Genomic DNA, 71,354 nt, shown 5'->3' with positions numbered 1-71,354 from the left:
GTGACAACTTTAATCTTTCATTGTGCTTTGAATATTCAGACCTACATAAGAACATACACACAATCTTTGTCAAGGGCTCGGGTCTAAGCTGGCCAGATGTTTATAGTAATTTTGAATTTGGCATTCATGCCAGTGAGATGACTGACACATTGGTGGGTGTTGTTTTAAATCACTGAATTATTAAATGTAGCTTTTTCTTTAGAAGAACAGAACCTCAACCTAAGTCTAAAAGTTACCACCTATGCATAGTTTTATTATTATTATTATTATTATTATTACTACTACTACTATTGCACTTCCATTGTTTGATGTTTTGCTCTGATTACACCAGTTTTAGAACACCAATACTCAATATAAATCGTGACAATAGTCTACAGAAACAAAACCAAACATTTTCCTCATTTTTACTGAAAGAAATGGGAACACACAGAACAAATTTGAAGCAGTTAGAAAAATTCGATAGCAAGATTTTGAATTAGAAATCTCAAAACATGTGAGCTGACTGACATTCATCCTATATGATGGGGAATCTGGGAGAACTTTGAATCTCCTGGTTTAGGCACTTCATGAAAAGATAATGAAGGCATTAACGTTCTAATGAAGCCAAACTCAATCATCCTGACAGCCCACTGAGACTGTCACTGAAGTGCTTGGGCCCCTTAATCATTGCTTGCATATGATGGGAACACGAGCGAGTCTAGGACAAATACAATACTGATAAGAATCAACAAATCAAACGCCGAAATCTGGTGTCTAATCAGTTGTCCAAGCTCCCCAGATGTATACTTCTACCCTCATCTGTGTTTACAGAGCTGTACAGCAATTCTATAGGAAGCAAAAGTGTTGGGAGAAACTAGACTCTAGACACTAGATTACAGGTCACACTTGCTAAAGTTCTTGGTTAAAAAAAGCGCCAAAACAATAAATTTGTTATTACACGGTTTGTTGTGGCACGGCTGCAGATGAGCTGTGTGAATTATGCACCTCTGCATTACAGTGAGGGGAGAGTTTTCTGTTTGCTGGATTAATAACTTCATTAAAAGGCTTCGGGCGAAGTGGAAGTGAACAGTGAGGTTTTTGCTCGCTCTCAACGAGCCATGAAATTACTGCACGCACCCTGAAAATAGTAGCTGATGGAAAGGGAAAGAGCCAGGGGTCCCAGGGGTGCGAAGAAAGTCACACACATACACACATTCACACTTACTTTGACTCCACACTCACTACCTATCTCTCTTTCTCTCAAACACAAACAGTGCAGTTGGTCTGGTGCAGAAGTAAAACGACTCGCCGGCTAAATATCAGTCAATATGAACATCCAAAAATCATGGAATTGGAGTTTCTATACAATAGGTCATGTGAATAATATGTGAAGGTGCATTTCATGTGTCCTGAACATGTGAACGCTAGTAAACAGCAGACTTTATGCGAATAATATGTGATGACGTGACAAAAAAATTATTAATGTGAGGAACCCACTTGTGATGAGTTAAATGTGAAAAGAAATGGATTTTGTAGGGGGGGGGGGGGTCATGTTGGCACCATATGTTAAAATAAACTAATCTTGAAATCACATAGAAAGTAGTAAATAAAAATTCATGCTCTACATGTGAAAAAGTAACACTTGAAAATAAATGAATATGTAAAAAAATCACAAATTTCAAATGAATTATTTGTACAAATCATATGGGAAAATAAATGGGTCATGTTTTTTTGTTTTTTTGTTTTTTTAAAAACACATGGAAAATAAAATAAAATAAATGACTCACAGTTGAAAATAAATATGAACCGTGAAAAGAATCACATTCGAAACTAAGTCAATCATAGGCAAAGATCACATGTGAAATAAATAAGTGAATGAATCCTTTCAAAAGAATCAAATGTGGAAATAAATGACTCATTTGTTTAAAAGAAAAAAAAAAGGAAAAAGAAAAAAGAAATCACATGTGAAAGTAAATTGATCGTGTGCAGAAAATTACATGTGGAAATAAATGAATCATGCGGGGAAAAAAATCTAATGAAAGGAAATAAATAAATGAATCCTTTCTAAAGGATCATATGTGAAAAATAAATTAGTCTTGTCGGGGAAAAATCGTATGAAAGTAAAAATGTGTAAAAAAAATAAATAAATCACAAAAGTAAATGAATTGTTTCTAAAGAATCACATAAAAATAAACGATCCATGTGTAAAGAGTCGAATGTAAATTAAAGCTGCAAGCAGTATTTACTGGGGCCAAGCACCAAACGTGTAGCAAACACAGTGTAGCAAGCACAAAATAAATAAATGAGTTGCGTGTAAAGAATCACGTAAATAAATGAATCGTTTTTAAAGAATCACGTGACAATAAATGAGTTATTTCTAAAGAATCTCATGTGAAAATAAACGAGTCATGTGTAAAGAATCAAATGCAAATAAATGAATCATTTTTAAAGAATCAGGCGATATTAAATGAGTCAGTTCTAAGGAATCTTGTGTGTAAATAAATGAGTTGCGTGTAAAGAATCACATGTGACTCACATGTCACATGTTTATTCACATGTGTGAACTGCCATGTGGTCCATCACGTCCAGACATGTCTTTTAATTAGATCAGCTGTATAAAAATCAGTTTTAAATTCGACTCCAAAACTTAATTTGAAAAGAACAAAGATCAATTTTTGGTTGGTCAAGAAATCCTTGTATGAGACTGAAATCTATTGGTTCACTCGCCAGCAGCGTAACACTGAATTAATATTGAACTCCTAACACACTTTAAATTAATCTAACACCTGATGCTCACTCGGTACATTTCTCAACGTAATGAATTATACATCCTTCCCATTGCTGTCAGAGATTAACACGCGTTACTTACATTTATATTAGTGAAAAATGATGGAATGTTGTTTGATTAGCATTAGCATTTTGTAACTGATTAAATAAAAGAATTGGAGAAAAAAAACCCCGACTTCTTGGGAGCTGATGTAGGAGCGAAGTAGTGCAGCCTTTATTGAGACATCACCTTCCTTTTGAAAAGTGCTCCATTTATCTGGCTATTAATGGGAGTTAATTACACGTGTAAGCGCTAAACCTGAAAAGAATCATTAGCGCACTTCTCGCTAGGTCATACGCAGACGAGGGAGCCTCCTGCGTCTCTGACTGAGAGCTTAATTAATTCAGACGCCGCATTAAAATTTGTTATGAATTGTTAACTCGGTTTGCAGCCTCATTAATGAAAGCCTCGAGGGGCTGGCCTGCTAATCATCGCAAAAATGGCCGCTTCCCTCTCAGGGAGATTGGCATTCAGTAGTTAATCGCTGAGGACGAGCAACAGCGTCACACTTTAACCTTAACGCTCACCGAGAACACACACACATGTCCGCCTCTGTGTCTTTACCTCCCTAATGTGCATTCCAGTGTGTCGCAGGTGTGTGAGAGTGAGCCTGATTATCCGGGCTTTATTTAACAACGGGGTTAGTATATGAGTTTACACGTCACTTTCAAACTGGCTCATGGAAAGAGTGAGAGAAGGATATCAGCTATAAACAGTATCTCTCTCTCTCTCTCTCTCCCTCCCTCCCTCTCTCTCTTGTTCTCTCTCTCCCTCCCTCTCTCTCTCTCTCTCACTCTCCCTCTCTCACTCTCTATCTCTCTCACTCACTCTCCCTCTCACTCTTTTCTACCCTCTCTCTCTTTCTCTCTCTCCCTCTCCTTCTCTCTTTCTCTCTCTCTCTCCGTCTCTCTCTCTCTCTCTCCCTCTCACTCTTTTACCCTCTCTCTCTTTCTCTCTCTCTCTCTCTTTCTCTCTCTCTCTCTTTCTCTGTCACTCTCTCTCTCTCTCCCTCTCTCTCCCTCTCACTGTCTTCTACCCTCTCTCTCTTTCTCTCTCTCTCTCTCACTCTTTTACCCTCTCTCTTTCTCTCTCTCTCTCTCTCTCTCGCTCTCTCTCTCTCCCTCTCACTGTCTTCTACCCTCTCTCTCTTTCTCTCTCTCCCTCTCCTTATCTCTTTCTCTCTCTCTCTCTGTCTCTCCCTCTCACTCCCTCTCCTTCTCTCTTTCTCTTTCTCTCTCTATCTCTGTCTCTCCCTCTCACTCCCTTTTACCCTCTCTCTCTTTCTCTCTCGCTCCCTGTCCCTCTCTTTCTCTCTTTCTCTCTCTCTCTCTTTCTCTGTCGCTCTCTCTCCCTCTCTTTCTCTCTCTCTACCTTTCTCTCTCCTTCCCTCTCTCTCTCTCTCTCTCTCTCTCTCTCTCTCTATCTTTCAGTATAAATCACTGAAATTTGACAAAACAAACATTCCTTCCCAAGCAAAGTCCATTTCCTCGACATGTCTGCTGTCAAATTAGAGGGATCACAGAGTGGAAAAAAAACAACAACAATAAAGCAACAGCCGCTTGTTATTGTGATAACATATGCACCACTCTTTAATGCAATCCATGCAGTATAAATGTTGAAAATTTCATAACGTATGAAATCTTTTGAAATAAATGAATGTCAAATTGTCATGCTGGAAAAACGTTCTCATCTCGCTTTCTTTCTGGACAGTCTTCGCATCTGGAATAAATAAAGCCGACGAGTAAAGGGATAAACAACCAGTGACGGAGCCGAGTGCGCTTACTGGAGTAAGTGTTATTTCTCTTATTCACAGCAATTTCCCAGCGCTAGCAACTTGTCTTTATTAAAGAACGACATGTCATACTTTTTTATCCATTGAGAGTTACGTTTAATCTCCATGTTCTGGACTGTCTGCCAAACAAGTTAGCTCTGGATTTCGCATATGTTACAGCAGCTATAAACGGTTGTTCGCTGGCACTGGAGACTCCTTCCATATATGTAAGATAAGCATCTCCTTAACCATATTCACTAGACACATTTGTGCATGATGTCATACTTTTTAATACCGTTTGTAGTTACGTTTAATGTCGTGGGACGTTTACTTCACCACTGACAAGTGTTTTACACACGTCACATCGAGTCCACCAGACGCTGGAAATGTAAACACACGCAGAACTGCACTGTAGAAAATGAATGTACACCTAGTGCACACTCGGTCCACACACCAGCAGATGGATAAATGGGATAAACAGCTAAAGCGACTGCAGCACCTGATGGATGCCGGAGAGAAAATTATAAAGTGAGTAGATAAACAATAAGGCTTGCTGATGAATCTGGGCTGTTGTGAGCGTCTGAGCTGTTAGGAGCTGACGGAGACGTCGGTGACATTTTCAGCTCTGGTGAACTTTGTGCACTTCATTATCTTCGTTAGACAGGTGCACGCTTAATGAATGCCCTTGCTGTTTAATTAGCTCCCTATGGGACAGCTAGACGGATTATCAAAGGAAAAAGTCCGTAATTAGCATCTGCCATACACACCAACATCTCACACTGTCTCAGCTGGGCCTCTCATCTCTCCCATCAGACGCATGGGGGTCAAAGGTCAGGAAGGCTTTGGGATGTTGTTAGGTAACTGGACTCATTACAGTCATAACTGTCATATAACCTTCAAGATATTTTTATCCATGGATTGGTCTGTCTGTGTGTCTGTCTGTCTGTGTGACTGTATGTCTGTCTCTGTGTTCATCTGTCTGTTTGTCTGTATGTGTGTCTGTCTGTCTGTGTGTTCATCTGTTTGTCCGTGTGTCTGTTTGTCTGTCTGTGTGTTTCTGTGCACATACGTTTGTCTATCTCTCTGCCTGTTCATTTGTCCAGGCTTCTGTCTATCTGTTCATCCAGTAATGATGTTGTTGGCAGTAGTGATGGTGGTGTCGGTAGTAATGGTGGTGTCGGTAGTAATGGTGGTGTCGGTAGCGATGGTGATTGTGGTGTCAGTAGTGATTGTGGTAGTGATGATGGTGTCAGTAGTCATGGTGGTGGTGGTAGTGATGGTGGTGATGGTAGTAGTGGTAGTGATGGTGGCGTTGGTAGTGATGGTGGCGTCGGTAGTAATGGTGGTGTTGGTAGCGATGGTGGTGTCGGTAGCGATGGTGGTAGTGATGGTGGTGGTGTCAGTAGTAATGGTGATAGTGGTAGTGATAATGGTGTCAGTAGTGATGGTGGTGGTGGTGATAGTGATGGTGGCGTCGGTAGTGATGGTGGTGTCAGTAGTAATGGTGGTAGTGGTAGTGCTGATGGTGTCAGTAGTGATGGTGGTGTCAGTAGTGATGGTGGTGGTGGTGATGGTGGTTCAGTAGTGATGGTGGTGGTGGTAGTGATGGTGGTAGTGGTAGTGATAATGGTGTCAGTAGTGATGGTGGTGGTGGTGGTAGTGATGGTGGCATCGGTAGTGATGGTGGTGTCAGTAGTAATGGTGGTAGTGGTAGTGCTGATGGTGTCAGTAGTGATGGTGGTGGTGGTAGTGGTGGTGGTGTCAGTAGTGATGGTGGTGTCAGTAGTGATGGTGGTAGTGGTAGTGCTGATGGTGTCAGTAGTGATGGTGGTGGTGGTAGTGGTGGTGGTGTCAGTAGTGATGGTGGTGTCAGTAGTGATGGTGGTGGTGGTAGTGGTAGTGCTGATGGTGTCAGTAGTGATGGTGGTGGTGGTAGTGGTAGTGCTGATGGTGTCAGTAGTGATGGTGGTGGTGGTAGTGATGGTGGTGTCAGTAGTGATGGTGGTAGTGGTAGTGCTGATGGTGTCAGTAGTGATGGTGGTGGTGGTAGTGGTGGTAGTGTCAGTAGTGATGGTGGTGGTGGTAGTGATGGTGGTGGTGGTAGTGGTAGTGCTGATGGTGTCAGTAGTGATGGTGGTGGTGGTAGTGGTGGTGGTGTCAGTAGTGATGGTGGTAGTGGTAGTGCTGATGGTGTCAGTAGTGATGGTGGTGGTGGTAGTGGTGGTGGTGTCAGTAGTGATTGTGGTGGTGGTAGTGATGGTGGTGTCAGTAGTGATGGTGGTAGTGGTAGTGCTGATGGTGTCAGTAGTGATGGTGGTAGTGGTAGTGGTGGTGGTGTCAGTAGTGCTGGTGGTGTCAGTAGTGCTGGTTGTAGTGTTAATTTATTATGAATTGCCACTCATGTGTGCAGAAGTCGAATTGCCGTGACTTAGTCGGACAGACGTCCAAAATAAACTCACACTCATTGTGTGACTGTTTATTGCTAGCTACGAGACGCTCCATGCCACCGTGACAGTTTAGCAGCGTCGAAGCCGACATGTTAATTAGCCGACGTTTGAGCATCACTGCAGGCAGTAATTAACTTCCACTGTAATTATATCTGCTCGGTTCTGTCTCAATTACATCAGCGTGTCAGGACAAGGAAGAAAGCGTAAAGTGATGACATGTCTGTTACCATCATCTCTTTTATTACAGACAGTTTCAGGAAGAGTGAGTCAGGTACAAGTGCTCTCTTAAAAAAAATCAGCTAAACACAAGTTACCCATGCAACGAATAAAAATAATAAGAAGAATAATAAGAAGAGAAGAATGTGGAGGATAATAATGTGCTTCCACGGTGGGTTGAGAAAGTGTGAACAACACTAATGGAAATGCAGGTCCGTTGGGAACTGTTCGATCTCTTAACTCTCAGCGTCAGAATGTTGACAGCTAAACATCATCTCTGCTGTAAACAGGAAATAAGATTTTAACACACTATATCTGGTTAGTTTGAGTCAGTAAGCCGTATGGGGGGAAAATCCTTTTTAGGATTTCTTCAACTGTTAAACAGGACAGAAAAGTGAGATTTTTGGTCTCAGACTGAACGGTTTAGTGCCGTCTCATGAAGACGCCCTCGGGGAGGAATGGGGGGGGAACGCTCGGCCCTTCTAAAGTTTTAACCTTTAACCTCATGAAGGAGTCGAGGTTTTGATAAGAGCTTAAAGGGAGAAGCTAATCTGTAAATAACTGCCAAGTGTGAGGGACAGCTGGGAGGAGAGGAGAGACAGAAAATGAAACACAGCTGAGGAGATGGAGGGATGAGAGACGCTTTACGATGGAGATACTGTAGATCAGCTTCAGAGAGAGGGGGGGGGCAGAAAGACAGACAGAAATGATGGTGATAAAGGATGATAGTTAATGATGGAGACAGATGAGCATCAGAGCGAGAAACAGAATCGGATGAAAAAAGAGAAAGCCAGTGTTAGAGAGAGAGAGACAGACATGGGAATGTATCTGTATTCTGATTATTCTCACAGGGCTAAAAACATGCTCTCTCTCTCTCTCTCTTCCCCTGTCTCACTCTCTCTGTCTCTCTGTCTCTCTCTCGATGTCTGTCACCTGTCTGTGTTTCTCTCTCTCTCTCTCTTCCCCTGTCTCACACTCTCTCAATGTCTGTCACCTGTCTGTGTTTCTCTCTCTCTCTCTCTTCCCCTGTCTCACTCTCTCTGTCTCTCTGTCTCTCTCTCAATGTCTGTCCTCTGTCTGTGTTTCTCTTTCTCTCTCTCTTCCCCTGTCTCACACTCTCTCGATGTCTGTCACCTGTCTGTGTTTCTCTCTCTCTCTCTCTCTTCCCCTGTCTCACTCTCTCTGTCTCTCTGTCTCTCTCTCAATGTCTGTCCTCTGTCTGTGTTTCTCTTTCTCTCTCTCTTCCCCTGTCTCACACTCTCTCGATGTCTGTCACCTGTCTGTGTTTCTCTCTCTCTCTCTTCCCCTGTCTCACTCTCTCTGTCTCTCTGTCTCTCTCTCAATGTCTGTCACCTGTCTGTGTTTCTCTCTCTCTCTCTCTTCCCGTGTCTCACACTCTCTCGATATCTGTCACCTGTCTGTGTTTCTCTTTCTCTCTCTCTTCCCCTGTCTCACACTCTCTCAATGTCTGTCACCTGTCTGTGTTTCTCTCTCGCTCTCTTTCTCTCTCTCGTCTCCTGTCTCACTCTCTCTCTCTCTCTCTCTCTCTCTCTCTCTCAATGTCTGTCCTCTGTCTGTGTTTCTCTCTCTCTCTCTTCACCTGTCTCACTCTCTCTGTCTCACTTTTTCTCAGTGTCTGTCCTCTGTGTGTGTGTCTCTCTCTTTCTCTCTCTCTTCTCCTGTCTCACTCTCTCTGTCTCACTCTTTCTCAATATCTGTCCTCTGTGTGTGTCTCTCTCTTTCTCTCTCTCTTCCCCTGTCTCAGTCTCTCTGTCTCACTCTTTCTCAATATCTGTCCTCTGTGTGTCTCTCTTTTTCTCCCTGTCTTCTCCTGTCTCACTCTCTCTGTCTCACGCTCTCTTCCATTGTCTCAGTCTCTCTTCTCCTGCCTGACTCTCTCTCAAAGTCTGTCCTCTGTCTGTCTGTCTCTCTCTCTCTCTCTCTCTCTCTGTCTCTCTCACACACACACACACACACACACACACACACACACACACTTTGTCAGCAGTAAGTCTTTGAAATATTTGATTCAAGAAAACAGCTCATTTAATTTAATGACTTTCTCTTTCTTTGGGGTTTGTGCAAGGTTTAGGTTGAGGAACAAATGTTTTATTGGTGTGCGCAGATGTGTGTGTATGCATGTGTGCATGTGTGCGTGTGTGCGTGTGTGCATGTGTGTGTGTGTGTGTGTGTGTGTGTGTGTGTGTGGGTGTGATCCTAAGCTGTTTGCTTACTGAGGCCAGTAATTAGTGGCAGTAATGACACTGATGTTACTGGTTTAATTGTTTTTGAAAGTGTGTGTGTGTGTGTGTGTGTGTGTGTGTGTGTGTGTGTGAACATTACAGGGATTTTTACCAAAAACAATATTTTTTGCTTTTTTAATCATTTGATTCAGAGTGATTGCTGAACACTTGCTGGAGTAGAAACATCAAAAGCAAGGTCTGGAGGAATTCTTAAACGCACTGAATTTTGCTCTGGATGCAAAGAGTTGAAAGCGTTAGTGTAATAAAATGCTGTTAAACGCGGCAGACCCGCGGCGTCGCTACACCGGGCGTAAACGTAACACCATTTAACCTTTACAATGTTCATATTGATTTATTCCGGGCTTATCGAGCTTGAGATCAGAGCCTGAAGGCAGCTGTAGTGGTGGGAGTTCAACTTAATTGAGCAGCTCGGTGAAGACAAAAGCCTCGGTGCCAAATGCTATGCGTTAGCGTTCATGCTCGAACAGCCATTAGAAGAAATGCTCGAAGTTCTTGATAGTAGCTAAATTTGCTATGTTATCTGTAATATTTCCCTCTAGAGGTCGTGTCTTTGTAGCGTCCCCGTGTCCTCTCAGGCTTTCGCCACACGTGTTTCTCTACACTCTTCGTGAAGTCATTGTGAAGTCACGATCTTTATTTTTTTTTTTGGTCTTTGTGACAAATTTCTACTTTCACCGTCACATATGACATCACATGTCACTTTTCTTCATTTCTTTCAAGCAGTTATATTTGAGATCTATCACACCATGCTAGAATGCTAGCATAAAAGCACAAGCTAATATATATAAACACACCAGCACCCGGTCTCATTGTTTGCAGCTTATCACACTTCCTGTCTCTACGATATTAGCTAAAAACACGCAGAAAAGTAATGTAATGCTAATTTGCCGTGTTAAAGCTCTCCGGGTGAAAGTGGAAGCATACATTTTAATTAAACCCACTTATCCCCCCCTTGCAAATCACAACTGGCCACTATAAATCATTTGGTATCACTGGAAAACTATTTTTTTCCCCCTTTTCTCTCAGAGTGAAAGGCCTTTTCAGGTCCAGATAAAGTGTTAATAAATTACCCGTGTTTCCTGCTTAATGGATGCCAGCCTGCCGCTGTGAGATATCATTGTGTGTCATGAATATTTCGATGGCGTGATTAGATCAAATAAAAATGCAGTGAATTCCTAAACAGCTCCGCCGAGACGCCGCTGATCAGAAACGGCTATTTTAGCCGAAACAGATTATATTCCTTGCATATAAGCAGATAAGGAGTAATTACTCTGACACGGGCTCTGTGTTTGTCTGCTGTACCTGCACAGGGTCTCTTACAGGATCTTGATGTGGTCGCAAAAATGCACATTTCAGTGCAAAAAAAAAAAAGGTAAGAGAAAGTAATCTGCACGATATTGATCAGTTACTTGCAGACATTTTATTCAGTACCTTTGTTTTTTTTGTGTCCTTTATTTGAGAAATCTCACAGCAAAGTCTGTTAATCAAGTTCTAACTGTAGAACATACACCTGCATTTGTGGGTCTGAAATATCTGTAGGTTTCTGTCTTTCCCAAGATAGATAGATAGATAGATAGATAGACAGACAGACAGACATATAGGTAGGTAGACAGACAGACAGGTAGACAGACAGACCGACGGACAAACAGACAGACAGACAGATAGATAGATAGATAGATAGATAGATAGATAGATAGACAGACAGGTAGGTAGGTAGGCAGACAGTCAGATAGATAGATAGATAGACAGACAGACAGACAGACAGATAGATAGGTAGAGAGACAGACAGACAGATAGACAGACAGACAGATAGACAGACAGATAGACAGACAGACAGACAGATAGATAGACAGATAGATAGACAGACAGATCGATAGATAGATAGATAGATAGATAGATAGATAGATAGATAGATAGATAGATAGATAGATAGATAGACAGGTAGGTAGATAGATAGATAGATAGATAGATAGATAGATAGATAGATAGATAGATAGATAGATAGATAGACAGGTAGGTAGATAGATAGATAGATAGATAGATAGATAGATAGATAGATAGATAGATAGATAGATAGACAGGTAGGTAGGCAGACAGTCAGATAGATAGACAGACAGACAGACAGACAGACAGATAGATAGACAGACAGAGAGACAGACAGACAGACAGATAGATAGACAGACAGACAGATAGACAGACATTCAGATAGATAGATAGATAGATAGATAGACAGACAGATAGACAGACAGACAGACAGATAGACAGACAGATAAACAGACAGACAGACAGATAGATAGATAGATAGACAGACAGATAGACAGACAGACAGACAGACAGACAGACAGATAGATAGATAGACAGATAGATAGACAGACAGACAGATAGACAGACAGATAAATAGATAGATAGAAAGACTGTTAGCTAAATAAATAAATAAATCAATCAATCAATAATATTCGGTCAGTCCATCTCTCACATATCTACAGAAACACTGGTCAGATAGTATTTGTTTTCAATTTGAATGAAAACAAGAATCAAATCAACTGATTGCACACGAAACATAAAGACTGCTCACGAAGACTCCGCAGTTTAATCCAAACCTGACAACGTGAGTGACAGAAAAGAAAAAAATGTGCCATGCTCTTTTCTATCACATAATCTAAAGCTGATAATACATGAATTTTTAATAAGTGTGTTGTTATTTAACAAAGAAAAACACATGATCGTTAATATGAAGTTTTCCGTAAGAAGACGTTACTTCACCATTTAGGGAAGGAGTCTCCAGTGTCAGCGCTTTGTACCAGTCAGAGGTGTTTTTGTTTTGTCATCATTTTTCATTTATTTAAATTAGTTATTGTAATTGGAACAGGGAATAATCATTTATTCCACAGTTTAGTCAATTATCCAAAAAGAAAATGAAAAAGTTGTCAAATAGTAGAGAAGATAATGGCAGAAAAGTGTAGCTGAGCGTACGAGTGTAAATGCACACAAGCAACATTGCTTCAGCAAAGTAAACAAACAGTCATTAGATTAGCAAGACGTGTCTCTGGAGTTGCTGTTTAACTTGGTGAAGTTACTTGGTGTAATTGTTAATTACTTTGCCCATATGTTTCCCATAAAGCACCTCTTCAATCCATATGGCACTTCTGTTGATGAGACTCATCGTGCACACTGCATGTTTTCAAGAGTGATGCACGAGAATGGCTCTAATGCTAAATTCTAAAACTCCTAATTGTGCAAGAGAAAAAAACCCACCCCAGCTATTCTGCACAGATGGTTGTCAGAAACGGAGGCATCAGTTGAGATGTTCGACTACAATGCAGTGCACGGCTCAGACGAAATGTTATTTACCCAAAAACTCCAACAAGATAACGAGTGAGAAGAAACTTAAAAACATCTGGAAAAGGAAACGTGGCATCTGAGAGATTGCACACTTGTCAGTCATCAGCTGTAAAAAAAAAAAGAAAAAAGAATAAAAAAAAGGTACTCTCCGGGTTGACAAGCTTTCATCAAACACGCTGATGTTTATCGCTCCAGCAGGCTGCAGGATGGTGGATTGTTGGAGCTCACAAAGCCAATCAAATCCGTGACTTTGCAGGATGGTTCTGCACATATATACTTCATTTGACTCCAAATTTCACTCATTACAGTATGCCTTGTCAAGAGCATACCTCAGGGCATTAGTGACCTCACCCCTCCCTTAATCTCATCCAGTTTTTCAGTTAGACGCCACCTCGATAGGATTCCGAGTGACTTTTACCAATTCATCAATACAGAAATGCGAAATTTACTAAAAACAAAAACGACAATTTCTTTAAAATAACCGACAAAAAAAGAAACACTGAGGGCGATGTGGAGGGGGCGTTTATTTATTTTGCTGGTATATTTTGGCTCCACTTGTCCCCTTAGAGTGTCCCCTTGTCCCCTAAATCAACACAAAGTTCTTCTGTGTGATCACCTTTATTCTATGATGAAACGTTTCTATCCGGATGGGCGTGGTCTTTTCCAAGATGACTCCGCCCCCATCCACAGGGCACAGGGACTACACTGAACGGTTTGATGAGGATGTAAATGATGTAAATCATATGCCATGTCCTTCACACTCACACTCACCACATCTTAACCCTCTACTGCATGAATTATTACATTTACATCAACAAAGAAAGTTTTTATGGATTTTCATCACTTAAAGTGGTTCAAGGAATAAAAATATATAAAATTGTGGGAAAACATTTTAGGGGAGGTAATTTGCCAACAATGTGCAATGGTGGAAAGTACTATATAGTCAAAAATATCACAAAATGTACGAGACAATTTCAGTTTTCCTGAAAACTGCGTTTTCCAGACTATAAGTTGTATGCGTTTTTTTTTTTGTTTGTTTTTTTTTTGCCAACTAGTAAGCATGTAAAAGTTATATGTTCTTGAAAGGAATTACAGTTGTAAAGAGTATGTAGGACGGATTTACTCACTCAAAACACATAGAAAAATGAGCTCCAAACATGTTTTGGGTGAAGTATCTTTTTAATTCTTTCTGTTGAAACATAACATTTTGCAAAATGTCTGAAATGACACCAGTTTTTCTTAGTTTGGATGTGAGAAAATGTAAATATATTATTAGAGAAGCCGAGTGTCTTTTTTTTTTTTTTTGCGATGTAGGTCTGTTTCAATTCATGAACGCACATACCACACTTCCATTATCGCATGTTGTTGCCATATGGCAACAAATACATTTTACCATTTAACAGAATACTCAAAATGTACGGTATGAATTAGTTTAAATGACAAAAAATAAATTAAATCTCAGGTAATGTTTACATTTTGTTTTACTTTAAGTAATTTTGCCTAAATATTGAAAAATCCAACAAATGTTGAGAGTCCTCCAATGATGACCTTTACTATGCCATGTGATCTTTCACCTTCAGTCTCAGAAGCACTTTGGAAAGCAGGTTGTTTTTGTTAGTTTTAGCTGACAACAATAGTCTAACAAAACCACACTGTTCAATCGACTGTGCTTATTTTCTTACTTTTACAAGAAGTGCCTGTGAAAAGGTTGCTGATTGTAAATGCGTCCATCAGCAATGCCGTTTTGATATTAAAAGATTCAGTGATGTGTGCAATGTCCTCCTCGCTTTTTATCTTCATGTGTCACTCTGGACAAAGCGGAAGCCTGGTGGTATTTTACAGCGGATGAATGGGGACGGTTTGATGATTTGTCTGGTGAAAAGGACTTTTCAGCATTATCAGCTAACATTGAAAATGTCCTTGTTGATTTGAAAGAGATACATGTTAATATCAGTGTGCCTTTGTCTGCTTATACCACAAGCGCATAGCCTGATCACGTGACACACTTTCTTCTGGCTGCTGAAAATACATATTGCATCAATAGATCAATCAGAAAGACCCACGTTCATTATTTTATAGCAATGCTGCCCTCTAGTGGTACAATACTGAGAACTGCAAGGACAGTTTTTAAAAAAATTTTTTTTAGGTTTTTATTTATTTTTAGATTGCTTATTAGCTTAATTTGAATGCTAACGCTAATTTATAACGTCCATAAAAGAACGTTAAATTGAACGTTGTCTGCTCTTTCATCTTTTTTAACAGTTGTCTTGGCTTTGCATTACCTTTTCATCCAAGGTGCATTCACACAATTCATTAAACTATATTAATAACTTTCTTTCGTGTGTGTGTGTGTGTGTGTGTGTGTGTGTGTGTATGTTGAAGTAAGAGGACGTTTAGACTCTGCGAAGTCATTACATTTTGAAGACATACTGTAGAGTGAGTGTCTTCAGAAAACCTTGTTCATTCGAATTATCCAAGAGGTCCAATACGAATTATCGAGTTAGGATAGGGCCTCAGAAAGGAAGGCAGATATCAGCTAGGACTTCAGATAGAAGCAGACAGAAGCTCATTGAGACATAGAAGGGTCAGAGAAAAACAAAAAACAAAGACTCTGTCTGAATGAAACCTTTTTTTTTTTTTCAAAAAAAGAAACCTTGTCCCCATAAAACCTTTTTAAGAAAAACAACTAACTGCACATGCTCCACAAATGTAATATATCATATAGACATGAATAATTAATTGTGATGAAGAAGATTGGTTTGTTTTTAATGAGAAAATGTAAAACCCCCGCCTAAGATGAGTTTGCTGTGGCAGAAAGGTATAAAAAGGGCTTGTGTGTGTTTGCATATTTTAGACTTTCTGCTAGACTTTATTGTTTCAATAATGTTTGATTCCTTTTTGGCATCTACAAACTCTCTTGTCTCAGAAGTGTTTTGACTGAAGCTGGAAAGATTTTTTCCAGGACAAGTACATCATGTGGGACACAACTTGTGTCTTCATTAGTGATGTGTCATTCATGAATGATTTGTTCATTTTGAATGAATCTTTAATATGACTCGGGAACAACGAGTCGTCTCAGAGAGCGATTCGTTCATTTTTGACCATGCATGTGCTGCAACATCCCCATAGGTTCTGTACAGGAAACAGAAATGATTAGTGCACGTCTCAAGGCTTCGGGTTCGAGTCGTTCATACATCCAATGACCGCCGCATAGGCAATGCACCATGCAATACCAGAAACAGAAATGATTAATGCACGTCTCGAGGCTTGGATTTGAGTTGTTCGTTCTTCCGGTGACCACCCCATTGGCAATGCACCATGCAATACCGAAAACAGAAATGATTAGTTCATGTCTCGAGGCTTCGGGTTCGAGTCATTCATTCGTCACGTCATAGCCCCACTGCATTCCGCTTATGAGGAAAAGATTGCCTATGAGGAAAGAACGACTCGAACCCGAAGACTCGAGACGTGAACTAATCATTTCTGTTTCTGAGGAACAAACGTGACGTGACAACAGAAAGAACGACTCGGATCAGGAGGTGAGGTGAACTAACAGACTGCATAGCCTGAAGACCCAGCTAAGCAATTAATTAATCATTTCTGTTTCTCATAATTCGGCCTTGGCTGCATTAGCCTATAGTTTATTTTTTTTGCGTAAGTACTAGGTGTGTTGGGGAATTTAACATGTAACATTTTAATTATACTCTACTGAAATGAACTAAATGACTCGGAAAAAGATTCGTTCATTTTGCCGAACGAGATTCAAAGATCCGAGTCAGTAAAACGATCCGTACTTCCCGTCACTAGTCTTCATGGAGCCTGGTTTGAGCCTCATGGTAATTTCTCCAGTGAAGAGAAATTGTAATGGCGTACAAAGACACTATACATGTATGTCGAAACCCATGGGGGTGTGATGGTCAGGTGTCCACAAACTTTTGGCCGTAAAAAGTGATTGAAATACTGGCAAATTCATAATCGACTTCTCCTAAACACTTCATAAACAAATCATAAACACTCATGAGCATCGTGAGGGAACGTCTTCAGTTTTGCTAAAAAAATGGCGGCTATGTTGTTAGGCGCCATAGTTGCGACATGAATAGGAGTGAACAGGAACGCGTCCAGGGTGAAGTACCCGGATAAAAATACCCGGATAAAGTACCCGGATGTAACAACACGCACTCCGGGTTTGTTGTGTGGGCCGCGGAGCCGAGACAATGTCACCGGCCCTTTGTTTGGATCAGAAACACGGATAACGGACCATTGTTTTTCTTCCTTTTTAATTTTTGCAAGCCATAACGGATTTAATTCTTCCGATTAAGATCATTTTTCACTTTTATTTTGCTACGTCTCAGTGTTTTAACCCCGCGCTACTTTCCGCTAGCAGCTGAATCGTTGAGAGAAAGTGGAAAAGAGACGGGACTAGTTAACGCTCGCTAATTCCTTAACAGCGATTAATTACAGGATTAAACAACTAGTTTAGAACCGTGTTCGGTTTTGAAGACACATTTTCGGATTTTACACGGCTGTCTGTTTACATTTCTTTTGTTTGTTTTGTATGTAGCTCGGTTGCTAACGTACTTCCCAAGCTAGCCGCGTTAGCTATCGATAAGACAATCAAAACCACTTCCGGTTTTTTTTTTTGTTGTTCATTTCTTTCTTTAACGTTTAAACTCAATTCAGCTCTGATTCATGAACCGAGCTAATATTATTATTTCTGCCTGAAATGTCATGCTAGCCATTTTACCTTTACACCCACTGTAAACCAGAATAGCTAGTGTTTGCCTTAAGTTACACTATTTATGTATGTATGTATTTATTTATTTATTAATATTATTTATTTGTGTGCTGTAAAGCATACAGCTGTGGTAGTGTACAGCTCTGTCTAACATCACATCTCACACACACACACACACACACACACACCAGTTAAACTCAGCTGTCTGCACTGTTTATTCAGCATCATGACTTGCTTTAGTGTTATTTTACATTTCTGAACACGTGCCTCACATCAGAGCGGGTTAGAGTTCATATTAAATACAAAATAAAATAAAAGTACACACTACAGGGAGGTATAAAGTAGAGGTATAAGAGTGTTATTATGGCCTGCGCTTGGGGCATGAAGAAGATCTCATCATGGACACACTCACTCTTCATCCTCAGCATGGTCTTCCTCAGTGAGTACTGAAGGGTTAAATAATAATAAGGAAAGGTTTCAGTGTGTTTTATTCCAGGACAGATGGTCTCGTGTGTGTGTGTGTGTGTGTGTGTGTGTGTGTGTGTGTGTGTGTTTGGTGGTGTGGTAGGGGGTGCGGCAGTGAAGACCGCTGGATGGATTGAAGCTGAAGTCATAAGAACAAAGAGCCTCTATTGTTCTCTCTCTCTCACACACACGCACACACACTTATTACACTATCTCTACTTTATTTTAACATGATCAACTAGATCTGCATCTTTCTCCCTTTCATATGCACAAAAAAAAAAAAAAACGTATCCACATAATTTTTGTGACTATAAAAAATATCTAAATCTTCTAGCAGTGTATGTATTCTATAATATATACACACACACACACACATACAGTACTGTGCAAAAGTTTTAGGTACATACAACAAAAATGCTGTGGGGCAAAGATATAATTATTATAATAAAAGAATACTATGGAGTGCAGTAGTAAGCTGTAATAAATGAAACAGTCATTATTTAGTTTGACGAGCCTTTGCTTTTAAAAAAATGTTTTATCAGTCTCAGGTAGACTCGGTGCAGTTTTATAATGAAACGAGCTGTAAGTGTTACTGAGAGTCTTACAGAACCAGACACGGTTCTTCTGGAGACTTCGACCGTCGCGCTCGCGTCTTATTTCTGCAGAGAAACCCGGCAGCCTTCATTGTGTTTTTTTTTTCTCTGAAAGGTCTCTTAATACTCTGCTTTCTTTACTGACACACACTCACCTTTTTCTGCAGCATTTCATTTTGTGCCGGAAATCTAATGTTTGGGAATCTAAAATGTTTCTGTACTGACTCCATAATGTAGAAATCATCAAATATAAATCTATAACAAAGTTTGTACAAAAAAAAAAAAAAAAAGGGTGCCTAAAACTTTTGCACAGAACTGTACATCACAATAGTTTCCCCGGTACATGATAGGTCTCGTGATATTTAGGTTTGTTGTGTTAAAAAAACAACAAACTGCAAAACATTCATGTCTACCAAAATAATATAAACGGAAAAGGAAGAAAGAAAATTCTAATAAACGTCATTTTTTTCCAAAAATATTTTCCAATAATAATAATTTTTTTTTTAAAAAAAGTACATTCTGCAATTTTGAAGGTTAAATACAGGCTTTCGCTGGGTCTGGCACAAAAATATCTGCCATTTAATTCAGTGTTGTGTGTAGAAAGTCTGTAAAGATGCAGATATTGTAGAGACGTGCGGGTCTAGAGAGCGACAGAAATCAGGAGAATGGTTTAAAGTTCGATTAAGGGTGATGCAGTGATGACGTGCACCTTAGATTTTACTTAAATAAACGGTCGTGTACGTTATACGCTATCCCCGAGTGTGGACGCTGAGCTAAATGAAAGAGAGAAATTCTCCCCACAGACGGTATTAATAGATATAGATTTTGATTTTAGGGCTAGACCGCAGTGTCCTGCTCCATCCCCGTCACAGCCCGCGTGGGGATTATTGTGTTCTCCGGAAGGATCGTAAACCGGCATTACATTAGTGCGTTAAGTTGAAATGATCTCTAGATCAATAGTCAAGACTCTTAAAGAAGAATGCAGGAAAATGAAACGGGTCAACAAATATAAACGTCTGCAGTTTAGCCGTACTATGTACGGTTTTACAGGAGACGCAACAACAACAACAACAATGTGCTGAGCTGAAAAGCCCGCTCACCGAAGGGGAAAGGACGCATTTGCTTCTGTTAGTGGTTACTTTCACTTTACGTTGTTTTCAGCCATGTTCGGACAGGAGTAAACGTGCGTGAGGTCCTGGGGTTGTTTCCTATCTTAGAGGAGCTGAAACTATGTGACTTTATTTCTGTCCGGGTCGGTCGACTCCTCCATCCTCCTCTGAGTAAATTACAGGCCTGCTGTTTTTCTCCACGCGCCGAGCTCGTCTGATCAGTTTAGTCCCCGTACACGTGGCGGTGACTTTCTACACAGACGTCACGCGGCGTCGCGTCGGGCTGCACTTTATTCCAGGTGATGATGATGATGTATAATTTTCTCTGATTGAGACTGTTTTTATTTTGTTTCCCAGGTAAAGCAGTCTGCTCACAGCACGGTGATAATGTCTACGTGTCGGGGATCTCTAACGGTCAGTTCTGTAGTCTGACTAAGGACAAAACACAAACACTCAAAACCAGGAGTAATTATTTTTTGATAAATTGGGAAGTGTTAACAATCTGTCTCTGTGTGTGTGTGTAGCCTGTGGCGATGTGGTGGAGCAGATCAGGGCGTCCAGCGGTGTGATCACCAGTCCTGGGTGGCCTTTTGAGTATCCGTCTCGCATCAACTGCAGCTGGAACATCCGAGCAAATCCTGGAGAAATCATCACCATCAGGTACCGAAACACACACATTAATCGGGCATTGATACACTTGTAGTATGATATTCTGAGTTACAGACACACCAGAATACACACACTTACACATACACTCGCACAATAATGACTGTATAGGCATTAACACTCGCTTTCAAATTAGAAGTCCTCACCCTAGAGGTAGAGACACACCCAAACAGACATTAACGCACACACACACCCAAATGTCTTTCTACACATGTACACACTTGCTTTCAAAACAGAAATCCTCACCCTTAGGCGCACACACACCCACACACACAATAATGACTTTGTAGGCATTAACACATACTTTCAAAACAGAAATCCTCAACCTTAGCTGCAAACAACCACACACACTTACACATACACACACACTTATACACACTTGCACAATAAAAGACTTTGTAGGCATTAACACTTGCTTTCAAAACAGAAATCCTCACCCTTAGGCAGACACACACACACACACACTATAATGTCTTTGTAAAGGCATTTACTTTCAAAACAGAAATATTCACCTTGAGGTAGAGACACACCCAAACAGACATTAACACACACACACACACTTCTATAATACAGTATAGCAGCATCAACACCGTATCTATCATAATATGCTTCATAAGTCATTTTCTTTCACGCATATTTATCAGTAGTAGCTCTCTGTAAAATCACACGTCAGTATGAAATCATTCACAGACGTAAAGAGCTTTATGAGCGATATGAGAACCTTAATAATGACGATGATGATGATAATAATAATAATAATAATAATAACGCTGTGGTTTACATGTCACATAATAGTACCTTGTGCAGTGTTTGCGTTAGCCGTGCTTTATTTGTTCAGGTTTATAATATAATCAGCATTTATAACGCGGATTTTTGCGGTGCACAGGCTGTGGAAAAACTTTCGAGCCCACGAGCTGAAAATCATCTTTTACTGTAGTGTGTTTAGACCATGAAGTGTAAAACTGGTTGTTAATTAGTTGATTGATTTTTTTCTTTCTATAACAGCAGCTCTGACAGTATTGTGTTTGCAAATCACAGGTTTACATTTACGCACTCGTTAAAATATGTTATCGTTTCTATAGTAACGGCTCGTCCGGAGGAGTTTATGCAGCAGATGAGCCACGTAAACGGGTTAAAAACCCGAGAGAGGCTTTTGTTTAGCGTTTACAGCGGTTTCTGTTTATAGCTGCTATGAGATAAGTGAGAACAGGAACGCTAAATGGGTAAACAGTATAATGTGTTTTTTTTTATTTGATAAATAAAAATGTTTGAGTGAGTTGCTGTGGTGTAAGAGGAATAAAAACATTTCATGACGTGCTGTTATTGGAAAAGAATCAACTCTGCTTCGCCACACCACCCTGTTGTTGATTATTTTCCTATAACTGCACAACACCGAGCGCTTCATTCCTTTACTCACAGCTTCCTGTGAACAGGCTGCAGATGACCGAGTGAGATCCACTGCAGAGGAAGTCGACTTTTTAATCTTGGTCCGTTTGTTTCTTCGTCCAGTTTTCAGGACTTTGAGATCCAGAGCTCACAGCGCTGCGGTTTGGACTGGATCTCCATTGGCACCTACAAGAACCTGGACGGTTACCGAGCGTGTGGTTCGTCCATCCCCGCTCCGTACATCTCGTCTCAGGACCACGTGTGGATTAAATTTCACTCGGATGACACGCTCGCTGGCAAGGGCTTCCGGCTGTCTTACATCACAGGTAGTGCGCAAAATAAACACTGCCGTTTATAGCGCGCGGATAAACGAGGCACACGGCAGGCTGTGTTGCGTAATCGTATTACAAATCACAGATTATGGTTTAAAACCCAGTAGTTCCCAGTCTGAAAGCACATGTAATGATTCGTTCTATTATGATTGACATCCTTTGTGGTTCAGAAGTGTAGTCAGAGTTTTATTAAGTTCATATGGCATTGATTTGTGTCACTGCTTGGTGGTTTTTAAAGAGATTTTCCTTCTCTGTGGACGATCGGGCTCGTGTTGGTCTTGACTCTCGAAAGCGGTCGCGCAAATCACTGACTGTATACCTCAGGCTGTAGTTTAAAAACGAATCCACTGCCGTTGAAGCGACTAGTCAGACCCGTGTCTGTATTACAAGGACTTCGAGGTCGACTGATTGAGCCACACTGATAGTTTTTCCCCGAAGCAGCTGAGAGGGGTGTGCTGTCATTATACAGTACGAGAGCGGCCTCTAGAGGAGAAATAACAAACCGTCACTGACTAATTTTTTTGTGTTATTTGTAGGGCTGCAACTATTATTATTTTCATAATCGATTAATTGGCCTATTGTTTTTTTTAGATTACCCGATTAATTGGCGGGGGGGGCAGTCCCATTTTTTTTCTTCTATTTAAAATAAAATCCACAAACTGAATGTTACAAATATAAACTTCAGACTAAAACTGTACACAACTGTTTGTCCAATTATGGACACACCAGAATATATATTATTCATTTAGGACTGCGGTTTAATTCCGTGCTTTTTGTGCATCCATAAAAAAATAAAGCGTCTGCTAAAGTTAGCGGCGTCGCTATACATGCGTATGACGTCATGCGCCGTCGACTAGGAAGCAGCTTATTTGAGATGATATTACCTTTCTAAAATCCACACACTAGACGGTAGAGTACACAGTGCATAGTGTAAGTGTATAGGACGTCATTTGGGGCACAACATTAATGTTTACTCTCCGAAGCGTGTTTTAGGAACAGAAGTAACGTAGTGAGTAAATCTCCCCCGTGCCGCGCGCAGACCGACTAATCCATAATCAGATTCGTCCACAACGATTTTCATCATTGACTATTGTCGATATTATCGGTTAGTTGATGCAGCTCTAGGTATTTGAGGTATTTTTTGATTCGTTTTGGATGTCTCTATTTTTATATTTGTTATTTGGAGTGTTTATATATATTTATATAATTTAAAAAAGTACAGCACGTTTTCATGGTACAGTCAGTATGTTCATTTTTGTAATAAAGTTCAGCAGTATTTTACTTCGAGTGTTAGTTTTTAAACGTGATACCGAATGAAAATGTTGATTAATCGGTTATCGGCAGGTACTCGGTTATCTTTATCAGTAAAATCCACCATCGGTCGTCCTCTACCCCTAGTACAGTGTTGAGCTGTCCTCTGGCAGTGATTTCAGCCGATATTAGTGTGATGATCTACACGTTATGTGCTGTTTGTGATTAAGAACACACTGTTGTCTGATTTTAATGTATCTAAGAATTGCTTTGTCCTGTTTTTTCTTCTTCTCAGTCCAGTTTCTTACAAAGTACCTTTTCTGTTTTGTTTTTTCCCCTCAGGAAAGTCGGAGGAGGTGAGCTGCGAGCCGGATCAGTTCCACTGCGTGAACGGGAAGTGCATCCCCCAGTCGTGGAGGTGCAACACAATGGACGAGTGCGGAGACAACTCGGACGAGGAGCTGTGCGTTCATCCCAACCCTCCTTCTTCTTCATCCTCCTCCTCCTCCTTTTTCTCCTTCCAGCCGTGCTCTTTCGATCAGTTCCCCTGCGTGTCGCGCTACACCCGAGTCCTCACCTGCCTCCCTTCTTCTCTCCGCTGTGACGGCGCCATCGATTGCCAGGATCTGAGTGACGAAATCGACTGCGACGCCCCGGCGTGCTCCGAGCTCCGCCTTCAAAACTTTTACGGAACTTTTAACTCTCCGAATTATCCGGATTTCTATCCTCCGGGCAGCGATTGCTCGTGGCTAATCGATACAGGCGATCGCCGCCGCGTCGTCCTGCGCTTCCTGGATTTCAAATTGGATGGAACCGGTTACTATGGAGATTTCGTAAAAGTGTACGACGGCTTGGAGGCGGAGCCTAGACGCCTCCTTCGCGTCCTGACCGCCCTCGACTCGCGCACTTCTGTCATAACTGTCGTTTCGTCATCAGGGCAGCTCCGCGTGCACTTCTATGCCGATAAGATCAACACGGCACGAGGATTTAACGCTACATATCAGGTTGAAGGGTTTTGTTTGCCCTGGGAGATGCCATGTGGAGGCAACTGGGGGTGTTACACCGAACAGCAGCGCTGCGACGGATACTGGCACTGCGCTAACGGCAAGGACGAGCTGAACTGCAGCGGATGCGGCGAAGACGAGTTCCCGTGTTCGAGAAATGGTGCGTGCTACCCGCGATCTGACCGCTGCAACTACCAGAACCGCTGCCCCAACGGCTCCGACGAGAAGAACTGCGCGTTCTGCCAGCCCGGGAACTTCCACTGCAGGAACGGGCGCTGTGTGTTCGAGAGCTGGGTGTGTGACGCGCAGGACGACTGCGGCGACTCCAGCGACGAGGACGCGTGCCCCGTCGCCGTGCCAACGCGGGTCATCGCCGCCGCGGTTATCGGCAGCCTGGTGTGCGGCCTGCTGCTCGTCATCGCACTCGGCTGCACCTGCAAACTCTACTCTCTCAGGAGCTTCGAGCGCAGGTCAATAAAGCTGCAGCGTGTTCAACCGTCTATTTCTGATCATTTAGATTGTACTTCTTCCCCTGGCTCATCCGTTATTTCTTCTCTTCTGTTTCAGGTCGTTTGAGACGCAGTTGTCCAGAGTTGAGGCGGAGTTACTGAGGAGAGAAGCTCCGCCCTCATACGGACAGCTTATTGCTCAAGGTTTAATCCCCCCTGTGGAGGATTTCCCTGTCTGTTCTGGCAACCAGGTGAGACATCTGTTTGTGTTTTCGCTCTTGAGACGTTCTAAAAATAATCCCTCTTAAAAATTTTACATTTTTTAAAAATTAAATGTGTTAAATGTTTTTATTTTTTTAGCTTTTTTAGCCTGAATATTTTCCAAAACTCCATTATTAGTTCTTTACAATTATTTTCCGTCTCCCTCAGGCTTCCGTGTTGGAGAATCTCCGGCTGGCCGTCCGCTCTCAGCTCGGCTTCACCTCCATCCGCCTCCCGTCCTCCGGTCGGCACGGCAACGTCTGGCGCCGGCTCTTCAACTTCACGCGATCTCGCCACTCCGCCTCCTTGGCGCTGGTGTCCTCTGGCGCAGGGGTGGAGTCAGAATCAGGAATCGGTGCCAACGGCGTCGGAAGCTCCGGCCCCATTTCGGAGCGACCGGACTCTGATGATTTGGAGAGTGAGCAGCAGGGGGCGGTGGGCGGCGCATCGGCTTCTCTTCTGCCTCACAAGACCCCTCCCGCCACCACCGTCGTGTCTGTTTCCGGGAGCACCGCCCCGCACGCTGTAGCCGAGAGCGACGAGATAGTGGCCCCGCCTCCCAACGGGCGTGGCTCGTTTGTGGCACGCGGCCTGCGCTGGGTCCGGATGTCCCTCGGTTCTCGGTTCGTGCAGCAGAACCGGAGCCCTCTGAGGCAGACGCAGAACGGAACAGCGAACGAAGAAGACGACGATGAAGACGTCGAGCTCCTCGTTCCTTTAACCGAAAACTCGGACGCGCCCTCCGCCGCTCCCTCGCTCCGAGGCAGGCCAGAGATTCGGGACGGGCCCTGCGAACACTGCGGGATGGTTCACACGGCTCAGGTTCCCGACGCGTGCTTAGAGGCCACGGCTAGAACAGAAACCAGCGACGACGATTCTCTTTTGCTTTGTTAATCCTCAGTACCACCCGCTTTGCCTTCGCTTCTTCGCTCTCCCTAGCAAGGGAAAGTCTGAATGTTTTTTGGACACCTGCCCTTACCCGTGACCTTTCCAAGAGCTTCAGAGCAGTTCTGGTGACGCAGTCTCTCCCCTCCACTGTGCCGTTTCCTGTCTCTGGTTTAGCTTCAGCAGTTCAAGTGGTCGTGCGGTGGTTAAAGATAACTGGATGATTTTTCGATTTCAAATCCCAAGACTGACAGAGGGCCTCCGTTGAGCCCATGAGCGAGACCCTTAACCCCTTAACTGTTCAGCTGTAAGCTTGGATTGAATCACTTGTATGACGCTTTGCGTCTGCCAAATAAGTTATTATTATTATTATTATTATTAATAATATTCTAATTTTTTAACCCTTTCCTGGGAAGAAAAGGGTTTGGGATACATACTCCGCATAATGGGAGAGAAAAGCGTGAGAGGTTCTTAAACGCCGTACGCGCGAGGTATTAAACGTGCACTGGTAATAGGGGAAACTAGATGGTTCACACGTTTCAAGAGATTTTATCGAGTATTGAATCCTCTGATGTCAGTGGAAAGGCTGCTTAATTATCCAGACGGTACGTCACACGTGAGCTGCAGGGGCTCTGAATTCAGATTTAAAGGCGTAGTACGATTTTGCAGTTAGAGCAGATTATTTATAACGCGGTGTGAATTAAGGAGTGACTATTTTTAAGGATGTTACGTTCTATAACAGCCACCAATGTTGTGTTGTATTTATTGTTTCTTTTACTGCTTAATGTTTTGGTACTGAAAACTTGTGCGAGTGTGTGTGTGAGAGAGAGAGAGAGTGTGTATTTATTACTGGTTTTAATTTCAGTAGTGGTTACTTGAGAAGCATGTTACATTGTCTTTGGCTTTGTCATTGGCATTTTTTTTTTTTTTTTTTGTGATTGTGTACGAAAGTAAATGTATATAAATATGCGTAACTGGTTACTGCACTAAAGAATAAAGTATTCCATCCCATGTCAGTTTACGCAGCATCATTAAACACAAAACATCGGGTGTCTCCTTGTGTGTGTGTGTCCTGTTGTGTTGAAGACGTTTATACGGACATGATACTAGGAAGTAGATGTTTAAGCACAAACACTTGATTGGGACAAAACTGGAGCTGATGGAGGCTTACTTTATTATCCGTCCGTCCGTTTTCCATACCGCTCATCCTACACGGGGTCTCATGGAGGCTGGAGCTTAACCCAGGGAACTCGGGGCACAAGGAGGGAGACACCCTGGATGGGCTCCTAACCCATTGCGGGGCACAATCCAATCGTACACTAATTCACACACTACAGACAACTTGTAAACACTGATCAGCCTACAGCACGTGTCTTAGTAGTGGGGGAGGAAACCAGAGTATCCGGAGGAAACATGCAGGCTCCGAACCCCGGAGGCGCCACTAAACCACCACTTTATTATCCCAGTATTTTAAACAAGGAGAATTGTTGATCCGTGTAGCCATACACCATGGAATAATTTTCAAAAACCTGCTCTTAGTGAGATTTCTTGCATCTATGTGCCAGCAGGTTAATTATTTATTTATTAAAGAACGTTGCGCGTTACCTGTTTATAGTTACATTTACGGCATTTGTCAGTCGCCCTTATACAGAGCGACTACCATTTATCTCATTTATACATGTGAACAGTTGAAGGTTAAGGGCCTTGCTCAAGGGCCCCACAGTGGTAGCTTGGCAGTGCTGGGGCTTGAACTCCTGACCTTCTGATCAGTAACCCAGAGTAACCTTTAACCACTGATCCACCACTGTTCAGTATAGTTACACCTAATGTTGAGGAACGCCCACACCCAATAAGTTTCTGTTCTCATTGATGTTACTGCACTGTCGATCCCTCATCAGCCTAGATTTTTCCCCTTTTCTTCTCTTGAAATTAATAAGACACACAAAAAAAAAAAAACGCTCGTCATGATACCAAGAAACCGCAATGCGCAAACTCTGAAGTCTGTCGTGAAGCTTTTCCCAGGTTGAAAACGCGGACACTGGAGACTCCTTCCATGGATGTTAAATAAACGTCTTACAGAACCATCACCGTATCATCAGCTGTGTGAAATTGTGTTAAATAACAAACAGCGTGTCTTTTAATGAATGAATGACTGAATATAAACCTATGGTTTGTAGCTGCGCTACTCTCGGAGATTCTGACCAATCAGATTTGGCCATTCGTCAGCGCTTGTGGTATAAAATTGAAATAAATCTCACCCGTAACCACAACGCCGTTTTAAGGCCGCAAGGTCGTCCGTGGCGTGATTTATTAATCATTTACTGCAGGTTTGTTATTGTGCATGAAAATGACAAGAACTCTCATGTGCATGGAAAAGTGCAGCCATCCAAAAAATAATAATAATAATAATAATAATAATAAATTACAGATATTCAGACCTTAATGCAGAGAAAAGCTTTATTGGAAATCCACAAAAAACAATGACAGAGATTTACACACAGGACGTCAAATCTGGATAATAGATGAAAGAGTATTGACTTTGATGTGAAAATATACACTTTGAATATTTCACATTCACTGGCCAGGAGCGTACGTTAACACGATTGTTTAATCAGATCATCCAACTTAAAATAAATAGAAATGGTTATTTTTGAAATTTATCATTCGATATAAAGCCGAATTTGCATAGCACCATTGTGAAACTGGTCCCATTTTACGACCTTTAAGTTGCCGAGACACAGAAATCTGCTAAACGCGTGAATGGAGGAGTTCTCCTCTGTGTGAAGGATAAAATACAGAAAGTCAGAGGTGAAATCCAGAAAAAGAGGCTGATACATTTAGCCACGCCTGGACTCTGCTAAAAACCACAAGAAGATTATTTATTTATTTAAACACAATACCTGTCTCAGATCACAGGCTGTGGCTAAACTGTGCTCTCTCTCTCTCTCTCGCCCCCTACAGGGTGCAGTTGGAATCCAGAGATCTCCTGCACTTGGCCACGCTCAGATAGGTCTCCACCTTGTGCATGTCCTTCTTGAAGCAGGACAGCAGACGGAAGCTCTTCCTCAGGTTTCCCTCGCTCAAGGTCTGGTAGAAATCCTCGAAGGGCGGAGCCAGAGAGTCGTTCTCATCCAGGCCGGTTTGTCCATCCACACATCCCTATTGAGCGTACAGAGTGACTCAGACAGGTGCTCAAACTTTGCCCGTTTTTAGAGGCAGATGTTACTGTTCTGCCATGTCAATAAATAAACGCTAATGCTATCATGTTACACATACCAAACTAACTAACCCAGTACACTCAACCTATTGTGATGAAACACCCTAAAACGCAACAGAACATGCTGTTAGAGGAAAATAACCAACCGACAAGTCACTCAAACAAATCACACCCGATGTAAATAGAACAAAATCCGTGTTAGTAAAACGTCGTAATCATTGTACTCTATTGCACTCTACGAGCACTAAATCCAGTTACTGATCTACTGCTCTCCTGCTCACCTCGATAAGTACGCCGATGCCCATTTTCAGGTCAGCCAGCTTCTCTGAGATATGGTTAGGGTTGCCGAGGTTCCTGCTGGGGAACTCCCAGGACTCGATCAGACGGTAGGAGGTGTGCAGCAGTTTCAGCACCTTGTAAAAAAAAACAAAAAAACATACTCGTTTAAAAACCCATGGAGATGCAAAGCAGAATTCTGTCTCACTGCCGTGCATGTTCGCTTATAAACAGATCTTTAACCTGAGACTAGAGCGTTATTTACAAGCCAAAACAAGGAGATATTACCTCCTTATAAACATTACCACACTTCATTATATACGGAGCTAAAATTAAAGAAGCGCTTTGTGATATTTACAGAAAAGAAAACATCGACAAGCCTCCCCCCAACCCCACCCCCACGTACCTCTTCCGCTTAAAATTAGTTTGCCTCTGAACAATACTCCAAGCTTGAGCAGCTTGGTTTGGGCTGGGGGTGGAGCTTGTTTCTAGGCCGGAAAAATGTCAACCGAAGCCTTAAACAAAGATACCTTGCATTGCATGGCTACTCTACGACAATTCAGAACTCTTAATGGTTCTTGGTTGTCCTTTTGGGGAATGCTTAAGGGTTGGAGAAAGGGGTCACTGGATAGTTGAAGTAGAACCATTCAAAAGGTTCCAAAGAACCTGTGAAGAACCTTTAAAGAACCATTTCTTCTGTATCATAAGATTGTTATGAGTATCAAAGCACTTTTGACTATTCCATACTGCACCTTTAAATCGTTTGTGTCCTAGCTAATGAACTACATCAAGATCTGTACATTAATATAATATTATATTGAATGCAATATCATGAAATCGCTTGTTTCCTGAAGCATCTCGGCGACTTACAGAGCTTTTCTGGGCCTCGTCCTTGCCTGCCGGAGCCTCGATGGAGTCCGAGTTGCAGAAAGACAGCGGGAAAATCTTGCTCAGCTGTTTGCGTTCTTCAGGCAACAGAGCTTCCTCCTTTGCATTTACAACACAACGAACAGATTAGCGAGTGGATAAAGCGGACGTAAATAAACTAGCACAGTGCCTAACTGTAAACCGGGCTTAATTCAAATGAAGTCAGCTTACAAAGTCGTCCATCATCTTGGCAGCCAGTTGATGGAGGTGTTGCACACGGATGACCGCGTTGTTGAAGAGCCGCTGGCTCTCGAATGTCGCGCCTTGACTAAAGAGCAAACTCGCCACCACGACCGAGAGCAGCACTAACACTGTAAAAGGAGAAAAGCAGTAGATTAGCGTACGTTACACGACGACTTCTCAGGGGAAGTAGTTTATAATGAGTATTAAAGGAATAAAGCACAAAATAACAGTTTGCGGTCCTAATCCACCGCTAGACCTGCTTTATGAGCGTAAAATGTGGCATATAGAGTGAAAACTGATCGCACTTAATCATGGTAAAAGTCACTGTGAAGACAATTCGAGCCTAGCGCACTCTTTATCGTAAAAAAACCCCACAATACCTGTAGTTCAGTGACACGTTAAGATCCTTCGTAATGTAACACCAGGTCAAATCCTTACCTCTAGCCATTTTGCCAAATCTCTCTGAAGAAGCTTTGTCAGATCTCGCTGGAGTCTCGAGTCTCAGTGAATGACTTTGTCCCTCGTTGTGCTGGCCCGATTTTTATACACGAGCTAAAACTGTTTAATGCATCGACACGAGAAACCTCACACCTTCCACAATAACATCCAGGCAGATTTCTATGATTATTTACTTTTACTGAATAGTTATTTAATAGGTATACGTTAATACGCTTCCAGGTGTTTTTGAGTGTGACTTATTTTCCCCTCATGACTTCAGGAGGATATGGAGCCGTCACTGGTACGACAGTGTTTGTGTTTAGACACACCATTAGACGACCGGACCACTCGGGAAACCTAATGTTTCATAGAAGCCCCCTTTCTTGTAATCTGGTAACTAGATAAACTCTAATAATAAAGTGTTCGCATTATTTTGTAGAGTAATACACTACTGTTTGGACGACCTGTTTATCATTAAGCAGCTTTCATTCAGGAATCAGAAAACATTGTATAGAAATGTTTAAATGCTGTGATTTATTATTAAGTGATTATATAATGTTATTCCTTGTTATAAAACTCACTATAAATATATGACTGTAGTTAAAACGGCGTAGTTTATGATATATTGCGTTAGTTAAAAACGAATAAAAACGCTACGTTATCTTTTCTATAGCAACAGCTATATCATATCATTTCAGTGATTGTCTTGATTCCCGTAAGGAGATGTTTATCTCAAATTTATGGAAGGTGTCTCCAGGGTCAGCACTTTGTAACAGTCAGAGGTAAAGTGGTGACTTTTTCTGACGAGTATGACTGTTTATAGTTGCCATAACTACCACTGCTGTACCGTAAAAACACTGCTATAACATAAATACCACAGCTATCGCGTATAAATCATGGCTATAATGTCAAAACTCTAAATACCATCAGTGTAAATGTAAAAAAATGCTTCACGTTGTTCATTAAAAGGTTTTACTGAAACACATATCTTTGCCAGAAAAGAATCAGAAGATGCTTTCAGTTCAGTTTTATTTTCGGATATCTCCTTTAACCAGTATTCATTGTCACAAAGCAGCTTCACAGAAATTACATAGATTTATATCCCTAATGAGCAAGCCAGAGGTGAGCGTAGTGATCATAAATCATTACAGTATGTAGGTGAAGAAGAGAAAAGACAAACCGTACTGAAGCTGTTTGAGAGTTGGGCTTGAACTGGTTTATGGAAATGGAAATCTTTACAGGATGTACAGCGGATTCGGAAAGTACTGAAACACCGTCACTTGTTGCACACGTAACTGCCCATAACAGCAACGTGAAAGCATCTTGAAATCTCTTATTCACTAAAGCATTCAGACAGCAAAGAGCCGTGGCACTCCAAATTGTGGTCAGGTGCGTCCTGTTTGACTGAATTATCCCTGAGATGTGTCTAGAACTCAACTGGAGTCCACCTGTAGGATTTCGAATTGATCGGACGTAGATTGGAAAGGCAGACATCAGGGTCTGTAAGGGCCCAGAATTTACACTGCATTGTCAGGACAAAAACCAAGCCATGGGGCTGTCTCTGCAATCAAATTGTAGCAAGGCATAGATCAGCGCAAGGATATAAAACAAGTTCTACTGCTTTGTGTGTTCCAAGGACAACACTGGCCTCAATAATTTTGAACCTTGAACTTTCCTAGAGCTGGCGCTATGGACAAATGGGGCATCCGGGAAAGAAGGGCCTTGTGCGTTAGAAAAAGATTCCCTGGGGTGATAAAGTGAAAAACTTTTGGCAGAACAGCAAGCACTTTTTTCCTGCGAAAAATAGGAACTGCACATCACCTGGATAATACCGTCCCTACAGCGAAACCTGGTGGTGGCAGCATCATGCTATGGGGTGCTTCTCAGCAGCAGGGACAGGTAGACTGGTAACGATTGAGGGATGGAAGAATGCAGCCAAATAAAGGAACATCCTTGAAGAAAACCTCCTCCAGAGCACACTCAAACTCAGACTGGGGCGTCAGTTCACCTTACAACATGACAATGACCCAAAAAAGTTCAATTCTGGTCTCATAAGGCCAGAAGATATTTTTCTGTATAGGCTCCAAAATAGTCTGCCTTTCAGCAAAGTCCAAACAGGATTTCGTATGGCTTTTTCTCTATGGCTTTTTCTCATTGATGGCTTTCTTCTCGTCACACTTCTATAAAGCCAGGCTTTGTGGAGTGTCCAGGTTATGGTCGTCCTGTGAACATCTGTGGATTGCTCCAGCTCCTTTAGAGTTACCCTTGGCCTCTTGGTTGCTTCTCTGTGTAATCCCTTCTTTACCTGGTCACGTACTTTTGGTGGACGGCCTTCTCTAGGCAGAGTCGCAGTTGTGTCATATCATTTTCATTTATTAATAAAGGATATAATGTCACTCTGGAGAATGTTCAAATTTTGGGATTTTTTTTTTTAACATTGATTGATGCTTAGCTAGAACTTTGGCCTTGTTTTAAGTAGTTTTAATAGCTCATTGGTCTTCGCAATCATCTTTCTTCAGGTAACAAACTGTGGGGTCTTACAGGAACAGGTGTATTTATACTGAGATCACATGACACTTTGATCACACACACACACACACACACAGATCGACTCCTTTCAGCTAATTACAGTGGGGGAAATGAGTATTGAACGCCTCAACATTTTGTCCAGTAAATATATTTCCAGTGAGGTTATTCACATGAAATTCTCACCAGACATCAGTATTAACTCAAGAAATCTGGAGCCATAAAGAATTCACAACATTAAAGTCCGTAAATGAAGTTATGTGTAATAAAGTGGAATGACACGGGAAAAAAGTACTGAACACGCTAAGAAAAAGCAATTCTCCAAGGTAAGGTAAGCTGAAATCCGTAAGTAATTACACCCCCTATCTGTGCAGATTAATATCAGCTGGGTTAGTAAATTGATGGTCTATAAAAAGGCTTTTCATTACCATGGTGTCACACAAGAATCATCTCATGATGGGTAAAAGCAAAGAGCTCTCCCAAGACCGTTATTGCTCCAAAACATATTGATGGAGTCAGATACAGAAGTATTTAAAAACTTCTGAATCCTCCAGTAAGCACCATTTGGGCCATTATCCGCAAGTGAAAGCAACATCACTCCGTCATCAACCGGCCCCTTGCAAGATTTCTGATCCACGGAGTCAGAAGAGTAGTCAGAAGAGTAGCCCAAGACGTGTCCAATACTTATTTCCCCCGCTGTATGTGTCTTCTGACTGCACCTAATTGAAGTGGGGGGGGGGGGGGGGATACTTATGAAATCCCAATTTGCAAGTTTTTAAAAATAATAATAAGAATTTTATAATAATGAATTTCACAAAAATAATACTTTTCCATACTATATTGATTTCTCCCCACTTTTGCGTAGCTTCATGGCATGACATCCCAGTTAAATCCAGTTCAGCTCTCGTTTGTAACTCTACAAGATGTGGAAAAGTTCAGAGGGGTTGATGAATACATATGCAAGGCACAAGGTATGTAGGTGTTTTTCAGCCCGAACCGTGAAACGCTTTCCGTCACGCAGCTCGAAATGGTGTCACTGAAAGGTTGAGTGATGAATAGTAACGACGGCACATTTCCTAATCGAGGTGTGATGGTGGTTCATGTGTAATATTCAGTGTTGAGAGGCAGTAAACATTACAGCATGACATTATGGGAGTAATCCTTCACAGGGGAAAAACAAAATCTGATCTGTTTGCCTGATTCAGTTACATTACACCGTGTGCAGTACTGAGCCACTTGCTTTGGATATGAGTTATACAACACTGATCTGAGACCAGTTCTCCTTTCTAATGTACTATATACAGTACATAACTGTACAATAAAAGGGCAGCATTAACAATACAGGGGTTTACAATACACAATTCCGTTTCACAATTGCTTTAAACTTAATCCTTGCTGTTGGTGCAACACGTAATGAACTGAGCATTATCAGAGTTAAGACTAAAATATTTAGTTAGACTAGTTACCAGTTTTTGTGGAATTGAATGAATTGATTGGTTGGATCAAGACTTGGGTCAAGAATGGCTTCCAACACCTTAAACATGTAATTAAGTCTAGTAAATAGTGTTGTTGTTGTTGTTGTTGTTGTTGAACTACACTATTTGGCCAAAAGTACTGTATGTAGACACCTGACCATCACACCTATACGTGCCCATTCCAAAGCCTCTATTAATATCGAGTCGGTTCCTGTTTGCTGTTAAAATGCGCTCCACTCTTCTGGGAAGGCTTTCCACTAGATTTTGGAGCGTGGCCCTAGGGATTTGTGCTCAGACTTTCTCAGTTTGGACAGAGTGCTGGAGATGACTGCTTTAGTGGCTTTTAACTAATAAGAAATGGTTCTTATAAATCCTTTACATCATGTCTTACTGATTCCCAGCACACGTTTTGTTTTTGTTTTTTTTTAACTCATGAAAATTTTTTTAAAAGGTGAAAAATCTGAAGCTTTTTTTTTTTTAAAAATGATGCACACTTGGAAAAAGCTAATGAACAAAAATACGCATGATGTTTTTTTCTCTGTACTTGAGCCTGACGAACAAAAAAACTAAACAAAAAAGAAAGTCAATCAAAAAGGTTAATTCCTCAAGCTGATTATTAAATAGCATATCACACTGACTGCAATATGATGATATTAGTGTACTAACAAATAGATTTATGAAGGGGGGGGGGGGCAGGGCTGCTATTTAATACTGTACATCTATACTATGCACCATTGAACCATATTTGCAGACTGAACATAGAGCTTGGAAGGTCTCCATCAGGGTGTGAAGAGGGTGAGTATGAAGTTGAGAGATATAAAAAAATAATTTTTTTAAAGTGTTTCAAAATCCTGAACAGTATTCCAGTTAGAGATCCCGTCAGGGAAATTGTTCAGATCTTACTCGGTGCAAATCAACATTTCTAAAGTAGGAAAACTGTCTCAACTGAAACGCTGGTTTGCACCAAGTAAGAATTTAACAGTTCCCTCATGGGATCAATAAAGTCTGTCTGTCTGTCTGTCTGTCTGTCTTGCTATCTATCTGTCTGTCTACAAGGCACAGCAACAATGAGGCAAAGGAAATGCAGTAACATAATCATATCAGTAATCAGTAATCATATCAAACACTTACAGATTGGGATATTGAGTACAGATATTGGAAATATTGGGATTTTAGTGGTATGATTTAATCCCCAAGTTAACCTTTGCCTCACTAATAAGCACCTCTGAATCAGTGAATACCAAGAAAAGCCTGAATCAAACGAAATGTATTTCAAAATATATCGCTGTTAAATTTCACGCTCCAGAAACAAATCTCCGTCTGAAAACTACTGTAGCTCCTACATGAAGGATTTCATCAGCTGAATTCCTCTGGGCCTCATTCATCAAGCTGGACGCAAACAGATTAAATCACTCGCAGGGGCATTTACGCAAGAAATTTGGCATTCACGAAAATCCTGTAACTTCAGAAAACTGTTTGTATCCTATACTCGTCCTCCTCGGTGTGTAAATGTACGCATAAGAAGACTGAACTTTACTGAACTGTACGGATTACTCTGTCCAGTTTAAATGGCTTATGTATTTTTAGTGACACAAATTCAGTGAAACTTTAGTGAATCCCAGTCGAATTAATTAAAGAAATATTAAATACATAAATGTTTTTTTTTTTTTTTTTTTTTTTAATGCTGTGCAACACTTTATTAGAGCCAGCATTAAGTATTCAGTCATTTAAAGCTAGTCAGTATTTTAAACAGTACAACAGCACCACTACAAAACAACACACGTTATTCGGAAAACTTCTCGTAGGTTTTTTAATCCGGTAGATTTTGTCCTTCCCACTGTGAATCCACTAAAGAGAGAACACTAAATCCCCCCCCACCCCCCACCCCCCACGGCACAACCTATCTACTTTTCAGTTTAAGCACATAAGACGAGGTGTAAAATGTGGACGACGAATAGAAATATTTGCCAATGGATTGGATCATAGTTCTAGGTCATGATTATGTAACTTTCCTATATTCCTATATTCTCGTTTATATCGAAGTCCATCGCTTAATGCATAAATTCACTGATTCCAGGCGTTGAACACTAACAGCCAACCCCAAAGCTTTGGAGTCGAGTCTACACATCAGAAATGATTCAATTCTCAACTCACACGTACACATAGCAAGCAAGGGTTTCAGTTAGCAAGACAGCTAGCCAGTGGATATTTACTTTGTCTGTGTTTCAAATTTGTCTGATCAGAATCGAATAAATCAGGGCGGCTGTGGTTCAGGTGGTAGAGCGGGTTGTCCACTGAGCGTAGGTTTGGCGGTTTGATTCTCGGCCCACATGACTCCACATGACTCCACATGACTCCACATGACTCCACATGACTCCACATGACTCCACATGACTCCACATGACTCCACATACCAAAGTGTGCTTGGGCAAGACACTGAACCCCAAGTTGCTCCCAATGGCAAGTTAGCACCTTGCATGGCAGCTCTGCTACCGTTGGTGTGTGAGTGTGTGTGTGTGTGTGTGTGTGTGTGTGTGAATGGGTGAATGAGACACAGTGTAAAGCGCTAAGGTTAAAAAAGCGCTATGTAAGTGCAGACCATTTACCAGACCATTAGAAATGCAGAGAAGACATATAGCTACACAAAACGTGTCTTAGAACCAGTGGGGGGGGAGCACATACAGAGTACAGTCACTTGTCACTGATTTTCCACTGATCTGACTTTTTATTATGAGCTTAATAATGTTTGTTATTTTTTCACCCTCATTTGACTAGAATTAGATTCTTTCTATTCAATTTTTTTTTCAAATACACATGAAGGAATATAGGCATATGATGTACATGACTGAGAGAATCATTCATTTACACACTTAATATTAAACAAAAATATTACAGATTATTATTTAAGTGTTACTTTGCTGCCCTCGTCAGATTATATTTACCAAGAAAAAAAACAGTAAAAGCGTTTAATATTAAGGTTATAGACTTGTTGCTTTATTGTTTTGGTTAACTATTGCTAATCTATTAGCATCTGATTAACGTTGTCAGGGTTCCAACAGGAATAGTCCACTTCCTGTAAGAGAACAGAAAGATGAGAAGAACAGGTTAGTAACTTCACCATGCTGTTTAACGGAAGTGTGGGGAACACGTGTGGGCTTGATGCGCTAACCGTTATGGTAGAAGGTTTCTCTGTAATCGTCCCGTGTGTGTGTTGTTTCTCTGTGGAAACACATATGTACTGATGAGAACAATGATCAGTGCGTATCCTGCTCTCACACACCTGATAATGTCCTAATGATGGATCACATCAGAAAATGTTTTGGACTTCTCACCTACAGGACCACACGTGTGTAACGTACAGCCTCGAATTTCTTCGTTCGTGTGATCGGAAGAGAAGTGCTGAATGTTAAAGACGTGTGATTTTTAATTCACCTTTACGGGAATGCAGAACCATGGTGATCGCCACGACGATGACGAAGACCACGACGACGACGCAGACTCCATACTGCAGCCACGTACACGTAGAGTCTGAATGACCTGCTAGTGACATTGATGACTCAGTGCCATTGACTTTCAACAGACATTATTATATACTCTATAATGAGTTTATAATAATACTCTAAACTGCATGTTTGTGAAGAGAGATGTAGGATCAGTTAAACCTTATTACCAAACAACAAAAACAGTAAACATTTCCAAAAAGTATAAATATTTAAGTACAAATAATTAAAAATGTCCCATAAGTAATGGTTGATCTGAGAAATGATCCTTAAGTGAAAGGATAGATAACATGCCCTGACTTTTTAAATTATTATTATTATTATTATTATTATTATTTTAAATGTTTCTACTTTTAAATGTTGTTAAGTATTCTGCTTCTCCAGACACTCAAGCTACAGACGACTATTTTATCCCGCACTCAGGTGTAGTCAGGTTTATAATGAAACACGCTGAAGTCCGCTTACTTTGTCGCCGCAGAGTCCGGGACACGCTCATGTTTCCGTACTTGACGACACACTCGACGACGTGAGCCTCTTCCCTCCATTCCTCCGCAGGAATGGTGATTTGAGCTCGAGTGTATTCCGAGGCTGAATCGTGGCGTCCTGTCCAGCCTGATTCTGTCCATCCTGTGCGCTCGTCTCCGTCGATTAACCACAAAACCCTGATCTGAGAGGGAACGGCGTCCATCACCACACACTGCAGGAGGACAGAGGGAGAGTCCACGTCCGTCGGGGTGTACAGAGCAATAGACGGCTTTAACGGACCATTATCTACAACACACACACACACACACACACACACACAGACATGCACACACATTGAATAAAGATAAAAAATCTTATGTGCTTTGTAAAGTTTTTGTAATAAATATGTTTATTCGACAGACTAAAACATGGGATTAACAAAGGGATAACTTGACTGAATATATATATATATATATATATATATATATATATATATATATATATATATATATATATATATATATATACTACTGCTACTACTACTACTAATACTAATAATAATAATAATAATAATAATAATAATAATAATAATAAACATTTACTACTACTACTACTACTACTACTACTACTACTAATAATAATAATAATAATAATAATAACAATAAACAATTACTACTACTACTACTACTAATAATAATAATAATAAAGTTCACTGTGTTATTATTTTTATTTGTAATTATTTTCACCCTAACAGGGTGAATAAAATGATTAAAAGTATAAACAAACAAACAAATAAAAATAACTGATCTGAGACCAGTTTAGTGGCTACTCTAATGAATATGGGGGTTCTTTCCTTTTTTTCCTAATACATCAAGTTTAGGTTATATTTTTAAAATGAGTCTGGGTAATGCTAAAGTGTCTCTACGTGAATTTAATTCTGCAGTGCAGTTTATGATTTAATGATGTTTAATAAACTCACCTGTAATGACGACTCTGGTGCCAGTTCCAATATAAATAATTTTATCACGTAAAACTGCGCAGTAGTAAATGCCCGAGTCTTGAACTCGGGCATTAACGATTGTCCTGGTACATGATTTATCATCATCTTCTAGCTTGTCCTCCTCAGTTTTTCTGACTTCACCCAGTTTCCCAGTTATCGGATTCACTTTATACCAGGATACCGTGTTGTAGCAATATCTAATCGTCAGGTCACGAGAGCATTTTAACGTAAAAGACCCACTGACGGATGCACTGATGGACTCAGGGGACTGAGACACCGCAGACGAGAGAGAGGCTGCAAGAAAAGAAACATTAGGTTACTTAGTACTTAATGTCTTTAAACATCTGCAATGTACAGAGTTATTGTTCATGAAGGAGCTCCTTTATATAGATAGACAATGTTAAAGAAATTCATGTTCAAATGTAAACATTTCAATTATTTTACAGGTCAGGATTGAAAAGATTTTATATACATATATATTTATTTATATATAAAATACGACCAGCTTACCTTACAGAATTGATAATGTCAGTTATTCTATTCATTATTACATTATTATATCATGAGGAATTAAATGGAGGGAACAGAAAGGACGTAACACTTACTTCTCAGAGTGCAAACACAGCAGAGGAGCAGCAGTCGAGCCGCCATGCCGAAGCGTTCAGTCTCTTATCTCCAACATCTGGAGGTGTGAAGTGTTAACCGCCTTTCTGTAAAAGTCTGCAGAAGTCGTCCTGCCCTTTACGAGGAACACAAGACGTGTAGAGTAACTTTCCATTCAATAAATATTAGAAAACTCTGTTTAAAAATACATTTGCTGTGAACTCAGAAAGTTTATTTATGGATTAACTGTCATTTTATAAACATATTCTAATTTCTAGTTTACTACTTTTTGTGTGTGCATGTTTTAAGTACCACTGTAATAGAGTTATCATGTCTATTAATATTTAACAGTTGAACAGTAATCCAGAGGACTCCGCTAGTTATCTTTTTCATAGTTAATGAAAGAAATGATTCAGGACATAAATAAATATTTTCAGTCAAGAAATGATTCAGGCTGTTTTATTTGTGAAGCACAGAACATGTCGGCTGCACTTTAACAGCTGTACACATCACATTTTTAAGCTTCAACGTTTTAAGCTACATGGATAACAATGAACAAATCGGTGCCATAAATGTGCAAAACGTCATCTGCCACGTGCTATCTTATAACAGCTATCGTGTAATATTCTTAAAATGCTCTTGTGTGGACGAGCTGTGATTCTGGAACTGAGAGCGCGCAGCGAGGAAGCTCATGTCCACCAGCAGAGCTTTCCTTACATGGAGCTTTCCATGCTTTAAAGACTGAAATAAAAAAAAAGAAAAGAAAAAACACAAAAAAACCCCTTCCTTTTGGAAAAGGGTGGGAGTGAAATTACAAAATAAAACAATGGAGAATCATAGAAGATCGAGAAAAGATTTCATAGTGTGGTCTGACACAATGTTGAGTGAGGTTTTAACATGTTTTCTTTGCCGTCTGCAGGCATCCCCTTACTGTCTGCTTCACTTTGTTTACACCGTCCCGACGGTTCAGCATTCTAGTTGACTAGTTTATGCATCCCGTACAATCTGACGATTCATTCGACACGAGTCATTATATGTATTTTTACTCAAATTAGCATCTTCTTTATACCTTATTAAGGAGATCTGATCTGAACCGACATTACATTACATTATATTACATTACATTACATTTATTCATTTAGCAGATGCTTTTATCCAAAGCGACTTACAAATGAGAAAATACAAGCACAATGCATCAATGCATATATATATATATATATATATATATATATATATATATATATATATATATATATATATATATATATATATATATATATATATATGTCTAAGCCAATAAGAGTTTGGAAACTATACAATTATTGTGAAATATCATGACAGTTAATATAGTGATGCTAAAAACAAGTGTAAATGTCATGACATGCCATGAGAAACGCTATGGAGCTATGAGGTCCGAACTTTCTTTTTATTTAACTAAACTAGGTCAGAGTCGGAAATACGGCTCCTCGTATGCCACAGAAACCGACGTCTGAGGCGCTGTGTTGTGAGGTGAAAGCACATTAAGTGCACAGAGTTGCGTGTTAAGACCTCCTTTTGTTTACCACTTATTCAGCTTTGGTGCTGTGCCTTACAGCTCGCTTTGTTCTAACCACGTTCTTTTACCTCTTCCTTCATCTCGCTGCGGTTTCTTCACACTTCACTGGAATCCACATTGTATAAAAAGCATGGGCCTTGCCTTGCGTGCATTTGAGAAATCAGTACTTTATCGAATTTAACAAGATGGTTCTTAACGGTCATATAAAATAATATACCAGGCTTTATTTTACACTGGAGACTCCTTCCGTAAACGTTACATAAACCACTCCTGGAAGATAAAAAAATGGTCTAATCCATTTATCATCTGGGTTAGATTGTGTAGATTAATCTAACCTGTATTAATAATGATCTGCGATTTGTCTCGCAGCCAGAGAACAACTGTCACATCTGCAGTTATCGAATCATCTAATCTGATCAATCAAACTAATCATCACCTTCTGACCAATCACAGTTGAGGACAACTGTAATATGAATGTGAATCTACACCGAGTGCCAAGTTTGTTATACCGGTCTAGTATGTAATAAATAAAAGTCGATAGGCTGTAATTAGAGTAATTATGCTCTTCAGTACCATCTGAATGAAACCTGTCCTGACTTATTTCGATCAGTAATCAGTATTTTTGAATCATGTGTACAATATCCAGATATCGCAGCTTTGCATTGGTCTTTAATTGGTTTTATTTATTTATTTATTTATTTGTAATTCATTATATAGTGTAGTTGTTTGGTTATTTGCTCATCAACTTCCTTCCTGATCAAATCAGGGCCGTGTGCACGCAGTTGTCCGTTAACTGCTCATTCTCACTATCTGACAAGCTGCTTTGATGCTTTGTTTTGCAGCTCGCCTTGTTCTAACCACAGGGCCTCAGGTGAGCATGGCCCCTGCAAACACCGGCTATCACACGTCCTCGCTTTATAACCCATCGGGTTGTTGTCGACCCTTCACCGAAACCCGTGTCAGGTTTCTCTAGCAAAGATAGTGGCTTCTTTTGTTGCACGGCTTTAAAGCTGGGAAATATACTAATATTTAGGCTACTAATTTCTCCAGAACTCAATTATAAATCTTGCATGGTAGCACTACTTGTATTGTTCTCCACTTTGCTTGTATTTCCTCATTTGTAAGTACGCTTTGGAGAAAAGCGTCTGCTAAATGAATAAATATAAATGTAAATAAATGTAACGTTACAACACGATGCTCAGGTGATAGGTAACGTGACAAAGGGAGCAGATCAATCCCATGTATAACTAACAAGTTTGACAACACTATGATTACATACAGTAAATGTTTTTTGTAATTGCATATCACTGTAAAACCGGATAAGTTCATTTAACTCAAAACATTTGAGCAAACCAATTACCTCAACATTTTTAAGTCGATAAATCAATTTATTTAAGCCAAACACACTTCAATATAACAAAAATTTGTTTTAAATGACAAAGTTTGAGTAAAATTTTTGTTATATTTAAGTGTATTTGGCTTAAAGAAATTGATTTCTCAACTTAAAAATGTTGTGGTAATTAGTTTCCGATGAACTTATCCGGTTTTACAGTGCAGCGGTGGAAGTAGTGCCGCTGTGGAGGTAGTGTTATAAACACTACTAATGCATTGTAATATTTCATAATCTCACTATCAGACATGTTAGACAAAGCTCATGTTTCATGTGTTAATCCATCCATCCATCCATCTTCTACCGCTTACTCCTTTTCAGGGTCACGGGGAACCTGGAGCCAATCCCAGGGAGCATGCGGCACAGGGCGGGGTACACCCTGGACAGGGTGCCAGTCCATCACAGGACACAATCACATACACACTTACACACCCATGTGTTAATCATTTTATTTATTTTGTTAAGCTTGTAATTACATAAAAAAAAAAAACAACTTTAGGAACATTAGGAATTCTGGTTTAATGCGGTGCGTCCATGTTCTCCGATGCAGATCAGTTCCAGCCTTGTATATTACACTTCCTATAAACCAGAGAACACATCGCTTACACATCATACAATACTTCATAGCTATTGTTATATGTCTACACTCATTATACCATACAGCTGCAATATGTATATAGTATATAGTACTGTGTAAACTGTACATATGTGATATATACATATCTGGGACTGTACATTGTTGTTTGTTGTTTATACTGCTCATATGTATATATGTATATATAATTTGCGCTTACATTTCTACATATTTATACATCTTGTATATACTCTTTACATATCCCTGTATTGTTCTTCTTACAGTCTCTTTTTCCTTCACCTGTCTTGCTGCTGCTGTGACACCCTACTTTCTCCGTCTGGCGATTAATAAAGCATTATCTTAACGAAGAGCACGGTAATGAAGGCCAAGACCACACCGGAGCCCAAATACAGCAACCACGGACACACCTGACTGGAGGCTGTACAGAGAAATGAACAAAATAAACAAACAACAAGCAAACTTACGATATATTACGCAGAAACATCCAGTTTGAGTGCAGACGCAACACCTCAAAAGTTTTCAATAGTAGCAGTCATTTAAAATCTCATCACTGCTGACACCACTATGATAAATTGTTCTCACCTTTTTTATAAGATTTCGAGACGCGCCTGCCGTCCACCTCGACCACGCACTCCACATTCGGAGCCTCCAGCCAGGTCTCTGAGGGAATGCTGATATGAGCGCGTGTGTATTCTACAGCTGAGGCGTCGGCGTGGGTCCAGCCCGACTCCGTCCACCCGGTCGTCTCCGAGTCCCCTACGACCCAGGAAACGATGGCTTCAGACGGGACGACCCCCATCACCACGCACTGCAGAGAGACGGAGGGTCCGACACTCACGTCCGGGACGTAGAGCGTCACGACGGGACCGGGACGAGGCTCTGCAAAAACGGTGATGGAGCAAAATCAGTATGATTTACTCACTGAGAGCGTTACGCATCTATAATGAACACACACCACAGTATATAGGAATACAGGGGCAGTATATATAGGGGCAGTGGTGGTTTGGGGGTAGTGGTAGCTGGGGGGCAGTGGTGTTTTGGGGGGAAGTGGTGGCTTGGGGGGCAGTGGTGGCTTGGGGGGCAGTGGTGGCTTGGGGGGCAGTGGTGTTTTGGGGGTGGGCAGTGGTAGCTTGGGGGGCAGTGGTGGCTTGGGGGGCAGTGGTAGCTTGGGGGGCAGTGGTGGCTTGGGGGGCAGTGGTGTTTTGGGGGTGGGCAGTGGTAGCTTGGGGGCAGTGGTGGCTTGGGGGGCAGTGGTAGCTTGGGGGGCAGTGGTAGCTTAGGGGGCAGTGGTGTTTTGGGGGGGAAGTGGTAGCTTGGGGGGCAGTGGTAGCTTGGGGGAACCCTCTCTGCTCCAGGGGGCGCTGTATCATCTCTGACCCTGTGCTTTGACCACAACTTCCTAACAAGCTGGGGTATGTGAAGAAAAGAATTTCACTGTGCTGTAATGTCAATAAAGACTCATTATCATTTATACATATTACTACCACACACAGCAGAATCACTAGGATGAACGACACTGTATAATCGACTGCAGATTGTGGAAATTCAGACCAAACAATTTTCTTTTACCCGAACACACCCTCTACCTGTGATGATGACGGTGGTGCCGTTGCCCGTGTAGTAGATAACACTGTGTTTCACAGAGCAGTAGTAAATGCCCGAATCAGCCACGCTGGCGTTGTAGATGACTCCTCTACACAGTTTCAGACTCGGATCAGTGTGAACAGCGGTGCTCAGGATCATCTCTCTGGTTCTCGGCTGCACTTTATACCAGTAGACTGAATCACATCTGGACAAGACTTCCACTGTATTACACGTCATGGAGACCGTCTCGCCACGAACCGCCGTCACTACCGCAGGATACTGGACGATGTTCGACAGAGAGACGGCTGGAAAATACACAACATAGAAATAATGTCCTACTGCAACGTGCAAACCTGTCAACCTGAATAAAATAAATAATAATCCACATTTTTATGCATTTTTATGCAGCAAAAACTCCACCATATTTGTACCGTACGTGTTTGTATTTATTTATTTATTTTAAATATTGCAGTCATTTAGGGGACTTTTATTAGCAGTTCGCGTTCCTGTTCTCACTGCTAGTCAAACTAGAAACTTATTTGAAATCATATCAAGCAACAGTATTCGTGTACCGCTCTGACAGAAAGATAACCTGTGAGGATCGGGCAATATTAACGCGAGGGTTATAAATCCACAGGAGCAATTAAGAGTTCATCACGCGTCAGGCATTGATTAGTCCTCATTGACCATTTCATGAATCCCTGCTCATTGCTATCTTCATTTGGAAAAACTACAGTAAACGTTATACTTAATGCTCGTTAAGACACACGCAGAGGCAGCTGCTTACGTTTGAATTTCTTGAATTTCCTCTTCGAGGCATCAATAAAGGTACACCTAATCGAATATCGAATCTTACACTTCGTCTCGTCTCACGTCTCCATGTTTAAGTGGGAAATCCATCATTCAGAGACACACTTTTGGCGTTCAGTATGACGTCGGTACACTTCAACCTCACTGTCAATTTGTTACACCGACATTACAGATGTTTATATTTCATATTAAAATAACGCGCTTATAAAATAGAACCGGATATTAATTATTGTTGTTACTTTAACACACTTCAAGATATAAAAAGAGCACAAACTGATTATTGAAATTTAATCCTGACCAGTGTTTTTGCAATGAATAATTCTGAAATTAAGAGTTTTTCAGTGCACAAGTATTAAAGCTGAACTGTGCTGTATTATTATTATTATTATTATTATTATTATTATCATTATTATTATTATTATTATATTATACATCTCTAGGGACTGAATTTCTACGAATCCCATGTTTTTCTTCTTAAATAAACTAACAAATATTCCAACGTCTATTGTAAATGTGTGAAATGAATTCATATGATTTGTTTGGCTCTTTTGAACATAAACTTTTCATCTACTTACACAGAACAGCAAACAGGCAGAAGAGAGAGAGTTTCCACATCATGCTGAAATGAGATTTAACATCCACCCTCACTGTCTCCTTTATCTGTGTGTGTGTGTGTGTGTGTGTGTGTGTGTGTGTCACACACACATCCGTCAGCATTCACACACTTTTTTTTTGCCTTAGCTGTAGTGTTATGTCTGTAGAGTTGCGTTGCAGCGTTGTTCCTCTAATGTGGTGTGCACTGATCCGTACAGCTGCAGTCTCCCCCTGTCCGGTCTCACACACTACACTGCTGTGGGTCTGATTAGAGACGATATGACACCGCTTGATTTTTTTCTCAGTCCCGATAGTGAAACGGTGAATATCGGCCAGTACTCACGCGAAAAGTCTTCTTTAAAAACTTCCAAGCCTTTTTTAAAAAAACAAACAAACAAAACCAAACTGAAGCACTTGAGTGTTTTTATATGTAAACATTTCCATTTCCTTTTCCAAATCAACTTCCAATCTTTTCTATTTGTTTCAGGATCTGATGTTTCCTCAGATGTCCATCTCTAATTGTAACGTTTGGTCACAGAGAGAAAAGTAAGAGAAGCTTTTGATTATGCTGTAAGGGCTAACGACAGTAAAGTTGCATTGAATTGAACAGGACATGAATACGACACAGTATATATAGTTTTATATTTATAGTCCTGTAGATTAGACTATAGATTAGATAGATAGTCCTACACTGGTTTATATCGTCTTAAATGAAAAGGACAACAACAAACAAATGAATATGTAATAAATTAGGATTTATTACCTCGTCAGGCCATACCACACCAGCACACACTATTTCATATACAACCTTACACAAGACTTCTAACACAAGACTTCCCACTAAAACCGGCACGCCAGGGAAAGGAATATTCCTTTGGTTTAAATTTAATTTGAATTTCTGTCATTAAAAGTTTACAGCAGTCCTATATTATCCATCAGGAATTTAAGAGATGTAATGTGGTCAAGGTTTGAGGAAACAGAAAATTCATCATGTCCATTTGCCCAAACAGTTTGGGACGCCCTGGTCTCGCACATGAGGTTATACATTACAGCTCAACATTTATTCCTTTTACATTCATGGAAGGAGTCTCCAGTGTCAGGGGTTTGTAACAGGACAGAGGAATTTATCCCTCGCATTTTCTCTGACATGACAAGCTGCATTTTGCATTGTTTCCTCTCTCAACGAGAGAGAGAGAACAGCTGTTTATAGCTGCTATGACAGAAACTCACTTGATTTGGTGGCTGTTCCACACCACCAGCTGTAATCACCGTAACAGTGAGGTCACCCCATGCAGAGTCTGAACCCTCGTCTCCAGGGACCAGAGGTAAGAACTCACCCCAGTGAGCCTCCCACATAAACAGGGAGGAACTTAAACACAGAGCAAGCCAAAAGGTCTGATGGATTGTGAAGGATTTCGCTTCTTAATAAAGACCCAAGCGGGCCCAAATTTGGAAAAGAGAAACAGTTTTTATTGAAGCTTCACACACAGGTGTGGTCTCTTCTAGCTTCGGTCCTCAACTACCAACGTAGTAAGGAGTCCTTTCTGAAAACATCTCACCTAGGCTTCTAACTCAAGGTCAACACAAAGATAAAACTCTCTCTCAGGCCCACGCAAACTAATTCCTGTCCAGTGAACATGTTCCAGAAGATTTCATTCTATGCTGCACTGATAATATCAACCGGTAAAAAGGAACTAACTCAAGCCTGCACACTGGATGAGTGGAGCAGATCGCCACCGATTATAATTACAACGGCTTTCTCTACCTCCCTCTAGTGGCACAAGCGGGTCTAACGTTTCAGGCAGCTTGCTACCTCCCTCTAGTGGCTGAATGTAGTCTAACGTTTCAGACAGCTCTCTACATCCCTCTAGTGGCTGAATCTAGTCTAACGTTTCAGGCAGCTCTCTACCTCCTTCTAGTGGCTGAATCTAGTCTAACGTTTCAGGCAGCTTGCTACCTCCCTCTAGTGGCTGAATCTAGTCTAACGTTTCAGACAGCTCACTCCATCCCTCTAGTGGCTGAATCTAGTCTAACGTTTCAGGCAGCTCTCTACCTCCCTCTAGTGGCTGAATCTAGTCTAACGTTTCAGACAGCTCTCTACCTCCCTCTAGTGGCTGAATCTAGCCTAACGTTACAGGCAGCTCTCTACCTCCCTCTAGTGGCTGAATCTAGTCTAACGTTTCTGGCAGCTCTCTACCTCCCTCTAGTGGCAGCACAAGGTCGAGCCAGCTGTCCTCTTAGAATATAAATAGGAAATAAATCGTTCTTTAATCAATAGAATATTGTAATGGCAAATTGCTGTAGTAGGAATAAATAATGAAACATTTCGGGACATGCTGTTTTAGGAAAATAGCTTCAGGGTGGTAACGGTAACTTTGCTTTGCGTCGCGCACCCATCATTGATTATTTTCCTATAACGGCACGACCCCGTATTGTTTTCCTCCTTACATATTTCACAATACCAATTCAGACAAACAATAGCATTTTTAAACTTTTATTTATAAACAGGGTTGTAAATTACAGTTGAACAAATCCATGACATGAGTGCATGCTGTGTTAGTTACACACACACACACACACACACACACACACACACACACACACACACACACACACTCGCACACACACACTCATGGAGGAGGAAGTGGACGTAGCACCATAATAATAAGTAAACACTGGAGTAAACGAATAGGTTTCTGTTAAAAGTCCAGCTGTAAAGGTGAAACAGCTCTACACTGTATTATACTCAACTCTTTTAATCTCATTTAACTCATCGTATTTCATTCATATTTATCTTGAGCATGGGGACAAAACAAAACAAAACAAAAAAAAACAGAAAGAACAACTTCTCATCTGAGTATGATGTAGCAGACAAATTATACTGTGTTATAAAATATAAAACCCTGTCATATTTTAATATGCACATCCTGCCATTCCATTGGTTTAGCAGGGGAAGAGGGTGGAGCCTGTAGTTCTGAGGATTCAGAGAATCTGGATTGCTTGAAGGTAAAACTATCGTCTAACAGAAACGCATTATTTACTATAAAAACGACGGCCGTACAAGTTGTGGGTGACTTTCACCAGCAGGGATACACACCTCTAGTGCTCGGTGTAGCTCAGTGTACTGTACTGCGGTCATGTTTTTCACGGAGGTTTTCACCGTATAACATTAATTACGTGACACCAGCATACTCCTGATGCTCCTCAGCGTGAGCCTCTCTGGACTAAATACTGGAGTTTAATACAGACACGTAGTTAGTACACAACCGTTTATTTAGAAAAAAAAACAAACACTGTCCAGACACAGAGAGACAAGAACTCCAGCACAACCACACACACACACACACACACACACACACACACACACACACACACACACACAGCAGACTGTGGTAACTTCAGGTTGCATGATGCAGTGATTAAAGTCATGAGCGCTCTTCTACGCTCCCGTCCCGAGGTTCATCTGTCTGTGGTAGAGGTAAAAATCATCCGGGATTGCATCTGATGAGAACACACACACACACACACACACACACACACACACACACACACACACACACACACACACACGCAAAATTTCACACACGTTTTTGATCACGAAACAATGATTGGTATGAAGTGGTGCCTAAGTGTGTGCTGAGGAAGAAAAGCCGTTCAGCTGCGACTGTTTTCAGCTCGCTGACGTCCTTTAGTCCATTTTTATAGATCATACAGAAACATCAACAACTCTGATTGTGACACTTTCACAGCTCTGTAGAGGTGTAGGAGGTGTATGAGCGTATGAGCTTCCTTCTTAACTACATTAGTAGCTCCAGCTCGCACTAAGCTACACTGCAGGTGTCCTATAAACAAAACTGTTTGCTATATTAATGTGACTTTTATGACGAAGCTTCAGACTGCGGCTCTCACCGTTACAGCGATAACCCAGATTGGACCAGATAATGTTCTCCTGTGAGAAGCAGAAAACACCCAGACGTCCTCCTTTCATCGAACTGTCAATCACCACACCGGAGTCAGCGACAAGAGCAGTGCCTTCATACAGACGCACTCTGAAAACACACACACACACACACACACACACACACACACACACACACACACACACACACACACGCGCACACACACACACGCACACGCACACACACACACGCACACACACACACGCACACGCTAAATCCCACAAACCCTACCTGATCTCATAAACATGACAAAGGCAGGTGTCTGGATGATACTAACATGGTTTAATGAATAAGAGCACAGCTGGATCAGACTTGTAAAAACAGCTGGACTGTATAAAGACAGCTTGATCTTACTCGGAGGAATAAATAAAAATTCAAGCAGCTGCGTGAGACGGGTCTGAATACGAGGAACTTTCCCCGCGTTAGCGCTGCTGTAAGTTTTAAAGTGAAGTTACCGACTCGCTGAAGGCATCTGGCGTTTATCAGAGTACCTCCCCTGCGCTTCCTTTCTGTTTGTCCTGAGGGGAGCACTTCAGACCATCCGGCAAAAACACCGGACACCTAGACAACAGGTTTCACCTCAAAACCTCAAACCCAGCGCGATCAAAGGCGAACCTGGAGATATCACACCTCACTGGATTTCTTCATTGGACTTGTTTACTGGATTTTAAAATATGATTTGTTTGCAGGATTTGTTTATTATATTTCTTTATTTAATTTGTTTGTTGGACTTATTTGATTTGTTTATTTAATTTGTTTATTTGTTTGCTGGACTTATTTAATTTGATTTGTTTATTTGATTTATTTGGTTTGTTTATTTGATTGTTTGTTGGAATTATTTGATTTGGTTTTTGTTTGTTTATTGGACTTGCTTATTTGATTTGGTTGTTGGACTTATTCGGTTTGTTTATTTGTTTGTTTGTTGGACTTATTCAGTTTGTTGGACTTATTCAGTTTGTTGGACTTATTTGATTTGTTTGTTGGACTTATTTGATTTGTTTATTTGATTTGTTTGTTGGGCTTGTTTGATTTGTTTATTTGATTTGTTTACTTGTTTGTTGGACTTGTTTATTTGATTTGTTCATTTGTTGTTTGTTGGACTTGTTTGATTTGTTTATTTGTTTGTTTGTTGGACTTATTTGATTTGTTTGTTGGACTTATTTGATTTGTTCATTTGTTGTTTGTTGGACTTGTTTATTTGATTTATTTGTTTGTTGGACTTGTTTATTTGATTTGTTTGTTTGTTGGACTTGTTTGATTTGTTTATTTGATTTGTTTGTTTGTTGGACTTATTTGATTTGTTTGTTGGACTTATTTGATTTGTTTATTTGTTTGTTTGTTGGACTTGTTTGATTTGTTTATTTGATTTGTTTGTTTGTTGGACTTGTTTGATTTGTTTATTTGATTTGTTTGTTTGTTGGACTTATTTGATTTGTTTGTTGGACTTGTTTGATTTGTTTATTTGTTGTTTGTTGGACTTGTTTGATTTGTTTATTTGATTTGTTTGTTTGTTGGACTTATTTGATTTGTTTGTTGGACTTGTTTGATTTGTTTATTTGTTGTTTGTTGGACTTGTTTATTTGATTTGTTGTTTGTTGGACTTGTTTGATTCGTTTATTTGATTTGTTTGTTGGACTTTTCGATTAGTTTGTTGGACTTACTGGATTGATGCACACTACATGATGTGTGTAGATGTATAAAAATCATTAGGATTTTGGAGGGAGGAAAATAAACTCATTCAGTCTCTCACACAATTAGAAATCGGAGAATCGATCCGTACCTGATGTAGCCGACCTGCGGCCGATGGCTGAGGCTCCAGCGATACGATGTTTTATCGCTCCATCCCACGTTCCTCGGATCCTTCCAGAGCAGCGTCACCTCTCCGTGTGTGTCGCCGGTGTGCCACAGCGCGTTACGCAGATACTCGCCCGGACCGGTGCGGGACTTCACTGCCTGAGTGACAGACCCGGGGAGACGCGTTCAAACCACGCTTAACATCTTTTCAAAACTCTATTTCTTTCCTAAACTTTTCGTCATACATTCAGTATCATCCAGAGTGACGTACTGCCTGGAAAATACATCCTTCCTGTGTACGCTTTGCACTGTACTGCACCTGCTTCGTGCCGTCCTTAGTAATAACCGAGCGCTGCTGAAATAATCACCTTCAGCTGCAGACCAGGTTCAGCCTGTGCTGGGAACGGCAGGTTTTGCCAGTACGTCTGCTCCGTCTGCTTCCACATCACCACGTAGAAGCTGGACGAGTCCTGGTAGGAGAAGATGAAGCCCACGTAGTCATCGTCACTCATCGTGTTCACGTGAAACGTGCCCTCGAAATCAACACCGTTGAATGCCGTGTAGCCTGGAGGAAGAGCAGGAGAGATGCTGACGAAGGCTGGATCAGTGCGATCAGTAGATCTGAGCTACAGCATGATAAAAGACCTACTGATTTTACGAGATGCCGTCAGATCTAACGTGTAGACAAATACCATATAATCATAAATATTTATAAATAAATAAATAAATAAATAAAGAGTAGACATGAGACTTACCCACAGCCAAACCAGGGTCACTGTTCATCGTCTGTATGATCTCCATCCCCTACCGTCACAGGAACAGGAGCACGTTTATATAGTTAAAGAGATACCTCTAGATCGCTCAGGAACTATATCACAGGCAAACGTACACACCAGCCAGCGGACAGGCCCTGCACCAGGAGGTTCTGGCCTGTAAGGCGTGGTTTTTCTGCCGGATCTGTAGTCCAGCCGGGAGCTCACCTGATTCAGCACCACCCAGTTCGGGTCGATCTGGGAATCCCCGAGCGGGTCCAGGATGACCGTCTGGAAGGCTCGGAAGTCCGTCATGGTGATGTCAGCGTTTTCGGGACAGGCGTCCATCTCGTCGCTCACTTTATCGTTATCAAAGTCGCCCTGACACACATCACCCACTCCGTCCGCTGAGGAGAGGAAGAGAGGAGGAGGAAAGAATGAGGGAATATTTAGATTTACTGAGGGAAAACACTGGCCTCGCTCTTTCCTTAACTTTCTCTCTCTCTCTCTTTACGTTCCTTTCTTTCTTTTATTTTCAGCTCTTTCTTTCTTTAAATTTCTTTCTTTCTCTTTTTGTTTCTTTCTTTCTTTTATTTTCATTGTTTCTTTCTTTCATTTTCATTCTTTCTGTCTTTAAGTTTCTTTCTTTCTTTTATTTCCATTCTTTCTTTATTTAATTTGCTTTTTTTCTTTAATTTTCTTTTTCTTTAATTTTCTTTTTTCTTTCATTATTTCTAACTTTAACTTTCTTTCTTTCTTTCATTCATTTCCTTTTTTCTTTAATTTTCTTTTTCTTTCTAAATTTAACTTTCTTATTTCTTTAATTTTCTTTCTATGATTTTCTTTATTTCTTTAATTTTATTTTACTTTAATTTTCTTTTTTCTTTCTTTCTTTCTTTCTAAATTTAACTTTCTTTCTTTAATTTTCTTTAATTTTTTTTCTTTCTAAATGTTACTTTCTTATTTGTGTAATTTTCTTTCTATAATTTTCTTTCTTTCTGTCTTTAATTTTCTTTCTTTATTTATTTTTTTCCCTTTGTAACTTTAACTTTCTTCTTTCTTTCTTTCATTTTCTTTCTTTTGTTTTATTTCTTTATTTCTCTTTCTTTCTTTCTCTCTCGGACTCAGTTCTTCATTATATCTTTAAGATTATATATATGTGTGTGTATTTGTTTTGAGAAATGTATATGCGTGCGTATGTGCGTGTGTGTGTGCGTGCGTATGTGCGTGCGTGCGTGCATGTGTGTGTGTGCGTGCGTGCGTGTGTACCGTCCGAGTCTCTCTGGTTAGGATTTGGGACGAGTCTGCAGTTATCAGGACCGGGATAAGAAGCATCCGGAACTCCGTCGTTGTCGTCGTCGTCGTCACAATCATCCCCGATGCCGTCGTTATCGGAGTCCACCTGAGAGCTGTTGGGGATTTCGGGACAGTTGTCCCTCGTGTCCTGGAGACCGTCCCCATCTCTACACACACATTGAGCAGCACTTTTGAAACACTTTTATTATGTTTTGCTAAATTCCGCTCCAGTTGAAGACGTGTTTGTGGTTACATGATTACACGCATCCCACGCTTCACGCGTCACCTGCTGGAGCTCACGATGTTTCAGTGATAGAATATCTCATACTAATCACTGCATCACGTACTTTAAAAAAGAACTAAAAAAATGTAAGTAGTGAAACGGCGGGAAACTCACGTGTCCTGGTTCGTATCGCAGATGTCTCCCACCAAGTCGTTATCAATATCCGACTACAAACAGAGACAGTGTTACAGACTGCTTTCTCCCCTCTCCCGGCATCCATGAACAAATGACAGACAGAATTACACAATCTGTATATTTTATAAGCAATAGAACACTTGGAGGCGTGCCGTTATAGGAAAATAATCAACCGTGACATGGTGTGATGAAGCGGAGCCACAGTGACCACCACGAAAGTGATTCATTTCCAATAACAGCCAGTGTTTATTTCCTCTTAAACCACAGAAGTGTTTATATATTCTGGAATGTCCGTGACAGACTTGTTCACCAATCGAGTCTTGAAGTTAATAAGAAAAAGAAGCCCCACCCCAACCGGTCCATCGGAAAACGTCCGGCCTGTTACAAAGCGCTGACACTGGAGACTCCTTCCATAAACGCTAAATGAGTTATCCTTTCAGAACGCACGTGTACGTTACTCTTCACTAAACGACGACGCTTTTTTTAATCCTTAGTTGATGCCGTGCGTCTGCTATAAGAGTCCCTGTTTATAACTCCGTTGCCATGGAAACACAATAATGCGATTTTAATCCTCTACATTTTAATGTCATTTACTGAAATCGGTTGTTTGGTCTGGTTATATGTCTATTTCATGGTGTCGTTATAGAAAGACCAGCGCTATATATATTTATATACTGTATATATGAGGCACACACCTGAGTGGGGTCGTTGACCTCAGGACAGCTGTCACACACGTCTCCGACTCCGTCGTCATCCCGGTCTGTCTGCATGGCATTGGGGATTTTCGGGCAGTTATCCAGCATGTTGGGGATTCCTGCAGATCACAAGCATGCTAAAAGAGCTTTGTAAAGACGACTCGCACACCAACAGATGGTTCTTCATTCTCCGTTAGAAATAAAGGGCAATAAATAAAGGGTATAAATACTATGCAGTCTGTACTCTCTGTAAATGGGACAAGGGTTCGACACGGGTTCAATGGAAACAGTATTAGAACACAGTGCTAATATTTCCAAACAGTTTGCATAAGCGTCATAGCAGAACAGCTGGTCATGCTAGTCGGTGTATCACGGGGTGTGACGCGTACCGTCGCCATCGATGTCGTTATCACAGCTGTCTCCCACACCGTTACCGTCCGTGTCCCGCTGATCTCCATTAGGGACGTTGGGACAGTTATCACACGCATCGCCGTACGAGTCTGTGTCGGAGTTCTGCTGGTCCTTATTGGGCACCAGACGACAATTATCCTGCAAAAAAGTCCGTTACACTCAGTAATGATTCAAACTTTGATTTCTACGACATTATCTCAGCTTCAGTTACACCGCAGTGCTGTGGGGCGTTCTTTTATAACCGAGACGAATGCAATCAATCGCTGCTTTTTGCTGCGTGCTAAAGTTCAGGACGTGTAAACGTTCTCGTAATCGTCTACGTTTAACGTTTCTGAAATGAACCTCCATGTTCTTTATTCCATCTCCGTCTGCGTCCGCGTCGCACTGATCTCCGACGCCATCACCGTCCGTGTCCTCCTGACCAGAGTTCGGCGTGGCGCCACAGTTATCCTGTAAGAGTGCGTTCATAAACCGGGGATAGATTGTACAAATAAACACAGGTGTGTGTGGGGGTTGAATCTAAAGATGACGTTAAAGGAGGAGAAGAAATCAGGGACGAACCGCTCGGCAGTGTTTATCGTTATCGATGCAGGGAAGCGCTTCGTCTGGATAGCCATCGAGGTCAGAGTCGATGCCGCAGATATTCCCGTTCCCCGCAAATCCCACGTCGCACTGAGGGAGAAATAAAGCACAGTTCGTGTATAAGATACGATGCACAGAGAGAGCGAAAATGAAGTGATAATTAAGTGATACAGTGATGCTCAATATATCTAAATACGGCTAATAGAATATCTCGATTGAAATAAATATTTCACAGAATTTTTCTTCAGACAGAGCACCATGAAATCGTTCTTTTTTTTTAACCACGCTTCCTAGAGTGAAGCATGGTGGTGGTAGCATTGTGCTGAGGGTTACCCGTGGACTCTTGGTTACTTCTCTGACTAAGATCTCGCTGACTTTTAGTGACCAGCCTCCTCGAGAGAGTCGCACTTGTGCCGTGTTCTTTCCATTTTTTTAAGAATCGTTTTTTTATAATCAAACTCGAACGAATACTTTTCCAGAGCTTTGTCCCGGACATGTGTATTTATACTGCGATACGCGTATTTACGCTCAGGAACGCTACTGTACACCCACCAGGAAGCTCCCAGTCTGGGAAATGCAGCATTTAGTACTGTATGTAATATGAAACGGAATACTACAGGGAAAATATCTTAATGTAAACAGATGTGTTCGGGTTATCGGCGTCTGACACGTGATACGAGTTCTCACCACACAGGACACGTCACTGCTGCGCTCCAGCACGCAGTGAGCATTGACATCGCACGGGTCGTATCCGAGCACAGCGCACGTCCTCCTGAGGAAACAGCCCGATGTCTGATTCCCCACAAAACCCGCTTTACACTGACCACACTGAAACGAACCCTGACAGAGACAAAAACAGACAGTTGAGCACTGAAAAAACCCCGCATCATCATCATCATCATCATCATCGTCATCATCATCATCATCATCATCATCATCATCATCATCATCGTCATCATCATCGTCATCACCGACACACACTCCTCCAGCAGCTCAGTGTCTTATGGCACGCTGTTCTGTATAGAAATGGACAAAAGACGTCACAGAGCTAAAGACAGTCGGTTTTGATATCTTATAAGCATTAACTCACCGGAGTGTTGATGCAGACGGAGTTGGAGACGCAGGCGGCGGTCTGAGCCGCACACTCGTCTACGTCCACACACTCCTGTAACACACACGGGCACGATCACGGGCGTGGTCACATGGTAGCTGCAGCCTTTTAAATAAGACTAATAACCGTCAAGGTCAGAGTAAACACAACAGATATTTCCCAATCTCACTGTACACTGAGAGAGAGAGAGAGAGAGAGAGAGAGAGAGAGAGAGAGAGAGAGAGAGAGATGGAGTGATAGAGCGATGGAGTGAGAGAGAGAGAGAGAGAGAGAGTGAGAGAGAGAGAGAGAGAGAGATGGAGTGAGAGAGAGAGAGAGAGAGAGATGGAGTGAGAGAGAGAGAGAGAGATGGAGTGAGAGAGAGATGGAGTGAGAGAGAGATTGAGAGAGAGAGAGATGGAGAGAGAGAGAGAGAGAGATGGAGTGAGAGAGAGAGAGAGAGTGATAGAGAGATGGAGTGAGAGAGAGAGAGAGAGTGATAGAGAGATGGAGTGAGAGAGAGAGAGTGATAGAGAGATGGAGTGAGAGAGAGAGAGAGAGAGATGGAGAGAGAGAGAGAGAGAGATGGAGTGAGAGAGAGAGAGAGAGTGATAGAGAGATGGAGTGAGAGAGAGAGAGAGAGAGATGGAGTGAGAGAGAGATGGAGAGAGAGAGATGGAGTGAGAGAGAGAGAGAGAGTGATAGAGAGATGGAGTGAGAGAGAGAGAAAGAGAGAGAGTGATAGAGAGATGGAGTGAGAGAGAGAGAAAGAGAGAGAGTGATAGAGAGATGGAGTGAGAGAGAGATGGAGAGAGAGAGATGGAGTGAGAGAGAGAGAGAGTGATAGAGAGATGGAGTGAGAGAGAGAGAGTGAGAGAGAGAGAGAGAGAGTGATAGAGAGATGGAGTGAGAGAGAGAGAGAGAGAGAGAGAGTGAGAGAGAGAGAGAGAGAGAGATGGAGTGAGAGAGAGAGAGAGAGAGAGAGTGAGAGAGAGAGAGAGAGAGATGGAGTGAGAGAGAGAGAGAGAGATGGAGTGAGAGAGAGATGGAGTGAGAGAGAGATTGAGAGAGAGAGAGATGGAGAGAGAGAGAGAGAGAGATGGAGTGAGAGAGAGAGAGAGAGTGATAGAGAGATGGAGTGAGAGAGAGAGAGAGAGATGGAGTGAGAGAGAGATGGAGTGAGAGAGAGATTGAGAGAGAGAGAGATGGAGAGAGAGAGAGAGAGAGATGGAGTGAGAGAGAGAGAGAGAGTGATAGAGAGATGGAGTGAGAGAGAGAGAGAGAGTGATAGAGAGATGGAGTGAGAGAGAGAGAGTGATAGAGAGATGGAGTGAGAGAGAGAGAGAGAGAGATGGAGAGAGAGAGAGAGAGAGATGGAGTGAGAGAGAGAGAGAGAGTGATAGAGAGATGGAGTGAGAGAGAGAGAGAGAGAGATGGAGTGAGAGAGAGATGGAGAGAGAGAGATGGAGTGAGAGAGAGAGAGAGAGTGATAGAGAGATGGAGTGAGAGAGAGAGAAAGAGAGAGAGTGATAGAGAGATGGAGTGAGAGAGAGAGAAAGAGAGAGAGTGATAGAGAGATGGAGTGAGAGAGAGATGGAGAGAGAGAGATGGAGTGAGAGAGAGAGAGAGTGATAGAGAGATGGAGTGAGAGAGAGAGAGTGAGAGAGAGAGAGAGAGAGTGATAGAGAGATGGAGTGAGAGAGAGAGAGAGAGAGAGAGAGTGATAGAGAGATGGAGTGAGAGAGAGAGAGAGAGAGAGTGATAGAGAGATGGAGTGAGAGAGAGAGAGAGAGTGATAGAGAGATGGAGTGAGAGAGAGAGAGAGAGAGAGTGATAGAGAGATGGAGTGAGAGAGAGAGAGAGAGAGAGAGAGAGAGAGAGAGAGAGAGAGAGAGAGAGTGATAGAGAGATGGAGTGAGAGAGAGAGAGAGAGAGAGAGAGAGAGAGAGAGATGGAGTGAGGTAGACAGTGAGAGAAAAGCGTGATAGAAAGGCAGTGGTAGAGAGACACAGAGGGAGATTATAGAGAAAGAGAGAGAGAGAGAGTGATAGAGAGATGGAGTGAGAGAGAGATGGAGTGAGAGAGAGAGAGAGAGAGAGAGAGAGAGAGAGAGAGAGAGAGAGAGAGATGGAGTGAGGTAGACAGTGAGAGAAAAGCGTGATAGAAAGGCAGTGGTAGAGAGACACAGAGGGAGATTATAGAGAAAGAGAGAGAGAGAGATAGACAGTGAGATAGGCAGAGAGGCACATTAAAGGAGAGACAGACAGATCGGACCTGTCTGTGGTTCTGGGCGAACTCCATGCCGACTCCACTCAACTCAGGACCGGAGAACCCCGGAGGACACGGCTCACAGCGGAACCCCTTAACACTGTTCACACACATGTGTGGAGAGAAACACGGCTGTGCTGCACACTGAGGAGGAGAGAGACGGAGACAGAGAGAGAAAGACTGAAATGCACGACAATGCTCTAAAGATTTAAAACTGTATATTTAACGTGTGTGTGTGTGTGTGTGTGTGTGTGTGTGTGTGTGTGTTTTAGAGGAACCTCATTGATGTCCTGGCAGTGTGTGCCATTGCCTGTAGTGCCTGCAGGACACGAGCTGCACCGATACCCCGGAAACTCCAACACATCGACACACGCGACACCGTCATAACACGGGTTAGACTGACAACGAGACTGAGGCTCATGGAAACCTGAGAGAGAGAGAGAGAGAGAGAGAGAGAGAGAGAGAGAGAGAGAGAGAGAGAGAGAGAGAGAGAGAGAGTTTACACAATGTCCTAGTCACACTGATTTAAAATAAACCCCTTCTATACAGTGTAAGTGATACAGTCACAGACCGTCTCCATCACTCACCACACACTTGGCACTCCAGAATAGTGTTCCTGATTAAAGACATCTCCTTGGTCTGAAATGAAAAGGAAACAAAGTTCAATATGATTAAACAATTATTAAAGGTGAATTAAATTTCAACGAACAATTCACAAAACAATGACTGAAAAATATTTCATATTTTTAAAGACATCCCTTTTAATATTTCATTCTTATTATTATTCATTAATCATGCTTTCTTGCCCATGTGTGTATGGGGGGGGGGGGGGTTGAGGGGTTGCATATGCATGTGTGTTTTGAGTTCACCATGTCCCTGATGTCCTCTCTCAGATCGCCCATGATCTGATTAAAGATGATCAGCTGACCAATCAGAGCCTTAGTGTGATCACCTGAGGAGAGACAACAGAGAGGGGAAGAGAAGAGAAAAGGAAGAAAGAAAAGAAGTGGAGGAAAGAAAAGAAGAGAAAAAATAGAAGAGAGAAGAAAAAAGTGAGCAGAAGAGAACAAGAGTAGAGTAGAGAAGAGGGAAAAAAAGAGAAGAGAAAGTAAAAGAAAATACAAGAAAATATGATATAAAAATGAGATATGAGAAATGAAGTGATGAGACACGAGGGGAAAAGCAGACAGGAGGAGATAAAGGAAGAAGTGAAGGGAAAAAATAAGAAAAGAAATAAAGGAAGATGAGAGAACAAGGTCTAATAGCAGGAGTAATAAATGTGTAATAACAGGAGTGTGAACTGCTGTCACTCACCCAGTATGCCGTTAACGTCACCGCCCACTGCAACACACAACCCTCACCAGATCAGACTTTTTACTTTACTTCAGTTATTACAGGGTTAGTACAGAGTTAGTTATTACAGGGTTAGTACAGAGTTTTTACAGGGTTATTACAGAATTATCAGAGTTATTACAGGGTTATTACAGAGTTAGTTATTACAGGGTTATTATAGAGTTATTACAGGGTTATTACAGGGTTATTACAGAATTATCAGAGTTATTACAGGGTTATTACAGAGTTATTACAGGGTTAGTACAGAGTTAGTTATTACAGAGTTATTACAGAGTTATTACAGGGTTAGTACAGAGTTAGTTATTACAGAGTTATTACAGAGTTATTACAGGGTTAGTACAGAGTTATTACAGGGTTATTACAGGGTTATTACAGAATTATCAGAGTTATTACAGGGTTATTACAGGGTTATTACAGAATTATCAGAGTTATTACAGGGTTATTACAGAGTTATTACAGAGTTAGTTATTAGAGTTATTACAGAGTTATTACAGAGTTAGTACAGAGTTATTACAGGGTTAGTACAGGGTTATTACAGAGTTATTACAGAGTTATTAGAGTTATTACAGGGTTATTACAGAGTTATTACAGAGTTATTAGAGTTATTACAGGGTTATTACAGAGTTATTACCGGGTTAGTACAGGGTTATTACAGCGTTATTACAGAGTTATTACAGGGTTAGTACAGAGTTATTACAGAGTTATAACAGAGTTATTACAGAGTTATTACAGAGTTATTACCGGGTTAGTACAGGGTTATTACAGCGTTATTACAGAGTTATTACCGGGTTAGTACAGGGTTATTACAGCGTTATTACAGAGTTATTACCGGGTTAGTACAGGGTTATTACAGAGTTATTACAGAGTTATTAGAGTTATTACAGGGTTATTACAGAGTTATTACAGGGTTATTACAGAGTTAGTACAGAGTTATTACAGGGTTATTACAGAGTTATTACAGAGTTATTACAGAGTTATTACAGGGTTATTACAGGGTTATTACAGAGTTATTACAGGGTTATTACAGAGTTAGTACAGAGTTATTACAGAGTTATTACAGGGTTATTACAGAGTTATTACAGCGTTATTAAAGAGTTATTACAGAGTTATTGCAGCGTTATTAAAGAGTTATTACAGAGTTATTAAACAGTGTGGTGAGGACATAACTGAACTGAACTGATCTTAACGAGCAAAGGATAAGCAACAATGATAATGTGGATGAAATTAAATGAAATACATTTATATTACATGGTTGTGGTCCAAATCTGTGAAGCGCTCACAACCACTCTCTCTCTCTCTCTCTCTCTCTCTCCCCCCCCCTCTCTCTCTCGCCCCCTCTCTCTCTCCCCCTCTCACTCCCCCCTCTTCCTCTTTCACTGTTTCTCTCTTTCTCTCTCTCTCTCTCTCTCTCTCTCTCTCTCTCTCTCTGTCTCTCTCTCTCCCCCCCCCCTCTCTCTCTCGCCCCCTCTCTCTCTCCCCCTCTCACTCCCCCCTCTCCCTCTTTCACTGTTTCTCTCTTTCTCTCTCTCTCTCTCTCTCTCTCTCTCTCTCTCTCTCTCCCCCCTCTCACTCCCCCCTCTCCCCCGCCCCTCTCTCTCTTTCACTCTCTCTCTCTCTCACTCTCTCTCACTCTCTCTCACCCTCTCTCTCACTCTCTATCTCTTTCTCCAAGTGAAGATAATCTAAACTATCCAGTGATTTTGGGAAACTGGACCCTGATGATGAACAGATGACAAGCTGCTGCTGCTGCTGAAATCTGGAGTTAATCATGTGTGTCATGAAGGCTTGTGCTGCCTGGTAAACACTCGGTGTTTCGGTGTTGATGTTGCTAATTCGGGAGATTTCAGCACAGAGCTCTATCACTAACGATGCAAATGTGAACTGATGAAGCAGAAGGACCAGATGTGTGAAAATCATCAGAACTGAGCAGTAAGTGAGTGAGTAGCGGTTCAGTGGTTAGGACCTCATGTCCTTCAGTTGTAAATCACTTCGGATAAAAATCTGGCAAACGAATAAATAAACGGCTTGTAATGTGAATGTGAATGTAGCTTTAAATCCATGGCTGCATTACTTGGGACGACCAGAAGAGGGCAGCACGTCAACAAATCACTACAGCACAGTGTACAGCTGGAAATAAACATACAGAACATTCACTCATTCATCTTCAGTGAGAGATTTATTCTGCTCAGAATACATGGGACTGTGTGAGTAAACCGCAGAACCCACATGAACACACCTGCGTGTCGTTTAGTGTTGTGAGTGTGTGTGCGTGTGTGTGTGTGTGTGTAGTGTGTGTAGTGTGTGTACCTGTGTTGTGTAGTGTTGAGTCTCCCTGCAGTGAGCAGTCAGTGAGGAGACCAGCTTTAGGGAGAGAACCACCGAGGGCCAGCTTTAGAGCCTCCACTGAACCCTACACACACACACACACACACACACACACACACACACACACACACACACCTGCCAATCAAGACCCAAAATTAGTACCAGTCTGCATGGTTATCAGCTCGCTGTGAAGGAGCATGAATGAATTAGAACACATATAGAGTTATTTTCCTGCCTCAAGTCACCAAATCAAGCGTATCAGTGAGTTTTTATAAACAGCGTTTATAAACGTGAATGAGATTTACGGCCCACGATCTAGAAACACAACCAGAAATCACCATTTAACTCTTGACAGCATTCATACTCAGTAAGGACTTGAATGATGGGACGCTCCACGTGATCGAAGTCTAATAATAAACAGATTGTTTTCCAAACAAAAATGTGTTGTTATTTAACAAAGAACGACAGCGTGTAACTGTTTTCTGTAACGAGACCTTTGTTTAACATACAGTATATGGGAAGGAGTCTCCAGTGTCAGTGCCTTGTACTAGTCCGAGGTGTAAAATCTTCAGGAACAAGTAGTGCATGCCGGTTGGTTTTACGGTAACGTGCCAAGCTGCGTTTTTTCATCGTATTAACTTCAAGAGAGGAAAAAGGAGAGAGAGGTGTGTGAGCGAGCGCCGGTTTATAGCGGCTACATTGCTTCTCAGACGTTCCATAATGTTAAATCTAATTATAAACACACAACAATGTATGATATATTGTTTATTTAGCTAATAAAAAAAGTGTCATCATTGCTAAATTGGTGTTGTAGGAAAGGATTTAAGAACTTGTTGACGTGATGCTCTAGGAAAATAATAATACATTCAGAGTGGGAACAGTAACTCTGCTTCGTCACCCTACCCTGTCGTTGATGATTTTCCTACAACAGCACGTCTCCAAGTGTTTTATTCCTCACTTATTTACAGCTAGGACAGTGCACTGTGGTTTGTCCTCGTTAGTTTAGACTGAAATATCTCACTACTATAAAAGTTAGAGGTGGGCGTGGTCAGGCGGATGGATGCTTCGAGAGAGCCAAGGAAGCAGAGTGAGGGATTATGGGGGAAAAAATGATCACTTCTGTTCATTCAAGTACAGCTGGAGTACAAGGTTACAGGATATTATCAACCCAGACGATGAGGTTTTGTTGTTTAGTTGACATTTTCAAAATAAACAGAGTGAAAAAGAAAAAAAGAAAATCTGACAAAGGAAAAGGGAATACGTTTGATGAGTACGTCAGTCTTAAATCTGAAAAGCCTTAAAAACAAACTCCACATTCAAGACATTTGTAAATAACCATAAATCATTAAGTCACACACACACTATAGACAATTTGGACATGCCAAACAGCCTACACTGCATGTCTGTGGACTGGGGGAGGAAACCGGAGTACCCGGAGGAAACCCCTGAAGCACAGGGAGAACACGTAAGCTCAGCACACACAGGGCGGAGGCTGGATTCAAATCCCCAACCTCGGAGGTGTGAGGCAAACATCCTAACCACTAAGCCACCATGTGCCCATATGCTGCAAATATCCATCCATCTTCTATACCACTCATCCTTCAGGGTCACGGGGAACCTGGAGCCTATCCCAGGGAGCATGGGGCACAAGGCGGGGTACAGTCTGGACAGGGTGCCAATCCATCGCAGGGCACAATCGCATACACACTCACACACCCATTCATACACTACGGACACTTTAGACACGCCAGTCAGCCTACCATGCATGTGTTTGGACTGGGGGAGGAAACCGGAGTACCCGGAGGAAACCCCCGCAGCACGGGGAGAACATGCAAACTCCACACACACAGGGCAGAGGCAGGATTCGAACCCCCAACCGTGGAGGTGCGAGGCAAACGTGCTAACCTCCGTGCACCCATACGCTGCAAATATATCAAATATAATCAATTTAAAAATATAAATATAACAAAATCATTCATAACAAAAGAAAGAAAAAAAGTCAAGTCTTTTTATATGTAAACATTCCCAGTTACATTTCTTTTCCAAATCCAATTCCAATCTTTCCCATTGGTTACAGGATCCGATATCTGCTACGCCTTCTCCGACATCTGATCCATCGGTCCTGCTGGTCTGATCTTCAGCTTGTATAACGTCTGGGATGGTCGTTCAGTACCACTGCGGTGTCTGAGCTGTTAAAAGGGTCTCAAACCTCCTAAACAGGTTGTGAGGACATTGTGCATCTGTCTGATCCGACTGGAATATAAACCAGAGCGGAAGATCAAAGACGGAGCGAGATAAGAGAACAAAGCGCGCACTATGTGCGTTCACTTCTTATCTCAGTCCTCTGCCCCGTCCGAGCGGGATGACGTTTCCCCCGTCTCTACAGCATTACAGGTTCTCAGTGCTCCGAGTCACATTTAACGGGGGAAAGAAAGAAAACAGTATGAAACTTTTTCCTCAGAATTTATGAATTAAAGCAGAAACAGCTGCAGGTTAAGCTGCATAACTTCCCTTAACATTTGAGATAGTTTAATAAATAGCTTCTCAGAATTCACAGTGATTGTCTCACTCTTTATGTAAAAAAAACAAACATATATATATATATATATATATAAACTTGTGCATGTGCTGTTATAGGAAAATAATCAACGACAGGAATGGAGTAACTGTTATCACCTAAATCTTGACTGATTTCCAGTGACAGCATGTCCTGTTGTACATTTTTATCCATTTGTTGTTACATTTGAAATAACATACGAAAAAATGACCTAGTTCCTGTAGTTTCTGATCTCACTTACATTACAGAAGCTTTAAAAGTACATAAACTTCTCTTAAGGTTCGAGCTTTACGTTTGGCTGATACACTGGACACTGGAGACTCCTTCCATAAACGCTAAATGAGCGTCTCTTTACAGAAAACTTCCCCATACGAATGATTTTTAAAGCGGTTTATGTGGCCGTACAAGACCCCGTGTAACGATAACGATATCAGAACGAGCTGCTGTCAGAGAGAACTAATCAACACCTTCTGACCAATCAGAATCCAGAATTCAGCATCACTGTAGTATAGACTGCACTATTCGGCCGGGACAATGTGTGCCAAGCTGTTCATGTAATGAAACACCTCAAAGTGCTGACCAATGAGAACAGCTTCAGCTAAAGAGAATTTCTCCGTTTCAGACTCACACCTGCATCCTGGCGAAGTTCCTTTCTCCGCTACGGACCTCCACCGACTCAACCTTCGCGGGCAGCCTGGCCAATGAGGGCAGCCCGTGGGCGGAATCGGTCAGGCGGCAGTTAATGTAGAGCTCGAAGGTGATGTGGCTCTGTCTGAGTCCGCCCACTCTGAGGATGAGTGACTGGCTCCGCCCATCCGAGAGGGCGGGGTTACGCAGGTTCACTGAGTGGAGCTTCCCGTCAGAGCGCAAATATCTTACTAACACCACAGGGGGAAAGACAGACAGATGGACAGAGAGACAGACAGGTATACAGACAGAAAAACAGACAGACAGGGGAACATGCAGAGAGACATACAGACAGAAGGACGGAAAGAGAGACAGACAGAGAGAGACAGACAGAAGGACACAGAGAGACAGAGAGAGAGATCGACAGTGAGAGAGACAGACAGAGAGAGACAGACAGAAGGACACAGAGAGACAGAGAGAGAGATCGACAGTGAGAGAGACAGACAGAGAGAGACAGACAGAAGGACACAGAGAGACAGAGAGAGAGATCGACAGTGAGAGAGACAGACAGAGAGAGACAGACAGAGGAACCGAGAGGCAGACAGAGAGATGGAGGGAAACAAAGAGACAGAGAAACAGAAAGACAGAGGGACAGAGGGACACAAACAGTGGGACAGGACAGTAAGAGACAGATAAACAGAGGGTCAGAGAGACAAAGACAGAGAGTGTAACACAGAGAGAGACAGACAGGCAAAGGGAGAGAGAGAGAGAAAGAGAGAGACAGACAGACAGACACAGAGAGAGAAACAAAGTGAGTTAGAGGCACAAAGAAAGACAGACACACAAAGAGACAGACAGAGGGAACGACAGTGACAGAGAAAGACAGACAGGCAAAGGGAGACAGAGAGAGAGAGAGACAGAGAGACAGACACCACGAGAGAAACAAAGCGAGATAGACAGACAGGGACACAAAGAGAGACAGACAGGCAAAGGAAGACAGAGAGAGACAGTGATTGAGAGAGACAGACAGAGAGACAGAGAGAGAGATCGACAGTGAGAGAGACAGAGAGAGATCGACAGTGAGAGAGACAGACAGAGAGAGACAAAGAGAGATCGACAGTGAGAGAGACAGAGAGAGAGAGACAGAGAGAGAGACAGAGAGAGACAGAGAGAGAGATCAACAGTGAGAGAGACAGAGAGAGATCGACAGTGAGAGAGACAGACAGAGAGAGAGATCGACAGTGAGAGAGACAGAGAGAGGGATCGACAATGAGAGAGACAGACAGAGAGAGACAAAGAGAGATCGACAGTGAGAGAGACAGAGAGAGAGAGACAGAGAGAGAGACAGACAGAGAGAGAAACAGAGAGAGATCGACAGTGAGAGAGACAGAGAGAGAGAGACAGAGAGAGAGATCGACAGTGAGAGAGACAGAGAGAGATCGACAGTGAGAGAGATCGACAGTGATAGAGAGAGACAGTGAGAGAGACAGGCAGAGAGAGACAGACAGACACTGGTTAATGTGTATGTAGAACTGAAGTAAAAGTGAGCAGGATGTCCTCAGCAGACTCTCAGTACCTTTAGTGGTCTTGCCGATGGCGGTGATCTCCAGGTATTTCTTGCCGTCGTCTCTGCTGTAGATCCCGAACAGCACGCCGCCCAGTTTCGGAGGGAGGCGGAATATAGAGGTCACGTACACCTCCTTCATTTTCTCCAAACCTCCCATCAAATCCTCCACCGCCGCCACCATCCGAGCACCGCCACTCAGCGCCAGCGCGTCAATCACTGCAGCCGAAGGGTGGAGGGGAACCACGCCAGTACGGTTACACAGTCATATCCACAATTATACTCGAATTCTGTACACGCTGCAGCACAGTAACACCGTTCTGCACCGTAACCGCTAAAAACGAAATGCCGCGAGTGAGAAACGTGAGAACAGAAGCTCTTGCGGTTTAGTCTTTTGAAGCCGACAGCGAAAACCTGACCTGTGACAACCGCTAACTTCTCTCAGGAGCAGCGCAAATACAACACCGACCCGCAAACTAGCACCAAATCACTCAACCATCACAAACACCACAATACACCACACATAATGTTCCTTTACCCAGGACCCTGGAGATGTGACACAGCAACATTACCTGCTCTTTAACAGAAACTGGTTTTCATTGTTATATGTCGTGTCAGCAGCTACCCGGGCTTTTTTTTTCTCTTTTTTATGTTTTAGAAGCACTTTTTAATGGTTTTGATAAATCTTTTAAGTGGCGTGCTTAAACTTTTGGCTTTCCATACTGAAAAAAGTGCTAGGCGATTCAATTTATTCAAGGACAAGCTAAATGCCAATCTACAACAGCAGAAAGATACACTCACTCACTCGCTCACACACACACACACACACACACACACACACACACACACACACACACACACACACGACTAAGAAAGGATCAAATAAAGATTGAAGGGAAAAAAGGCCAAAATGGGAAAATATTAAGATGTTAATGATCTTAACAACAAATCATTGGTCAGAAATTTAACAAGAATTAAACAACTAGATAAAGTAACACACCCCTTATTTCCTAACCAATAATGTTTTTGTTTTTGTTTTGTTTTTTACCCAGGAATGTATAATACGGATGTTTAAACACAAAAGTGGGGAATAAAGCAGAATTAGTGTACAAACTCATGCACTAAAGTAAAGAGTCAAAGAAAAGGGTGTTAAATGTCAGTGACATGTTGTTTTGATTTAATGACACTCTATTCTAATGTAACGTAGTGAGTTCACCAGACACCAGAGTTAATCCTACACTGTAGAGCAGTCATTAAGCATGAGTTCGTTACCTGCTATAGATTATTTTATACATGATTGGCTCACCGAGTCAACTGAGTGCCACAGATGTGTTTATTCAGTATTATTACACTATAATACAACACTCCAGATGTTTTTCAACACCACTGCTTCATCACTGTAACTGACACAGTTCAGCTGTAAAGATCTGATGTAGAGAGGGCGAGAGAGAGAGTGAAATAAGTGCAATAAGAGCAGCAGTGTGGAAATGATCCTACCTTTCATTTCAGTTGAGTCTGTGTGAGGAGCAAACAGCAGCACATGCAGAAAAAGCAGCACTTTAGAAAGTAAACTCGCTCCCGCCATCCTGCTGCAAAACAAAAGGCGGTTAATCAATAGAGAAGCACTTTTAATCCTCGTTTATTCAGGGCTTTCTGAGGTCTGTACGGTTGAACAGCACAGCCAGGTCTGCACTCCAGCAAGCAGCAATGTGGAAGGCCATAGGAGCAAAAAAGCAGGGCAAATTCACACCCCGCCAACTTCCCGCTTATTCCCAGTCATTTTCAGCCAAAGTAAGAAAAGTACTGGCGAATAGAGGGCTGTTAAAGGCTTAGTCAACAGTCTCTCACACACACACACACACACACACATTGTTAAACAAAAGAGGGGGAGGAGTCTCAAGAATCATTACTGTCTGAATCTCCAGGAGCCCCGGGATCCATTTAGATTCAGGCTACGTCCGTGTTAATCCGGATAGATCTGAAAACTACACTTTCTCTCTGTCTACACCGGCGCGTTCAGACGCTTTCCAAAACTCGCTCGTCCACACTGAAACGCCTGAACACTGACCTCCAGAACATAGAGAAAAAGGTGTGCGTTCAAATTTACCCGGATCAATGCGGACATAGCCGTAATCACAAGAGCACAATCATTAATGAAAATTAAACCTGAGATTTGCAGCTGCACTACTGTCAGAGCTGCTGTTATAGGAAATGAAATCAACACCTTCTAACCAATCAGGATCGAGAATTCAACCGCACTGCAAATAAACACCGACTACCAAACCGCGGCGTGTACAAACTCAAACAGCATGCACGACTCATGAAACTTGCCAAATTGCTGAATATAACACTGCAGGATTTGTTATATTTAACACATTATCCCTAAATGTATTACTTAATATTTGCCACGTGCGATAAATTACTGAATATAAGACTACAAATTTGCCTTATCAACGCAGTGTTTGTTGCTCCGGGTCAGTTTCCTCCCCTAAACGAGAAACAGAAGCTGGGCCTAAGGTCGAGGCTTAACGGTGTCCAGACGG

General features: G+C 41.6%; 5 protein-coding genes across 6 annotated transcripts; 1 reads left to right on the top strand and 4 right to left on the bottom strand.

The window, feature by feature from the left end:
* The first annotated feature begins 16,995 nt into the window (after positions 1-16,995).
* lrp12 (low density lipoprotein receptor-related protein 12) lies at positions 16,996-26,998 on the top strand. The gene is made up of 7 exons (XM_017481768.3): positions 16,996-18,020; positions 20,106-20,162; positions 20,273-20,408; positions 21,924-22,126; positions 23,726-24,857; positions 24,955-25,087; positions 25,266-26,998. Exons 1-7 carry the CDS (start codon positions 17,945-17,947, stop codon positions 25,989-25,991), a joined length of 2,463 nt encoding a protein of 820 aa, XP_017337257.2. The 5' UTR covers positions 16,996-17,944; the 3' UTR covers positions 25,992-26,998.
* Positions 26,999-28,937: 1,939 nt separating this feature from the next.
* gh1 (growth hormone 1) lies at positions 28,938-31,033 on the bottom strand. Its single transcript, NM_001200245.1, is given in 5 exon segments — positions 28,938-29,141; positions 29,481-29,612; positions 30,346-30,462; positions 30,574-30,713; positions 31,024-31,033. Coding segments are annotated over 5 exon segments (603 nt in total).
* A 6,693-nt stretch (positions 31,034-37,726) lies between these two features.
* On the bottom strand, positions 37,727-40,691 carry LOC108272912 (immunoglobulin lambda-1 light chain). Of its 2 annotated transcripts, none has more exons than XM_017481766.3 (6): positions 40,595-40,691; positions 39,969-40,283; positions 38,990-39,295; positions 38,457-38,564; positions 38,194-38,243; positions 37,727-38,097 (listed from the first exon to the last, which is right to left on the bottom strand). In XM_017481766.3, the coding sequence occupies exons 1-6, from the start codon at positions 40,638-40,640 to the stop codon at positions 38,041-38,043; spliced, it is 882 nt and encodes a 293-aa protein (XP_017337255.2). In that variant the 5' UTR covers positions 40,641-40,691; the 3' UTR covers positions 37,727-38,040. The 2 variants fall into 2 exon arrangements, with proteins under 2 accessions (XP_017337255.2, XP_017337256.2); XM_017481767.3 differs by having other exon boundaries at positions 38,457-38,561.
* Positions 40,692-43,978: 3,287 nt separating this feature from the next.
* Positions 43,979-47,193, bottom strand: LOC108272911 (uncharacterized). Its single transcript, XM_017481765.3, has 5 exons — positions 47,102-47,193; positions 45,719-46,021; positions 44,715-45,011; positions 44,412-44,550; positions 43,979-44,116 (listed from the first exon to the last, which is right to left on the bottom strand). Exons 1-4 carry the CDS (start codon positions 47,142-47,144, stop codon positions 44,456-44,458), a joined length of 738 nt encoding a protein of 245 aa, XP_017337254.1. The 5' UTR covers positions 47,145-47,193; the 3' UTR covers positions 43,979-44,116; positions 44,412-44,455.
* A 2,413-nt stretch (positions 47,194-49,606) lies between these two features.
* On the bottom strand, positions 49,607-70,597 carry thbs3b (thrombospondin 3b). Its single transcript, XM_053684563.1, has 23 exons — positions 70,309-70,597; positions 68,824-69,030; positions 67,251-67,498; positions 64,046-64,148; positions 61,700-61,726; positions 61,255-61,337; positions 60,973-61,024; positions 60,664-60,812; positions 60,392-60,529; positions 58,118-58,192; positions 57,715-57,867; positions 57,007-57,117; positions 56,788-56,895; positions 56,424-56,583; positions 56,035-56,153; positions 55,319-55,371; positions 54,895-55,088; positions 53,854-54,032; positions 53,629-53,677; positions 53,242-53,438; positions 52,860-53,032; positions 51,030-51,169; positions 49,607-50,621 (listed from the first exon to the last, which is right to left on the bottom strand). The coding sequence occupies exons 1-23, from the start codon at positions 70,394-70,396 to the stop codon at positions 50,560-50,562; spliced, it is 2,868 nt and encodes a 955-aa protein (XP_053540538.1). The 5' UTR covers positions 70,397-70,597; the 3' UTR covers positions 49,607-50,559.
* Between the last annotated feature and the right edge of the window lie 757 nt (positions 70,598-71,354).

This window comes from Ictalurus punctatus, chromosome 12 (genome assembly GCF_001660625.3).
Source record: "Ictalurus punctatus breed USDA103 chromosome 12, Coco_2.0, whole genome shotgun sequence".
Classification (NCBI taxonomy): Eukaryota; Metazoa; Chordata; class Actinopteri; order Siluriformes; family Ictaluridae; genus Ictalurus; species Ictalurus punctatus.
The sequence above is the reverse complement of the archived record's forward strand: the minus strand, read 5'-3'. Positions and strand labels throughout refer to the sequence as shown.

Bases quoted from the DNA above. Each gene is read 5' to 3' on its own strand.
- LOC108272911 (XM_017481765.3), bottom strand. From the start codon at position 47,144: ATGATGTGGAAACTCTCTCTCTTCTGCCTGTTTGCTGTTCTGT. The intron at 45,012-45,718 runs GTAGAGGGTGTG...CCGTTTTTGCAG, and splicing joins CACCACCGTCATCATCACAG to AGCCTCGTCCCGGTCCCGTC. The intron at 44,551-44,714 runs GTGAGAACAATT...TTCTCTGTACAG, and splicing joins CTCGAAATCTTATAAAAAAG to CCTCCAGTCAGGTGTGTCCG.
- lrp12 (XM_017481768.3), top strand. From the start codon at position 17,945: ATGGCCTGCGCTTGGGGCATGAAGAAGATCTCATCATGGACACACTCA. The intron at 20,163-20,272 runs GTCAGTTCTGTA...GTGTGTGTGTAG, and splicing joins CGTGTCGGGGATCTCTAACG to CCTGTGGCGATGTGGTGGAG. The intron at 25,088-25,265 runs GTGAGACATCTG...CGTCTCCCTCAG, and splicing joins CTGTCTGTTCTGGCAACCAG to GCTTCCGTGTTGGAGAATCT.
- LOC108272912 (XM_017481766.3), bottom strand. From the start codon at position 40,640: ATGGCGGCTCGACTGCTGCTCCTCTGCTGTGTTTGCACTCTGAGAA. The intron at 40,284-40,594 runs GTAAGTGTTACG...CTTTTCTTGCAG, and splicing joins CTGTGTTTGCACTCTGAGAA to CCTCTCTCTCGTCTGCGGTG. The intron at 38,244-38,456 runs GTGAATTAAAAA...GTGTTTCCACAG, and splicing joins GGTTCTGCATTCCCGTAAAG to AGAAACAACACACACACGGG.
- thbs3b (XM_053684563.1), bottom strand. From the start codon at position 70,396: ATGGCGGGAGCGAGTTTACTTTCTAAAGTGCTGCTTTTTCTGCATGTG. The intron at 56,896-57,006 runs GTTCGTCCCTGA...GCACTCTTACAG, and splicing joins ACGATAAACACTGCCGAGCG to GATAACTGTGGCGCCACGCC. The intron at 51,170-52,859 runs GTACGGATCGAT...GTGTGTTTTCAG, and splicing joins CCGCAGGTCGGCTACATCAG to AGTGCGTCTGTATGAAGGCA.